Source organism: Miscanthus floridulus, chromosome 9 (genome assembly GCF_019320115.1).
Source record: "Miscanthus floridulus cultivar M001 chromosome 9, ASM1932011v1, whole genome shotgun sequence".
In the NCBI taxonomy this organism is placed as follows: Eukaryota; Viridiplantae; Streptophyta; class Magnoliopsida; order Poales; family Poaceae; genus Miscanthus; species Miscanthus floridulus.
Window position 1 is genome coordinate 7,153,716 of NC_089588.1, and position 72,089 is coordinate 7,225,804.

The window sequence follows — 72,089 nt, forward strand, 5'->3', positions numbered from 1 at the left end:
TATGAAAGGAAAAAGCAGAAGGGAGTTAAAAGAAACTTACTGCGTCATCGGGGATGGCGTATTCAGGGTCGATCATGTGTCGATATGTGTGAGCAGATGTTGCAAACAGTTGTTCCCTCCACTCTCGCCACCATTGCTTATATGATTCGGTGATGAAAGATGTTGGTGTCCAGATGGATATATCGACATCTGTAGTATCGGCATCTGGGGGAAAGTCGCACTACACTGCTCCAATCTGTTCCGCAGGTGATTGTTTCTCTGGGTTTGATCACATCGGCAAAACAAAGTTTGATTGGCAGTTGCCCAAAAGTCAATTGACGGGATACTGCCGATGGATTGTAAAATTCATACGTGATATTGGTGTTTTTCCCGCTACCGAATGTGTTTACTGGGATTGCCCTGGGAGTAATGATGGCCATCATGAGTTCATTATCCTGATTCAGAGTGTCATCGGCAAAGTTGAAAAGAAGGGGGAATCTGTTTTCTTCGTCAATATAAGGTACCCAGGCCCTATGATCACGAGAAAGACCATTGTAGAAGCTTTGGAAGAATCTGCCGATCTGGTCTTCATTGGCCTCTGTTCTAGGGAGGACAATTATGGCTTCACCAAAATTGAGGGGTGAGCGTGTTGCCGATTCCTCATCCCCAAGCACGTGGTCTTCAGCAATTTCTCGTGGGAATTGTTGGGCAAAGAAGTCCCATTGCAAATGTTTGTGCATATGGGCATTCAGCCACATGTTGATAAACCACCATGGGCCTCCTAAGTTGCCGATGGGTTCGCCAAGCAAAAGTTTCTGAGACACTTGATGAAGAAGATGATAAGTGGAGCTCAGAAGGTATCGGCCAAGAGGGAACCTTACACCATTGGCCAAGAGTTCAGCCGCGGGGAGGAAGGCGTTGGTTGGTCCTACTGATCGACCACAGAAGATAAATTTTTCTAACCACATATTCAAGAATGTGGCATGTTCCCTCTGGTTAACTGTCCCAGGTCCTCTGGCATTCTTGAATATATCCCGTCCAACCGCCGATGTTGCGGGTATTCACCCTATATTCAGATTTTCTGCCATAGATGGAGCCTTCATCGGCAGTTGAAATGTCCAAGCCAGTGAGCATGTAGACATCGGCAAGTGTGGGAGTAGCTGGGCCATGTCCAAACATAAAAGTGTTTGTTGTGTCTGACCAGAAGTAAGCAGCTGCAATCATCATTGACTCGTTCTTTTGCATATCGGCAATGGATAGCCTAATGCATTGGTCTAGCTTCCATTCTGCCCAGTGTACTTGCATCGACCTGTTGACCCTCAAGTACCAATCTTTCCACCCTTTGGTGGTTTTAGGGCCAAGATCAGAATGTATCTTTCCATAAATTCAGAGAGAAATTTTGGGCTCTAAAAGGGATTCTGTTAACCTCTGCATTAATCAGATCAGTTGGATCTGGGTTGCCCATTGGTGCCTAGGCATTGGAAATGCGGCTGATCGGTTGGAATAACTAATTTGTTGCGAAGTTCCTAAGTTTAGAGGATCCGAAGAACAAAGAAAAAGAGAAAAAATTACCAACTGTATGAACTCGCAAAGACCAGAGGAATCGAGGTAAAAAGTAACGGAAGTGGAACGAACCGCAGGGACGTCGAAGTTGATTGCCATTATCTTGAGGTAGATGGGGGCACGAGCTGGAGACTCGAGGTTGACGCTGGAGAAAAGTTCTTGTTGGTTGAGGCCACGCAGTTGTTCGTCGGAGTCACCGCCGGAAAGAGAGAATGCCAAAGATTGGAGTCTGAGGGTAGAAGACGAGCGTTCCGGAGAAATCTATTTATAAGCCGCTCGGAGTAGGGGTATTTTGGACTTATCTCTATGCCGCGCGCATGTGGGTCGAGGTGGTTTAGATGGATATGGTAACTGTTCGCACGATAATCAAGGGATTGTACAGATGATTTGATGGCAAGTAATCATGACTTGGAAGAGATCTCGGTACATGATATTTTAATTCTAAAAATGGCGGCATTATTATGTTAGGATCTTGCCGATGGATTATTGTTTCGGTATCTTAACCATAATCAGGGCAAGAGTGGTTGGAAATTATGCGATATTTACTGAGGTGCGTGAATCAGGACTAGATTTGATTAGATTTGATAACAGATCAAGTCTTGGCTTGGAGGATGAGTTACGGTAATTGGGCGAAGGCAAACGTTATCTGGAGTAAATTTCGGAGCATTAATGGTTTTATACTCCGAAATTGGGGGACATGTGTTGACACCATTTTTTTGCACGTGTCAAAATGATCAGAGTGGGCTAATCGGCAGGAGGAAAGTTACTGTATACGCTGACAGCCGATGAAAATCAGCTTGTAAAGATGGTTGCCGAATGAATGGTGGTGATCGATGGCAAGGTTGATTTAGACTCGGGCGTTGCCGATAAGGTTGGAGATGTTATTGTCGATGCCGATGAAGGAAGGCTTGAAGACTACTGTCGATGAAACAGGAAGTATGCCGATGGAAAGGAGGTCGGTGAGATTTCCATCGTAATTGAGGCGGACAGGGAAATAGATAGGAGTTGATTTCCTTTTCTATATTTGTTAGAGTATGATTCATGTAAGAGTCACGTGTTTCCTTAGATATGGACTTGGTGTCCTAGTTGTATTTGGTTATGTCTCTTTAGATCAGGGTATAAATATAGATTGAGGGGCAATGTAATAAATAATCAATCAATATTAAAACCAATTTTTACTCCTATTTGCATCTACTTACTTTTCGGCGACTTCGTCAATTTGCATATTTTTCCTTTTTACGAGTTCTCATTGATTCGGCGAGTTGCATTGCTTCAGTGCGACCTTCGGCGATTCTCGAGTTCCGTGTGAGTACCTCTTGGCCATGACTTCCGGGCGTATCGCTGTTGTCAGGACCAAAGTGCTCGTATCTTCATCCTTGTCGATTAACAGGTCAAATCGACTGGCACGCTTTGGATATCGATTCAGGTATTAGCCCTTTGTGTTTGCAGATCCACTTTTGCATCAACAACCTTAGTGGGAATGCAGCGTTGAGGATGTGTCGGCCGAAGGCCTGAGGGCCTGGCAGGCCAGGGCTCGGGCTTCGGTCCTCGCCGCTGTCGTAGCATGCGCCACGTCGGGGATGGTAGCCGCGGCGGGCTGCCTCTCCTGCGTCGCCGTGGGTGCGTCTGCGAGCGTCGATGGTGCTGCGTACGTCGCGGTCACGGCCGAGGCGTTGATGCACCGGGATGGCAGAGGGCTGCCTGCCGCCTGGTGGTGTCTGGTGAACGGACGCATCCTTGGCGGGGCGCACCGAGGGCGTGCGCTAGCTGGCGTCGGGCTCGCGTCGTCGAGACAACGAGCTTTCTGCCTGCTGCGCCGCCGCACGCTCGAGCAACGTGCGAATTTCTCGACGGGCGCCGCGATCCTCAGACGTCGCGGCCTCTGAAAGGCCGTGTAGCAAGGCTGTCGCTGCGGCGATGTTTTGGCTTGCCCGAACGAAGTGAGGAAGGCCCCCGTCGTCGGTGAGGATCCTCTGGTGTATGGTGCGGGCCATGGCGCGTGCGCGCCCACCACCTTCGCGGCGTTCAATCTCGCGATTGATGTCCGCATATTCCCGGATGAGCCCTTGTCCGGCCTCATCGATCTCCAGCTTGCGGGCTCTCAGCTGCTCCATCCCCATGCGAGATGGGGTTGTTGCCTCCCCCTGGACCTGCCGTTACGGTCGCTTGTTGGGGTAGCCTCTTCCCCGGAGACGTCCTCGACGTGCCCCTCGGGGGTCCGCGCCATGAAGCACTCCCAGGAAGGGTGATGGCTCCCCCTGCTGGAGTCTAAGCTGGAGAACGATCCTGGCTCCTCCGTGAGGAGCCTGTGGAGAGTCTCCGTATCAGGTTCAATTGTCCCCACGAACTCGCTGTCTGTGGGCGGCTGAACCATGCGTAGTGCCAGAAGCTAGCCAGTGGTCGCCATGGCATTGTGGAGACCAAATGGAAACGCTGTCGGGGCGCTTCGTACGGGGCCTTCCAGAAACAGAGTGATGCTGCACGAGGCCTCCCTGGATAACTGGGGTCCAAGGGAGTCGCTCGGCTGGCCCTCAAGCCTTAGGTGGCTGAGGTTGATGGAAGGGAGAGACTGGGCGGCCGTGTGGGCCAGCGCCAGCTCTCCTCCTAGTGTGACGATGAAATCAAGGTCGCCGAAATGCACGTGTGCGCCCGAGACCCAGCTGATTGCGTGGGTGGCCATCCGAGGCCTGATTTGGAACGCGCAAAGTCCCCTACCTGGCGTGCCAACTGTCGGTGTTTCGTACAAGCACCAACAAGTAGATTTATAGTAATGCGCATTAGGCTCGGATGGTGCGCTAAAGGACACAAGATTTATACTGGTTCAGGCTGAATGTCCCTACGTCCAGTTTGTTGCTGCTCGTGTTATTAGCACCGAAAACGGTTCGTAGTAGGGGGTACAAATGATCGAGAGAGGGACTGGTCCCATGTCTCTGATGGAAGGGTCGAAAGGGGGCTAAGAGCTTGGTAGCAGCTTGACTGTGTGTGTTGTGTGTTGTGCCATCAAAAGTCGGTCCCTCTGTTGGATGAAGTGCATCCCCTTTTATAGATGAAGGGGACGACTTTACAAGTGTGAGGGCTAGGATGCGTACTCTACCTAGCCTTGTGGCTCACATCTACCCAGCTTGGTTTCCCATTCTGATGGGTGTGAAAGGATGATAAGCGCCTACAATACTGTCGATGCCTCTGTAGAATGTCAGGATGGTTACAGAGTACTGCCCTACGTAGGGTATGGGCTGTAGTACAGTGGTTTTGACTTATGAGCCTCGCCTAGCCTTGCTCCGCACGCCTTCTGGTTCCTATGAGTCTCTGTCGGAGGGACGCGGGGTCGGGGTCCGGAGTAGCGCCGTGGGCAAGGTCTTCCGATTTGGTGGACCCGAGGGGTCGGGAAGCGGGTGCCGCTCCCTTGGGTCCATAACGTGGTGATGGTATATCCGTCATTCATGGAGATTGCAAATCCTTTTCTGGAGCATAGTGGTTGTCATATATCTTCGTCGGGTTCTGTGTCCCAGAGCTAAAGGCGGCGCCTATAGCTCTACAGGGCGAGGAGCATGCACCTACAATACTTTTCAGGCTCTACTATGCCTGGAAGGGTCTAAAGCACCTGTCCTGTTGTTCCCTGGTAGTACCTTTCCTGTTGGGGTGCAGGGTATGGTCCTTGAAGCCATGGTTGACCCGAACGTCTTGTCTTGCCCTATACCCATCATCATGAGGGAACGGGGAGAAGTTGTCAGGCAAGACGAAACTAGTCTTTAGACATCGAGTGGGGCGAGGTTCGTCCTCGTTCGTCGGGCGAGGTGGAGACCAGTCCTTATCCCTTGGGCGAGACCGAGCCCGCCCCTCGGGGGTCGGGCGAGGCGGAGTCTATCCCTCAGCCCTTGGGTGAGGCGGAGCTGGCCCAAAGGCGTCGGGTGAGGCGGAGACTAGCCCTTAGCCCTCGGGCGAGGCGAGGCTGGCCCAAAGGCATCGGGCGAGGTAGAGACTAGCCCTTAGCCCTCGGGTGAGGCAAAGTTGTCCCAAAGGTGTTGGGCGAGGCGGAGACTAGCCCTTTGCCCTCAGGCGAGGTGAGGCTGGCCAGAAGGCGTTGGGCGAGGCGGAGACTAGCCCTTAGCCCTCGGGCGAGGCGGAGCTATCCCAAAGGCGTTGGGCGAGGCGGAACCAAACTCCCAGCATTCAGGCAAGGAACGTAGCGGCACCCTTATTCGTCCAGAAGTTTTTAACGTTCGATGGTTATTGGTTCCACCTTCTGGGGTACCCCGGTATTAGGTCCCCGACAAAGAGCTTATATATTACAACAATTTAAAACAAGTCATTACAAACTAGATGTCCAACTTAAAATATTCCATACTAGATGTCCAAGTACACCCCCAAAGTTTATGCAAACATAAGCGCAACTAGATCAATGTCTTCGACTTTCTCGCATTATCAACTCGGTGAACTATAGATCGCCGATGTGGTACCCACATCGGCCATTGACGAAATCCAAGGCATTAAATAGTGCACTCTCCCTTGCTTCAAAAGTACAAGCATAGGGTCTACTAACGACGGTTAGCGGTGGTTGAGAAGTCGGTAGGTCAGATGATCCCTCGTAGTCGCAAGCAGCTTCTCCCGAAATCCTTTCCTAGTGCGTGTTGGTCATTCATCGGCATATTTCCAATCATAACCCAATGCATACATTGTTTGGTTAAGAATGGCTTCAAAGCTGCAACTTGCATAGGTTAAGTCATAGTCCTCAACCTGAGAAAAATTGGATATGAGAACCAAGCTTTCCAATAACAACAAATCTGGATACAACCTACGAGTTTGACTTTGACTTATCCAGTTGTTTTGAGCCATCCTTGCACAAAAGCCCACGACATCATGATAAGAGCCCACATCCATAGCTTGTATTGCCATGGAGGAATAGGTAGGCAGGTTGTATCCAATATTCACAAGCTTATTTACACATGCTAGGACAACATATTTTTGTGCAATAGCCTTATCAGGTGCCATTATTCTCACCTCTGAGATTTGTATAATACCTGTACCCCTCCTAGCAGCGATGGAAAAGCCAACTCGATATTGCATCAATTTACCATTATCTACCTCAAAGCTCTCAACATCCACTCCCTCAACCCCGAAATGCGAGAGTGTCTCTTCAAGCCAAATGACTGGGCCAATTACCTACGGTACAATATTTAAGAAACACACATATATATATACATATCAGAAAATTATATTGTGTACAAGCGTATCTAAAACCTATTGATTTATTGAAAACATATATCATTGCTTACTATGCTAGGATGATTGAATGGTACATTTGGCAACCTTGGTTTGAATCCACGAGTAATACAATAGCCTCAACCTAGGACAATCGGTTCAGGGAGACGTCCAGCCATCTCTTCTCACTAAAGTTAATATATAAAAATTCATATCACTTGAGTCAATTCATACACCAAAATTCATATATTCATACATACATACATACATACATACATACATACATACATACATACATACATACATATATACGTATATATATATATAGAATATTAAAATTTTTATATATATCACTAAAGTCAATATTTTTCATATATGAAAATGCATATCACTCAAGTGTATATATGAAAGTTTACATGTAAACCCTATATCAAAATTCATAAAATTAACTGGACCCTATATATATACCAAATGCATATACCAATATATCATAGTAAAGTCAATATATCAAATTATATATCACTAAAGCAAATAAGAGTTAGATAAAAAACAAATAGCTAGCCAATTAGCTTAAGTTAGGGTTGAGTGCTCGGTTTCACACAGCAAGGGAGGGGTTGGCATGACCCACCTAGTGAAAGGTCCTAATGGCTAGAGGGGGGGTGAATAGCCTATTAAAAATTTCTACAACAACACTTAACAAACTGGTTAGACAATTATGAGGCGAAGCGAGTGTTGCGCTAGCCTACTAAAAATGCAAGCCACCTACCACAATTCTAGTTTATGTAATTTCTATCCACACAATAACTATATCACTACACTAAGTTAGTGTGCTCTCAAAAGGCTAACTAAAGAGTCACACTAACCAAACTAACAAGCTCTCACAACTAGCTACACTAAAGAGCTTGACAACTAGTATGCGGTAATGTAGAGAGTGAGCAAGATAGTTATACCGCCGTGTCGAGGAGTGAACCAATCAATCACAAGTATGAATACCAATGAAAACCAATCACCTCGGAATCAAATGATGAACACAATAATTTTTTACCGAGGTTCACTTGCTTGCCGATAAGCTACTCCTCGTTGTGGAGATTCACTCACTTGGAGGTTCACGAGCTAATTGGCATCACACATCAAACCCTCAATAGGGTGCCGCACAACCAACACAAGATGAGGATCACACAAGCCATGAGCAATCCATTAGAGTACCTTTTGGCTCTCCACCGGGGAAAGGTCAAGAACCCCTCACAATCACCACGATCAGAGCCGGAGATAATCACCACCCTCCGCTCGACGATCCTCGCTGCTCCAAGCCGTCTAGGTGGTGGCAACCACCAAGAGTAATAAGCGAATCCCGCAGCGAAACACGAACACCAAGTGCCTCTAGATGCAAACACTCAAGCAATGCACTTGGATTCTCTCCCAATCTCACAAAGATGATGAATTAATGATGGAGATGAATGGGAGGGCTTTGGCTAAGCTCACAAGGTTGCTATATCAATGCAAATGGCCAAGAGGGTGAGCTTGAGCCGGTCATGTGGCTTAAATAGAAGCCCCCACGAAATAGAGCTGTTGTACCCCTTCACTGGGCACAACACGGGGTGACCGGACACTCCGGTCATACGATGCATGCCACGTGTCCCCTCTCTTAAATACTGAGCGCCTGATTCCAACGGTCAAGTGATGACCGGACGTGCTGTTGCGAAGTGACCGAACGTTGGACCTCAGCGTCCGGTCGTATCCAGTAAGCATCCAGAAATGATTTTTCATGACCGGACGCGTCCGGTCATGCTCGACCGGACTCTCCTAGCGTCCAGTCATTCGGCATCTCCTCTATGCATTGCCACATCAGCGGGACCGAACATAGCCCTCCAGCGTCCGGTCACTAAGTGACCCAATGTCCGGTCACAGACCGACGCCAGCGTCTTCGCTGCTTCTTCTGACCGGACGCGCCGGTCCTACCGAGACCAGCGTCCGGTCACTTACAGTGACCTTCGTCTTTTCTGTCTAGGGCGCCGTTGGCACCGTTGGACTATCCGCACTCTACGGGCGGACACTCCACTGGTGAAGTTCCTAACCCTTGCTCAAATGTGCCAACCACCAAGTGTATCACCTTTTGCACATGTGTTAGCATATTTTCACAAATATTTTCAAGGGTGTTAGCACTCCACTAGATCCTAAATGCATATGCAATGAGTTAGAGCATCTAGTGGCACTTTGATAACCGCATTTTGATACGAGTTTCACCCCTCTTAATAGTACGGCTATCGATCCTAAATGTGATCATACTCACCAAGTGTCTCGATCACCAAAACAAAATGGCTCCTACCATTTATACCTTTGCCTTGAGCCTTTTATTTTTCTCTTTCTTCTTTTCAAGTCCAAGCATTTGATCATCACCATGGCATCACCATCATCATGTCATGATCTTCATTTGCTTCACAACTTGGGATGTGCCACATATCTCATGATCACTTGATAAACTAGGTTAGCACTTAGGGTTTCATCAATTCACCAAAACCAAACTAGAGCTTTCACCTGGTGGGTGAGGCTAGAGACAAAGAGGTCGAGGCCGGAGAGACGAAGGCACTGGTGGAGACAAGGGTGATGGAGCCGCTGCGTGCGCCTGAGATGAGGACGAGGGCATCACCGCCGAGGGCCGGAGCCGATCGAGGACGAAGGGCGAGGCCACGCGCTAGAGCCGATCGAGGACAAGGGCAAGGCTACACAACAGAGCCAATCGAGGAGAGGGCGAGGCCGTCCGCCGAAGATGAGGCTGATGAGGGCACCGCCGTGCATGCCGGGGAGAGAGGACAAGGGCGAGGCCAGTCGGATCGAGACAAGGGACGAAGGCGCCACCGCGTGTGCCGGGAAGAGAGGACGAGGGCAAGGCCAACCAGATCGAGATGAGGACAAGGGTGAGGCCACGCGCGCTAGAGCCGAGGACGAGGGGAGGCCAGCCGCTAGAGATGAGGACAAGGGCGCTAGGGAGAGAGGACGAGGGCAAGGCCACGCGTGCCAGAGCCGAGGATGAGGGCGAGGTCGGACAGGTGCATGGCATGGGTGGTGAGCGGCGGGGTGGCGAAGAGCTCTCTGGGTGGTGGCGGGGGAAGAAGAAGAGGCGACGAGTATATTTAGGGCTGGACCTTTTAGTCCTAGGTTAGGCCTCCGATCGGGATTAAAAGGCCTCTAGTTCTAGTTGGTTGGCCCAAACCAGGACTAAAAGATTCGACCTTTAGTCCCGGGTTGGGCCACCAATTGGGACTAAAGGGCTTTTAGTCCTGGGTTGTGGCTAAACCCGATACTAATGCCAAATTTTGGCGCGCGGTGAAACTGCTACCTACTCGGCAGTTTCGTTTCCCTGCTCATGCAACAGTTTTTAACTTTTCCTTTATCATAAATAGGCTGCAAATTGGAAATTGCGTAGTAAAAAAATAAAGCTCAAAAAATTGCAATACAAATTTGCTTTCATATACAATTTATAATGCTTTTTGTTTCATGCTTTAAATGTTTAGTAACATAGGCTATAAATTATAATTGCATTTTAAATTTTCAAATTTCATATTTGAGAAATTCAAACATAGTTTTCCTTGACAAAATGATTTCAAATGAAAAAGTTATCAACTATAAAGTTGTGTAACTTTTTAAGATCTACAACTTTTATTTTGGTCATTTCTTTATCTGACAAAGTGGTAGTTAACATTATTCATAAATTTATATCTCTCTTATAGTTTATGAAACTATATGAGAGAGATATAAATTTTGAACAATGTTTACTACTACTTTCTGGGATTAAGAAATGACCAAAATAAAAGTTGTAGATCTAGATCAGTTATACAACTTTTATGTTTATGACTTTTTCAGTTGAATTCATTTATTGTTTCAAACTACTGTTTGAAGTTGCCATTTTTGAGAATTTTTTTAATTGATAAAACAAAGTCACATGAAAAGATGGCCAAAATTAAAGAGGTAAGAACACAATAAATCGATTGAGCATTATTTTAGAAAATTTCAGGAAAAAAGTCAATAAATTTGAAGTTAGTATGACGGAGAAAGACTAGTTACAAGTTTTAGCAAGAGATTAAAAAGAGAAATAAGACTTCTTTAAAATTGAATTTCAAACAGAATTTTAGAATAGAAATGATTTCAAATAAAAAAGTTGTCAACTACAAAGTTGCATAACTTTTTGAGATCTACAACTTTCGTTTTGGTTGTGTCTCCATTTGAAGACATTTTAAAAATTCAAATTTCAAATTTAAGAAATTCAAACATAGTTTTGCTTGACAAATTGATTTCAAATTAAAAAGTTGCCAACTACAAAGTTGTATAACTTTTTGAGATTTACAACTTTCATTTTGGTCATTTTTTCATCTAAGGTCGTTTGAAATATTTGAATATGAGACACATGCGACATCGAAAACAATAATAATTAAAGATCTTAGAGAACCTTAGAATAAATATTTGGGGTACATAAAAATTACATATACGATAACAAAGACCTAACAATAAAATTACATATACGATAACAAAGTTCTTTCTCTGAGTAGGTCAACGTTACAATCCAAGTGTACCAACACATTATAAAATAACCATCTAAAAATATTCTTCTAACACCAAAGTAGGGTCAAATATAGGTGCCAGAGGATGCCATAGGTGGATGACGAACTACGCCAATTTGGAGACGAAGGGGGCGGTTGCGCGAGCTCTGATGAACCCATGCCTCTCGGAAGATAGTACATTCATGCCTTGAATGGATCCATCAACCTGCGAACAACCCATTCATGCATTGCATGGACACAGTCCTTAGATAGTCTAGAGCACACCGCACAGGATGGATCCATCAACGTACCAAATAGCCCATGCAACAATTACATTGCACGGGCATCACACCCAGCTTCTCCAGGCTTCGGTGTTGCCCCATCTTCAAAAACATTCTTCTAGTACCTCTTTTGTGCATCATTGCTGACTACGCAAAATAAAATTTGTATGTGGAGGGCTTTCTCTCACAGAGTGATCATATATGTGGATAGGAAATTGGGCAAACAACAACAGATGGATTGAGATCGAATTGGGCACAACAAACATGTCGTGGGAGATGAATGGTGCCCATGGTGGCCGGTCTTATAAGCGTGATCAGCGGTGGTAAGTGGGATGAGTGGTGATCGAGCGTGGTGGTTTATAGGAGCAGTGGTCGGCATGGTAGGTGGGAGACTTTTAGTCTCAGTTTATAACAAAAAATCAGGATTAAAGGTGTACTAGAAACCGGAACTAAAGGTGCCCCTTTAATCCCGGTAGGTATTACCAACCGGGACTAAAGGTATTTTTCTGTTTGCATTTATTATTCCAACAAAAATTCTTTGTGTTTTTATTTCTCTGATTTTTTATTTGCATATGCATTTCAATCCTACACGAGTTAAATTTCAATCTATACAACCATAATTAAAATAATCACACAAATAAACCTAATGAAACATAAATAACTTGCATAGAAACATAATTAAAATATCTATATAAATAAAACTAATTAAACATGCATAACCGTTCAAAAAAACCTAATTAACACATGAACCCTACAAATCGGTCGTAGCTCTAGCCTGTCTCCACTGCCAGTAGTGTATGTCTCAGATACAGTAACCACGGTCATTGTCTATGTAATGCAAGGCCCACACTAAAACACTCTATCTTGCCTCACAACGCTGAAGACATGGTACCCCATCGATGTAGCCTACTGTCGGACTATTCATGGCCCAGTTCTGCCTAAATCTCACGCAATATGTACTCTGGCCCAAGTCTTCCACGGTGTCCCAGATGTACCCTAGTCGCTCAATAGCTTGCATGAGAATGGGTTGCATGCCACTTGCAGCATAGATGAAATCATAGAGCAAATTCTGCAAGCGAACAAACAAAAAATATCATGAAGCGCTCATATAATAATAAGAATAAATAAACATTACTCTGATATCATACATGACGTACCACATCCATTTGGTTGAATGTCGCATGCCTTTCGCTTACTCGCGGCACGTCCAGATTATGCTCACGTAAAGCTTCTATCTTCAAGGACGAGAAATCAGACATACGGTAGCCAATTCGTTCAATTGCCTATAAACAAAGCAGCACAACATCGATGTAGGCGCTGTCTTGGTTAGCATTTGTCATCCAGTCTGCACAATGTCTTGGCGCATATCATCATTGTACCTAACGAGGATGTCGAATGTGAGATTACACGTCCATAACTTGCCACCTTCATCATTGACGACCTCACTTGTCGTCGTCTCGAAGATGTCCCACACCCCGAGCAGTCATAGTGCTGATTCCAGCCACTTGACTGATTTTATAGTCTGTGACATATGCAACAATCATATTATGAATGAATGTATATATGTAAAAATTATATTAGCACGTAAAACTTAAAATATTCCATACTATTGATGGGTCTGGGTAACGCGAAAAGGCCCTATCTGGCAATGGCGTAAATGGAAGATCGCCATGGTGAAAATCTGGTTCCTGTGGCGAGGGAAGTCCGCCGCCGTTCATCATAACAAAAAAACTGAAAAAACATCCCAATAAATATAGAACCCCCATATAAATATACCATGCAACAATATATATTAGAGAAACATATAAAAAATAAATCATCAAGATATATATATATATATATATATATATATATATATATGTATATGTACATGTATATGCATGCCAAGTAAACTTAAACATTTTGCAACCATTTTGCACCCTACTTGTTGGCACATATTTTTTTAACGAATATTAACTCTCATCAAGAACTAATGTTGCTAACAAAGATCTAGAAAACTATAAATATTTAAGGTTACGTAGAAATAATGTATAAATAAAAATAAAATCCACAGTTATTATTCCTAATTAAAAAACCACATATTTCGATGTTTATTACTAAACCATGAAATGATCTACATTATTAGCAATGAAAGATTAGAAGATGAAGTTGCTAACCTTTAGAAGATTGAAGATGAACGAAGCCGGCGGTCGAGAGCAAGAACTTGCTCCCTCAAGCAAGAACACGGATAAACACACGCGCACAAGCAAAGACCAATAATTAAACTGATATCTCGGGCTAGGAGACCGTGTGGAACCGTATATATAGTGGGAACATTTAGTCCCGGTTGGTGGAGTCTACCGGGACTAAAGAGTCAACATTTAGTCCCGGTTAGAGCCACCACCCGGAATAATAAGGCCATCGGGACCTTTGGTCCTGGTTGGTGGTTCCAACCGGGATTAGAAGTCGGCCTTTAGTTCCGGTTGTTGGAGCCGCATACCAGGACTAACCCTCTTAGAAAGGCCTGCTGCACTGATCGTTGGGCAGGGGATTCTAGTCCCGATGAGTGGCTTAAACCGGAACTAAATCACCTATTAGTCATAGGCTCAATTCCGACCAGGACTAAAGCCGAAAATTGAAAATTTATTCTCTACCGGTGAGCACATCCAACCTCAGACATTCGAAATCTCAAACGTCTGACGTCGCTGCCTGGAGCTTCGAGTGCTGCTAACTGTAGCAACACGCGCGCCTGGAAAAAGCTCTCCGATTCCGATCCCCTTTTTGCCACTGCCAGTGTGCATGCATGCTGTCGTGGCCAACAAGACAAACAAACACATCCGGGACTTGTTTAGATTGTAAATTTTTGCAATCTGGACACTGTAGCACGTTTCGTTTGTATTTGATAAACTTTGTTCGATTATGGACTAACTAGGCTCAAAAGATTCGTCTCGTGATTTACAACCAAACTGTGCAATTATTTATTTTTTTACCTACATTTAATGCTCCATGCATACGTCTAAAAATTGATATGACGAAGAAAGAGTGAAAAAACTTAGAATTTTGAGGCAATCTAAACAAGGCCCCGATCGATCGATGGATCAACTGCGGAATATCGTGCATATGCATGTATGACAAGCTATTGATGAGCGCAGTAATAATGCCACGATCAAACATACAGGAGTAGGACCAGTACTGGATGACATGCATGCATGCATGCATCGATCCGGATTAAATTTTTTCGATCTACCTACCTTTTGGTATGCATTTGGTCATCAGTTGGATCCATACAGAACCGTACCTTAGTGCCCCTACCATTGTTACAGCTTATGTAGATAGATACAAAGAAAAAAGACAGTTGCTGTCTTTACCATGCATAGATCATAGTAATTTTGTTCTGCTTGTTTTTAACCTAACTAATACATACTCCCTTTTCTTTCCTTTCTTTTTTTATAGGGGGTATTAGAATTTGGTATGATCAAAATTCCAAAAAAACTAAATGGTAACTAGACAAAGTATATGTTTTTAAAGTATTGATTTTTTAATCAATATATTTAACATTTCACATATATTTGCGGATGATAATGATTTTTTAAACGTCTGATAATATATTGTAGTGTGAACCGAGCGATCTCAGCTTCTTTGTGTGATACATGGAACCTATATCCACTCATGTTCGAGTCACTGACTTGGCAGATATGCTTGTATATTTTTTTTCCTACTAATTCTTTGCATACATACAAGATTCTGCATATATTAAGCAAAAAAAAGGTACATGGTAGGTGATTTGCCTTTTGGTGTCATGTATGACCATCTCCTTTATTGGACTGTCGCTATCGCTAAAATTGCTCTTGTTTTGTCCGAAAACGACTAGAATTGCTAGCGCTTGTTAATTAAGGCACAATGATTTGCTATTTAAAATAGCAATAATTAGCCAGGTGAAGGACCATTCATATTTCTTTGGAAATATTGCACTGTCCACTACTCCTCCCCAACAACCACAAATATGTGACGTTTGAGATTGTGTAAACTCAACGATTTCAAACTTCAACTATACTATTTTTGTTATATTTATTATCTATAAAATATAGTGATGTATACTTTTGTTTTTAGCGCATGTCTATTTGTGCCATTGCCAAACATCAAAACTAACACGTAAACACTAATTTGTAGTCGAAGTTTAGTATGGTAGAGTTCAAATAAACAACCCCCAAAAATGTCACTTATTGTGACCGGAGGCTTTTGTTGGAAAAATAAACAACCCCGTATATATATTGCCCCGTTTGATTTGACTATCTATATACCAAGAATCTTGTAATCGTCACTAAGTATAGTCCTCTTGATGATTTCTCCTACATTCAATTTGAGAGCCAATATTTTTGTAATGTAGTGACAATATGAGTGTATGGCCAAAATCAACTTAAGGAACGGTGTTATGATCTTAATGGAAATATAAAATTCTCGACCACACATTTTAAGACCTCTCTAGGAAAGCGGAAATATAGCATTGCTTGGCACCAGAATCAACATAATTAAGCTTGTCATGTGTTAATGGGGGTCAAATGGCAGCGAGGTTATGAGGATTCATATAAGGGGGCAATATGTATGCATAAATTAAATTAAGTTAGCAAAAATAAATTATCTGAAAAGGCTCAAAGGGATTTTAGTAGTTTCCTTCTCGGTCGGGGAAATGTTGGATTGTAGTTAGTTATCAATTTCCATTTTAATAGAGTAGTCAGCAAGTTGTTATGCACACTAACTAAAATGCCTCTTTGTACAAAGACGGAATGCGGAAGTTATTAGATTGGTGAATAAAGAACCAGTGAGGTTTGTGAGGATTGATACAAGACTATAAGGGCTCGTTTGGTGCGTCTCCCGCACCGACTCCTCCACGAGCTCCGGCACGGAGCCGCACCAAACACCACGCGGGCGAGGAGCGCTTCTGGCTCCCAACCAGAGGAGCGGGAGCCCGAAATAGTGGCTTCGCCTCAGGGGCTCCGGCTCTGACACCGGAACCGTGCTGGAGAAACCCTCCCAAATGGGCACTAAGAGCGAGGTAAACATTTAAATTAAATCAGGTTGGCAAAAAGAAATTATATGTAGATAAATGGATAAAAACATCATAAGGATTTTATCAGTTTCCTTAACGTCTGAAAAGCACTTAGTTATGATTTGTTAACGATTCTATTCACGCACATAACCCATACATTACATGAATATTCAACAAGAAGTTTGGGTAAGGGAGATCTTTTGTCGCCTCTCGATAGGATCACGTATCACGCATGCGCACCAACTAAAAATGACCCTTCATAAAGAGAGTAGACATGGAAGTCATTAGATTGACAAACAAAAACTATAGGTTACTAAATAAGCTAAAAAAATCCAGCTGAAAGTTTTATTAGCAAGTTTTCTTTGGAGGAGAAACCGCACATTGTTGCTAGTCCTATTTTGTCCAAGCACACCAAATCCATACGTTAGGAAAGTGAAGCCAGCAAATAGTCATGACTCATGAGTGCTCACTGGCCGTTGGGCCACAGTTGTGTGGCCCCACTCGACAGGGAAAAGACACATCCTCTTCCTCTCCTAGTGAGCTTGTCGCATCGCGTGTCGTCTGGCCGTTGAGGAGCAGCCACGTACATGGCCCCACACGTCAGTGACACTCACCAGGCCATAGCACTCGATCTCACTCACCTCACCTCACCTCAGTCACTCAGTCAGAGAGAGAAGCTTCACTTGCAAAAAAGCCCCCGGGAAGAATCCAAACGTTAGGAAAGGGACATGTGTGGAAAAGCCAAAAAGCAGCGAACGGGCAGCCTCCGAGCGGACCAGCCGCCTAGGGGCAAATCGGTAACTCCACCTCCCGTGCCAACTGTGAGCCCGTGTCCTCCCCTCTCCCCCTAGCATTGCCGGTGGGGAAAATTCGTTTTGCAGTTAAGCCCCTGGGAGAAGGTGATATTACCATTACCGCCGCCGTCGTCGTCCCGAACCTGCCTTCTCTCCTGCGGCAATCTCTCTCCCTTCTTCAGTCCCCAACCAAACCCCTCCTCCTCCGCTCTCACTCTCGCCCGCGTCGCAATCATACTCGTGGGGGCGTGGGGCGCGCGCTTTAATCCCTCCCAGGATTTCTGTGGCGTCCGCTTCCTCCACCCGGATTCCGCCAGGATTGAGTAATCGCATCGCATCGCATCCTCTTCTTCTCCTCCCAATTCCTCTGTCCGTTCCATCTGGGTCGCGTTGCTTCTTTCTTCCCGATTTGCCGCCGCCACCGTTGCCGCTGCCGCCATCCACTTCTTGTAGGAGTAGGACTCCGCCCTGTCCGTCCGCCCGTCCTGTCCACCTGTCCTCCTCGCTTGCGTCCACGCCATTGCCGCGCTCTCTGCTAAAGCCGGCTGCTTTCTTGGGCCGGCCGGTCCGGGGCGTCGTCCCTGCCGGGCGTAAATGCGCGTCCGTGCAGAGGATCCCAGCCTCCGCCGCTCCAAATCCCGTCCTTGTTTGCCCCCAATTAAGAGCAGGAGAAGACGAATCTTCTGCGCGTGCTAATCCTAGTAGTCGCCAGAGATGACGAAGTCGTCCTGACCACTTCACTTCGCGCCGGCGGCTGCTCAGCTCTGACCCCAGAGCCCCCCACTGCTATGGGCTTCTCGATCCGCGCATGCCTCCTCCGGCTTCTGCTGGTGCTCATCGCCGCCGCCGCCACCACCTCCCCGGCGGCGGCGCAGTCGCGGCCGCCGTCGCCAGCCAGGATCCTCGACGCGGCGCTGCAGGACTACGCGTACCGGGCCTTCGCGCGCCCGCGCACCGGCATTGTCTACAACGCCACGCTCCCGGGCAACCTCACGGGCATTGCCGTCTCCGCGGTGCGCCTGCGCAGCGGCAGCCTCCGCCGGAAGGGCTTCGCGGGCTACTTCCAGTTCGGCGTGCCCACGGGCATCGTCGTGCAGCCGTACGTCGAGCGGGTGGTGCTCGTGTACCACGACCTCGGCAACTGGTCCGACTACTACTACCCGCTCCCCGGGTACACCTACCTGGCGCCCGGTGCTCGGCCTGCTGGTCTATGACGCCGCCAACCTGTCCGCCGTGGGGCTGCAGGAGCTTAACGTCGTTGCTTCGGGCGGTCCGATTTCGGTGAACTTCGGCGGCAATGTCAGGACGGTGCCGGCAGGCAGCGCAGCGCCGAGGTGCGTGGTGTTCGATTTGGATGGCGTGCCACAGTTCCGGGACCTGGTGGCAACCGATGTGTGCTCGACGTATCGCCAAGGGCATGTGTCGATAGTGGTGAACTCCAGTGGGATTGCTCCTGCTCCACCTCCACCTGGCGCGATTGCCCCGTCGATTCCGACCCGCGGGAGGAAATAAGAAGGGAAGCTCAAAGGCGTGGAAGATTCGCCGGCAGTGTGGTTGGGGCTGCCATAGCATTGGGGCTCCTGGCTGCGCTTCTGCTGTGTTTGGTGAGGTATAAAAGGGATAAGAAGCTTCAGGTGATGGAACGGAATGCGGAGGTTGGAGAGACATTGCGGATGGCGCAGGTTGGGCGGACGCAAGCACCGGTGGCATTGGGGACACGGACACAGCCGGTGATTGAGAATGATTACACTGCATAGTGGAGTTTTTGGGTCTTCTGCATAGTTCTACTAACATGAAGACTTGATGGTGATGGCTGGAGACAGGATTGTCCATTGGTTGCTCGACGCATACAATTTTCCATATCAGCAGAGGGCAACGCCTAGCCGCTAATTTCAGGGCCAATGGTTCTGCTCCATGAGGGTTCAGCACATTATTTGGATGGGTTTGTTCGGAAGCTTAAGTTTTGTACTGCAAGCAATGGCTATTGTTCATGTTCATAGTTGCCATGTTCATATGTGAGGAGTTCCTTTCATCTCCAAGCAAGCAGGTGGTGGAGGGGAAATCTATGTCGTATCAGACTTGGAATCCTCAGTTATTCTTTTGGGGTATCTGTATTCAATAGAAAATGGGCTTGGCAATAAAGCTTAGGTAACATTCATTGCACATTGCGTCCTCACAGCATGAGTCAGGCGGATTCATGCTGTGTTGGAGAGATTCATTCATCCAGCTTCGATTCGATTTCATTTCTTTTTCTTCTCTGTTTCATGTTTAGACAGCTGCTGAGATGATGTAGTGCTGCACATGTTTACTTATCTGGTGTTGTGGTAATTAGTCTGATTGTGATCATCTAGATTTGTGTCCATTTATTTTACATCCGCTGTGATTGTTGTCTGGGAAATAACTTAAGCTTCTAAGTGTACATCTTTTATGACCTGACAGCAATATCAATTGTAGATCTTGTTAATGCCAAGCTTTGTCAAATTGCAATTTTCACTGATTGAAATGAAAAGAACAAGAAGAGTTAATGTCGGTCATAGCAGTCGGCAAAATAAATTTGAATTAACAGAGGGATTCATGACGGATATTCAAGAAGGTCTGGTTAATGTAAAGGTTAGAAAAATTCGGAAGTTTTTTTTTTTTGGAAAGGTCAGCAGGGAAGCTCCCTACCTATTTTTTTTGTATTTTCATTATATGAAGAAGGGTACAATATGTACAGGTTACAAGGCTCTCAGAGCCAAAAAGCAGAAAAAGGAAATACTTTATGTGAAATTCTCACACTAACTAGTAAGGGCATCCCTGATTTTCTGCTTGGCTTTGATGCAAACCAACCCAATCTCTTCCCTGAAGGCAGATTTCCAATTCTGAAGTTTTTTCTCTGCTAGTGTTCTGGCATTGTCAATTGCCTAGTTATGAATATTGTAGGCTTCATATATACTGTAGCTGTGTTAGTGTGGACCTAGATGTTCAATGAAGAAAAGATGCAAGTATGAGCTGTGTGCAGAATAAATATGAGCTGAACAGAAGGATTCAAGAATGCTCCATTAGAAAAGTTCCAAAGCTTCATCTTTTTCTCTGGTAGGGTTCTGGCCTGGGTGGCAATCCTCAAGTTGGTTAGAAATATTATAAGTTTTATTAGGTACAAGGGTTGTCAGTGGGGGACCTAGACGGTCAATGAAGAAAAAGATGCATGCATGTGTACATTGAGTTTGTTTTGAACTCGTTACAGGTTTTCTGTGTTTATTATTGTTCATGGGCCTTGCCGATATTTTGAATCACTGGAAGAGGAGCCTTACCTATGGAGTTCCATTCTGTTTCCTTTGCTTGTACCTGGTAATTTAACATGCATGATCTGATTGGAACTTGGAAGTGTAGACTAGTTGGAACTTGGAAGTGTGTACAATGAGAGGGCATGAACAATCTGTGATGTCAGTACAAGAGCTCTCCAATCAAAAGCAAAAAAAAAAAAAAGATTGTGTGAGCAGATAGCATGAACAATCTGTGACACCAATATGAGATCTGGGCAAACAGAAACAAAACTGCATATGAGAGAGCATGAAGAATGTGTGATGAATATCAATATGAGGAAGGAGAGGTGGCCAGAGCTCCAGCTAGGCCACCCACTTTTTTTGAGCACGCAGTGTTCTTTTTTGGGTTTCATTTCATGCTGGGAATCATGGGATCATGAGTGAGCTGAACTGACTCACACATGATGTGCACTTGTAGTTTAGGAATTAGTGCTGGGAATGTGGTTGGCACTTGGAATTAGGTACCCTTGTTATGATGTGTCCCAAAGCCCGGTTCCTTTGTTCAAGGTGACGTGGTGCAGTGCAGTGCTGAAATGTGAAGCAACCTTGAGTTGAGGAGCAGGAGTACTACTTTTTTTTTTTTGATAAGGGGAGTACTACTAAATTAGTAGCACTTGCTGCGTTCACAAGCATGTGTACGCATCTAGTGAGCCCGAGTCAGCTAGACCTGCGCACACGTGAGTGGTATCTGCTGCATGATCCTACAAGGTGCTGGCCAGGTGAGGCCAAGTATGCCAGCCAGAATGGTTTGTACTTTGTATTATACATGGGAGTACTGTGCAAAGCGAAGCGGCCAACGGCTAGCTGTACTGTGCATCTGCATATAGACAGTAGTCTGTGATCTCATCTCTGGAGCTTGTTCTGTGCTTCTTGATCTTACCACAGGGACATGGGAGTGTTGCCATTGTATCTTTCTTCACAGGTTGTTCTGTTCCGTGATGAACTAGGGAGAAGGAAGGTTTTGTGTATGACTGTATGAGCTGTATGTGGTTTTGTGTGTTTTTCAGGAAGAAGGCAAAACAGAACACAGCTTTGTGATTACGGAGGATGTTTTGCTGCTGGCGCCTTTGGCATTTGTATTGGAATCTTTGCTGCGAATACGCACCCAACTCACAGTCACAGCTCATGTGCGCTGGCTGGCCTGGCCCTGGCCTCCGTTTGCTCTCCTCTCCACAATGTAATAATCTGTTTGTTTTGTAATGCCAAGGGTGCAGCTTGCTGCTGCTGTATAATTTACTCCTACTACTGATGCTCTTGTTGGTTGGGTGTTGGACTACTGATGCTATGGGCTAATTAATACCTGTAGCTTGTTTTGTGCTGATGACTTATTACTGTGTGCAAGTGAGCAGTGACAGTGTGGCGGGTAAACTTGAACCTGCTGCGTGCGTACCATGCATAGCTGTAATCAGAGGAGCAGGCATGGTCTGCTTGACTGCTTCTCCTGCTGCTTGTAGTGTACGGAGTAGTAGTAGACTGTACACTAACTGGAGTACGACAGACAGTGTTTTTCGGTGAAATAATTACAAAAGGCGAACGCATTCCTCTCATCATGTTTTGATTGGCGAGTGGCGGCATGGGAAATGCTGTGGTAGGCCTGGTAGTCTCCCGTTCTTCCATCTCATGGTGTGTTGGTGTACAAACAAATTTGATGGTGTTGTAAAAAAAATGTTGATATATATGTTTTTTTTAAAGTATTGATCGATAGTAGAAAGTTTTGACTCGGAACAAAATTACAACTGCTGAAGTTTTTGAACCGAGTAACAAGAGAGGACACTGGTCAGGTCAGGTGGTCCGTGAGGGCACAGCAGATGGCAGGTGGCCAGTGTTAAATGGGGGGGGGGGGGGGGGGGGGGGGGGGGGGGTTTAGTTGCTAATGAACTACAGTAGTTAATCCCTGGATTTTGGAACAGATAAATTACAGGCAGGTAAAAGGACTAGTACGGAGTACTCAGTGTCCGTTTGATTTTGAACGCACAGTTGACTCGTTTGACCTCACCTGGCGGGCTACAAGCCTACAAATCTACAATTACACTAGAGAAAGAAGAATGAAAATAAAGAAGTCGGGGCTCATCGTACTACCAACGTATTAAAAAAAAAAGAGTATGTCTACTACACAACCATATGTTTTATGCAGTTTCAATACATGATTTTTTTTTCACCATAGGATTAAGATCCAACAGTCTCCACCCTTCTTCTACCTCCAGCCTCCAGTCTTCTTCTACCTCCAGACAATCACAAATCACAAGATCACAGATCCACAGATCCCAGATCACAAGAAACATTTTTTTATGGAAGGACAAATCACAGATCGCAGAGGAGGAGGAGAGGCCTACCTAGAGCCGGATCCTCCGCCGCCGCCGCCGTCGCCACTGCCACGGTCGGCGCGGGCGCCAGGACGAGCTCACCGGTCGCCGGCGCCGGCGCCGGTGGTCGCCGGTGAGAAAGAGAGAGGGAGAGAGAGAGAGAGAGAGTCGGGTGAGAGAGAAACCGGTGAGGGGGAGGGTGTTCATGTGTTCGTTATGACATGTGGGCTCCAGACGTCATAGATAAAAAAATCCATGTGCTTTTTTTGTTGTTAAAACACATGTGTGTTGTATAACATTTCGGAAAAAAAAATCAACAACCAACGTATTCGATCCTGTATACATTGCCTGCTTGCTTGGCACAGACGGGAAAAAAGGATATTGGGCTGTCAAGCCCGTATAACTGTTGAGGTCCTCGTCCTCTTGTAACTGAGCTGTCGCGTTTCGCCCCAATCTACATGTACCTTTTCTCTCTTACGGAGAAGCATCAGTTCAAGCGCAACTAAGACTATGCCTGGTTTAGCTAAGGGCTTTTGTTGCCAAAAGACACAGAAAGCAAACCAAACTGGTAGAATTAGGAGCTGTTTTTTTCATAAGCAGATGCTTTTCGTGTAGTATAATTTTCGTATTATTTTAGACACTGCTTTTAGCTTTCAACTTTCTACTTTTTCAAACAAGTACAAATACGAAAATATTGTTTCAAGGTAGATAAAGAGGAGGGTAGGTTTCATAGTTGTTTTAATCAAATATTTTAGAACTTTTTCTCTCTTTTTTTGCGCAAGACTTTAGAACCTTTTCAGATACATATATAGCTCACAATAATTTTTTCAAAGCTCACAGCACATTAGCTTTTTTACAGGAACCGTACAGACCCTTGAACGTGACGTTCTTTTGCCAAGTTTGAACAAAACAATTCTTTTTTTTTTGAACAAATACGCGCTGCGTATATTACCAAATAATGAAAACATACAGATACGCATACACAAACGACACACAGACACAAAGGATACATGGGAGGAAGCTGGCCCATCCAAACTACACAAAGGCCCTCAGCAAAAAAGAAAAATTATTACATCCGGTATTAACCTTCGCCGCCGTCCTGTACAGAGGCGCAAGGCTTGTATGGGTCACTTGTACACAGGCCCAACAACCGGCCAGCTGTGTCGCACTATCCCACTATAGGAGAAAATTGAACAGCCCATGTACAAAGTAGCAGCAGCCCATTATGAAATGACCAGACACCAATAATTATCTCTCCAAAGCAATCGTTAAGTGTCACATCACTCATTACCATCCGGTTTCATCCTCCAAGGATAGGAATCAAATATATCACGGCAAAATGATATGAACAAGCATACAAGAGGATAGTCATGTGGTACATACTACTACGACAGATTCACAAGTCCCAAGCATATTGCAAAGAATTAAATACTCTTGAATTTGAGGGTGAGCATCATCCATAAAAAGTTAACTCATATGATCACCGATTTACCATACACTGTCACAAAGACAAATAAAACGGCACTGGCGTGTTGATAACATGCGATGTCCCTTGGATTGTGCTATAGAAACAGACCAAGTTATATATGAACACTCTTTCTTTAAATAAAGTTATCAACACGTAAAAAACAAGAGAAGAATAACAGCCAATGCATATTTGAGGGTATTTTGTTTTAATTGTGTTTTGTGTGATTTTATATATTATCTATAAGACATATAAATAATATATATGGTAAGAATTCTATCATATCTTTCTTAATATAATATAAAGTAAAATATATATTGAAGGGGGGGGGGGGGCATGTGGCCCCTGTCGCCCCCACCCCACTAGGTACCTCCTTAGCAGACGTGGAAAAATACTAGGTTGTCAAGCCCGTATAACCTGATCTTATTGTCCTCCTATAACTGGGTCATTGTCTTTCGCTTCGAGATGCACATTTAGCATTTCAAATAACCGGGTCATTGTCTCATGAAGAAGCATGGTTCAGGCATGACTAAAATTGTGTGCCAAGCTAGAACCGAGATTGTTTGGTTGCCACCTCAAACAAGCCAAGCCAATATTTGGTTTGTCTAATAAATTTGGCAACCATTTGTTTCTAGGCCGAAGTTTGATCAGCACCAAAAATATTGGCCGGTGTCAGCTCGCACAGTCACCACTCACACGGGTAGTGGCGGACCCAAGATTTGAACCTAGGGTATGCCCAGCAAAAATATTTCACAATCAATATAGTGTATAATATAAGATATAATATAAACTTAGCGGATACCAAGCACAATCGAGCACCAGTCAAGAGGAGATATAGTCGTGGGACTAAAATACTTAAGAACATTAGACTTCTAATTTGGACTTTTTAAATCTAACTAGTAATAATAATTTTGGCTAGGGTAGTCCTCGGACTACCTGAAATCAGGCTGGGTCCGCCCATGCACACGGGCGAGAAAAATGGCTGCCTAGTTTGGCCGTGCTGCATGCTGATTCTTAGGTGACGTGTCACTCACAACCAATGTTTGCACGTAGTTCGATATTTATGGATTAACAAACTTCTAATAACCATATATACGAAATTACATATCTAGTTTGCAATTCGTTTCACCATAATATGATTTTATCAGCGAAACAAGATCTCACATGTGTTTCAATGAAAATAATTAAATGGCTTATGGACCCAGCATGTCATACTTATGGAGATGACAAAATTTGGCTTGGCTACCAACCAAACAACAATTTTTCAACATATGACCAAAGTTTGGGTTTTTTTTGGGAGCAAAATGACCAAAGTTTGGTTATACCCCGATTTGGCTAGCTATGGCCAAATTTTGGCTTGGCTAGTTAGGGCTTGTATCCAAAGTCCAAACAACCCCAAACATGAGTTCATGTATATGCCTACGCAAGGGTTCTACGGGCCACTTGTACAGAGGCCCAAAAACCAGCCGGCTGTGCCACTAGCCTGCTATAGTGCTAGGAGAAAGTTGAACAGCCTACTACAATCAGCCCAATTGGCCCATCAGGCTATCACGTACAGAGTGGTAGCAGCCCATTTTAAAATGAGCAGAAAAACCAATAATTATCTCTCTATAAAGCAGTAGTTAGCTGACAACAAATCGACTTACATTACTCAGCACCCTGGGGGGCATCACATTTTGTAGATAATTGAAAGAATATCCGGCTTCATCCTCTGACGAGTAATCAAACCAACTTATTACAGCATATACCATGACTTAGTGTTTTTCTCTCATAACAAATCAGCGAACAATACTTTTTAACCTGGCTTATTAGCGAAACGAACGGGGCCATAGGAACATGCATATAAATAGGATAGTCACGACACTTATAAATATGTAGTTTTTGCTATACACTTAGATATATATATGCACTATTTCTACGCACATAGCAGAAACAATGTATCTAGAGAAGTCAAAGCACCTTGTAATTTGGAACAGGTGAAGTACTATGTATTACTATTAAATAAAAAGTACTATTAGAAAAGTCAAAACATCTTGGCCTCATCTCAAAGATAAAAAGTACTTGCTGTTCGACGCTGGCAATTGCAGTTTCAGGGTAGCAGTACGTCCTGCAGTAGAACCAGGACGCAACGGATGTGTCTGGGAATCATACGTTGGGTACTAACTTCAGGGGGAAAAAAACTACAACCATGATAAGACCAGTATTTGATTTTGTTCGGAGATTCAAAAGAGGCGGAATTTTATAAAACGAAAAAGGCTCCAGCTAGCTGCTGAAGTGAAGCAAAGTATCTGTATCTGATCCTCCACTCTCCCGTACCGTGCGTATCTTTAGCTCCTTTCCCATTGCACCGCAGCCTCCCGCGGCGGCGGCCGGCTGGTCCCCGCCGACGCAAGCAAGCTAGCTCCGACGTGGCGAGCCCGCACTGGTACAGCGTACGAAGGCCGGATTCCTGTGGGGCCCCAGTCGTTATCCTCCGACGTGGCACGCCGGAGTCCACGGGAGGGCGCGGAAGAGTCTCCGGCGAGGTCTGAGCCAATCCGGAACGAAGCTGCGTCGCTTGTTTGCGCTGCGCCAGGCTGAAGGCGCGCAAGCTACGTAGCAGTATTCAGTTATTTGGATGATTGGATCGATGACGTTGCTGCGCGCGTGGAATTGGCAAAAACGTGGCTGTTCATGCAGTTAGCAAACTGTATCTGTATGCCTGCATACCTATTACTCTCAAACTGCAATATATAGGACATAGGAGTATTTTCTTTTCTGAATAACTTGTGCAGTATGGAAAGGTTATTTCGGATTTAGGAACTCCATACAAGTATCATACATACAACTGCCAAACGGTGCGGATGATGATATGTTGCACGTAATCTACAAGGATGCAAAAACAGCGTTACTGACAACAACTCCCAAACGGTTCGCAGCCGCAGAATGTACACCGCAAGGGAGCATGGAAGCGTAGGCCTCAAGACGGCGGCCTGCGCCTGCCGCCTCGTCTCGTCCACTAGAGCTGGACCGGGCCACGGCAAGCGTCGGCCACTAGTTCATGTTCAGTTGCCTTGCCGAGAAATGAATACAAGTAGTGTCAGCTGATCGATCAAGGCCTTAGTTCGCGAATTTTTTTTTGGAAAGGGTATCGTAGCACTTTCGTTGTTATTTGACAATTAGTGTCCAATCATAGTCTAATTAGGCTTAAAAGATTCGTCTCGTGAATTTCGTCTAAACTGTGTAATTAGTTTTATTTTTTATTTATATTTAATGCTTCATGCATGCGCCCAAAGATTCGATGTAACGGGGAATCTTGAAAAATTTTGCAAAATGAAGTGCAACTAAACAGCACCCAAGGAAGACGACTAGCTAGAGCTGGACGCACGCAACCCAACTTGGGAGTGGTGGACCCAGTGGCGGATCTAGGATTTTGTTAAAGGGTATGTCATACCAAAATTTTACATGTATTTCAGTAAAATCTATTTACCAACTCGATAAACAGTTATAAAAATTTGCTACTCAATTCGGCATATAAGCAAAAAAAAATGATAAGTCTTCAATTTATAGATTAGTTCCTCTATTTTTTATAAGGCGCACACCTATATAAAAAATCGAACTTTAATATCTTTGACCAACATTTGACTAACAAATTTGAATTGTTATAATGCAAATTGAAAAGTTCTGATACTGTTAGATTTGTAATTAAATGTACTATTCAATTATCATAAGTTCATAAATACCAATAATATAATATAAAATAAATAAATGGTTACAACATAATTTAGGAGACCGTGTTATGCGAAACTACGTCGTTGATGTAGGAGTACAAAGTTGAAAAATTGCATGAAGTACAATACGAATATAACTCGCACTCATCGTGATATTGATGTTGATCAATCTCGCTACAATATATACAAATATAACACCGCCGCAACTGTAGTGTGTACTCCACGAGTCCTTTCAATAGGGAGTATTCGTTTGTGGGCTGACCCTGCATGCGATGTGTCTCCTCTATCGAGTCGTAGGTGACTTTGAGGTAGTTAGGTGAATCTACTCGTGTGAGCGACGACCCGTTCCAAGCGCGCGAGGTGGAATACGCATACCACGCATAGCTCGATCGCAGGGTATGCCGTGGCATATACGGCATACCCTGTAGACCCGCCACCGGTGGACCGTGGATTTTTAAGTTGCTGCGCGGCGGCGGCTCTGCTGGGTGCTGCGTCGACGACCCCCAGAAAAACACCAGCCATGCAAAAATCGCCGTATCCAATCAGATCTTCCTCCTCCCAGATCCATAGCTAGCTTGGTTGTATGTACAGTACAGGACAGTAGTCTCACTCTGCAAATAATGCTCCTACTACCACGAATCAAGGGGTCAGCGAGGAGGGTCTCTATATATGAGAGCGAGATGAGGTGGGTCTAAAGACAGTGCCCTGCCCTGCGAGCTCAGCTCGATCGGAGCTTGCACTACTCAGCTCTGACTCTGATCCTCGCGTGCAGCAACCCTGCCTAGCCGCCATGGACAGGATCACCCAGTGGTATGTACGCTGATCGCTGAAGCCTCTGTTCGTGCTTCAAGTCGGTTCAGGGCAGGTGCACGCATGCTGATGAATTGACGATGCTCGTGTGTCTGTTGTTGCCTTGTGCAGGGTGTCGTCCCAGGAGGTCGTCCCCGCCGACCTCACCGTCCGGATCGCCGACTCCGTCTTCCCTCTCCACAAGGTACGGTGGTGGTGTTCGTTCTCTCTGATCGATCGTTTCCCCTGTTGGAAGATGAAACCCTTTTCTTTTTCATCAAACAATCAAACACAAAAAGAATCAAACGATCGATCGTAACACACACACACGGCATGCATACGGCAAGACGAATGATCACTCACAGCGGTGCTGATTGATCCCCTTTCTCGTCAACGAGCAGGCGGTGATGGTGCCCAAGTGCGGCTACATCCGCCGCGCCGTGGAGGCGGCGGCGGCGAGCCAGCCGCAGGGCCCGGGGGCCGGCGCCGTGGAGCTGGACCTCTCGGCGCTGCCGGGCGGCGCCGACGCCTTCGAGAAGGCGGCGCGCTACTGCTACGGCGGCAGCCTGGAGATCATGGCGCGAGACGCGGCGGCGCTCCGCTGCGCCGCGGCGTTCCTCGACGCCCCCGACCTGGCCCGCCGCGCCGAGGACTTCCTCGCGCAGGCCGCGCTCCGGTCGCTGCCCGGCGCCGTCGCCGTGCTCCGGTCCTGCGAGTGCGACGAGCTCCTCCCGGCTGCCGACGAGCTCGACGTCGCGCGCCGAGCCGCGGAAGCCGTCGCGCTCGGGGTCTGCAACGAGGCGCTGTTCCCGACGGCGCGGCAGGGGGCGGGGGCGCCCGGGTGGTGGGCGGCCGAGCTCGCCGCGCTGTCGCCGGCGACGTTCCGGAGGGTGCTCACGGCTCTGCGGTGCCGCCGCGCGGGACCGGAGGTGGTCGCCGCCGCGGCCGTCGCGTACACGGAGCTCGTCCTGGCCGGGATCCTCGCGCCCGCGGCGGCGCCCGGGCCCGGCCGCCGGGACGTCGCCGTCGTCCGGGCGGACGTGGAACAGCGCGCGCTGCTCGAGGCTGTCGTGGACGCGCTGCCTCCCGCCGCCGACGGGCCCCTGCCGGCCGCGTTCCTCTGCCGCCTCCTGCACGCCGCGGTGACCGCCGAGGCGTCCGCCAAGACGTGCCGCGACATGGAGCTCCGCGTGGCGGGCGTACTGGACCAGGCCACCGCGGCGGACCTGCTGGGCGTCGCGCTCGACGGCGCCGGGGAGCGCGTCAGGAACGACGACACCGTGCGCCGCGTCGTCGCCACGTTCGTCGAGCGCCAGCAGCGGCAGCCGCAGACGCAGGAGGGCCGGCCGGCGTCCCTGGCCGGAGCAGGAGATAGCGACGGAGGAGTCGCACTGGAGAAGGTGGCGAAGATGGTGGACGAGGTGGCGGCGGAGATGGCGACGGAGGAGTCGCTGCCCATCTCCAAGTTCGTGGGCGTGGCGGGCGCGGTTCCCAAGGACGCGCGGCCGTCGCACGACTTCCTGTACCGCGCCGTGGACATCTACCTCAAGACGCACCCGGGGCTGGACGAGATCGAGCGGGAGAAGGTGTGCAGCGTCATGGACCCGCTCAGGCTGTCGTACCAGGCGCGGCTGCACGCGTCACAGAACAAGCGGCTGCCGCTGCATGCCGTGCTCAGCGCGCTCTACTACGACCAGCTCAAGCTCCGCAGCGCGGACGGCGGCGGCGCCGGTGGCGGCGCGGAGGGAGGGTGGGAGACGCAGTCGGCCGCCGGGAAGGCCCGTGCGCAGGCGCGGGCGGACTCGTCGCTGGCAAGGGAGAACGAGGCGCTAACGTCGGAGCTGGCGCGGATGCGGGCCTACGTGTCGGGGATGCAGCAGCACAGCAAGGGGAGCGGGTCGAGGCCGTCGTCGTCGCTGGTGCCGGCGGCGGCGGGGAAGAAGGCGACCTTCTTGGGGTCGGTGTCCCGGACGTTGAGCCGGCTGAACCCGTTCAAGGGCGGGTGGGCCAAGGACACCGCCAGCATCGCCGACGGACGTGACAGAAGTGCCATGCATGTGGTCAAGCCCAAGAGGAGAAGGTTCTCCATTGGCTAATTCTATTTGTGATATATGAATATGAATATGATCGTGTGCGTGATTTATATTTTAATACTGTAACTAGAACAAGGGTGTGGCTGCTTGTAGTTTCAATGTTACCTTTGTTTTTTTTTTATATATTTCCTTCTTATTATAGTGGTCAAGCGTGCTTACAATTGTATCTGTGTATCCCCGCATTTGCAGGAGAAGGAAAACCCTTTCCTCCTTCCTCCCTCACGCTAATCCTCCTGGTTTTCACTTGATCCATGTGACATGTCCAGCATCGCAGCAAGTACTTACCTCGTATTGCTTCCCTCCACATTCTACACACTCACAAATTATCGAAGGAAGCCTCCGTCTGGGAATCGTTCCCCACTAACGAACCGAACGAAGTATGTTGATAACGTGTTTGAGAGAATGTAATTAATGAATCGTCTTTTTTATTTGATTGAACCTATTTATATTATATACAAAGTGAATGAACGGGATTGGCATCCGTATTAGATCTATGGTTAAAATCGAATGCTTTGGGTTAGATCCGTGGTATTGATTCATGTGGATGAAATCGCCGTCCTCCGGTATAGCCAAATTGCAGCAGATCGACGGAAATCCTTAAGGTATAGCCGACATTCCTAGTTTCGTTTTCAACCACGACAATATCTCATGCAACTAAAAACAATAAAGTGTGGATATTTTTTGGTATGACATTTATTTTGGTTCGTTCGTCTGTCCACGCCTGCGATCCCACGACATCTCCCGCATGCATAATTCTCCTTGATTGAATATTGTCTGTCATGTGTGAGAGGAATCACGACAAAATATGAAGTAGAAAATTATTGTGCTATCCATATACACATTGCATGTTTGCATGCACCAGCATATATGACAACGAGCAAAAGAAAAAAAGAATTAACACAGAAGGAAAGAGAATTAAGACAAAAGGAACCTCTTTGTATTTATGAGAACCTCGCCAAATCTATCTATATTTAATTACTTTCCCTCTTTGCATTTGCAAAAGGGATAGCTTTTTTCTCCTTTCATTTGGTTTCACGCTCACGTGTTCCATCGCCCTCGCTTGCTGTTTCAGGTAGCATGCCCGTGCGTTGCTACGGGACAACTAAATCTTTTGTACTAAAAACACATGGATCGTACGATAAGATAACAATACTGTTAAATTAAATACCGATGTTAAAGTGACATTTAATTCAAAAAGCAAAGTTCGTGAAATTAACACAGTCATGGAGAGCGCGGCATCGCAGGCTCACAAACTCTACCATATATATAGACTTTTTCGTGATATGACTAAGATAATATTTTATATCGGCAGAAAGAATTCTCCGATATCCATTTCTTTCATGCGCCAATAAATCCATGAATAAGTTCCGCTGTATTTCCATATAATCCTTTACACACAGGTTCGAGTATATATGTAAATATTAGTGCCTGTCACATGGATAATACTGCGTGTCTTAAAAAATCTCTCATAAAATTTTAAAACAAAGTATGTTATACTCACCGTGTAAATACGTGTGGCTTTAGGACTATTCCACACAGACATATATTGTAGAATAAGATATCCACTTGAGTGTCTGTTCCAAGATGTTGAATTAGGTGTTGTAATTCTTAATTTCGACACATTTTCAGGTCAAGGCAACCAATGATGATACTTTTCTTAGTGGTGCATAATTTTATGGTGCACCTCTTGACTATTTGAGTAAGGATAAGTTAGCACTGTAAAGGCTCAGAAAAGATGCTGAGAAGGTCAAGGTTGAGTTTTCCTCCACTATGCATACTAAAACCTATGTCCCCGTTTATCATTGTCGATGCTTTTGATGCAAAACAATTCAACATTACCATGATTAGATATAAGTTTGAGTCTCTTGTGAGCAATCACATAGAGGGACTCTCATCCTTTATGTGATCTGCCTGAAGGATATTGGCAGGACAATGGACCCATGTTAGAATGTCACATAAAAAGTGTCTACGTTTTGTCCACGATTTATTTTTCATGAATACATGCGGGTACTATGATAACACTAACTACACCAAATGAAAGATTAGAGAGAATTTGCATTGCCTCCATAAGGATTTATTTATTAAGTTCTTTGGACTCTACAGGTAGTTTTGAAATATCTGTTTTCATGTCTTACCTCGCATCCTAATTCAAAATTTTATCGTTTAATTAGAATATTTAGGTGATTGTATATATATAATATTCAATACAAGAATAATCTATGCATGATCTTCTTGAAAGATTTCTGCAGTGTAAAGACATCTTCATTTTTTATGCATGCCCGTGCTAACGCTACGGTAAAAACAAAAGGACAATATATCAATTAAAAATAAAAACAAAACGAATGCTCAAAGTCAAAGAGATAAATTATCTATCGGCGTGCCTATAAAATAGACTGAATAAACAATTAAACATAGATAGAAAACTAAATTAATGAAAGGATCATTGCAAGACATCAATCATCTCATAGCTTCGGACAATATCGCAAAGCTACTAAAAGCTGTAACCGTGCCCTCACCTTAAACATTGTTCAGATAAATGGATTACAATGAAAGAAATGGATATCAGAGATTTCTTCCTGTCAATATAAAACATTATCTTAGCCGTATTACGGAAAGGTCTATAAAGTAGAGTTTGTGAGCCTATGACGCCACGCACTCCATGACTGTGTTAAATTCATAAACTTTGCTTTTCGGATTAAATGTCACTTTAACATTGGTATTTAATTTTTAAAGTATTGTTATCTTATCGTGCGATTCATGTATTTTTAGTATAAATTGTTAGTTATACCGTAGCAACGTACGAACACGCTATCTAGTATAATAATAATTTGCAAACATCAGTAGCCAAATTGCAAACATCAGTAGCCAAATTACTTTAGCTCAGTACAGGACCAAAGCTAGGGTAGTGTTTAGTTCCCAAAATTTTGCAAAATTTTTCAAGATTCTCCGTCACATCGAATCTTTGGACGCATGCATGAAGCATTAAATATAAATAAAAAAATAAAACTAATTACACAGTTTAGACGAAATTCAGAAGATAAACCTACACACAATGATAAAAGGAAGAAGTATATATATAGTCATCATAGAAGATGCTAAATATGTCTAAATTGTTCTGCCTATACGCATATCCAGAACTGGCTTAGCGTATGTTGGAACAGAGGGAGTAGCAGAGATCTGCCTATATGCATATAAAGATGTAAATATGTCTAAATTGTGGACATCTGCAACAGTAAGTATAATATAGCAAGTAGAGTCAAGTCTATATTACTGGAGCAAATAGTTACATCTGTGTACCTAAATTTTTTGTGGTTCGTGTTTCACAGAGTAATCCACAATTTTATAAAGGGTGTACCCAGTGTAGAGAGCTCCTGCTCTGTGCGGGGTCTGGAGAAGGGTGTTAGTGGCAAGCCTTACCCTCGCCTGTGCAATGCGAGGAGACCGCGACTCGAACCCGGGACCTTCCGGTCACAGGCGGCAATCCACAATTTTATGATGCCATAAAATCTTTGAAAACAGATACATGGTCAAAACTTCTCTCATTGGTACTTTCAACTGAAAAATGTGATGTCCTGTACAATGTTTTCAAGTCGTCCGATTAATCGCAATTAATCATGATTACTCGTCCTAATCGGTCACTGATGTTCGATTAGGAGGTCCGACTCGATTAGCTCGACCAGGTCGTCCGATTAGTCGACGAGAAATCGCAATTAGTCGTTCGACTAGGACAGGGACGACAGTTTGGTTACTCTATTTTTTGTCCTGTTTAACTGGGCGGACATGTGGGCTACTGGGCTTGCAGTTTGGCCTATTAGGGTTAGAATGTTTAGTAAAAAGGATTGTTAGCCTTTGTTGCGCTGCATTTGGATGCGAGCGTAGTTGGAGTGAATTTTCTGCTGTAAGTGTTAGTGTACTACTGCTGAGTAATTAAATATGGTAGTAATATTGATATGTGATTCTGCATTATATTTTGTGTAGGTCCATACAAAAAAGAGAAACCGATTAGAGCACCAAAGGTTAAATAAGTTGGTATATGTCAGTTACAACCGTAAGATGGAAAATAAATTTAAAAAAAAATAGAGAGCTAAGTTCCAAAGGAAAGAGATGCAATCCACTCTTGCTTGATGAATTTCATTGGAAAAATGAATGGGTCAATGAAAATTGTGGACCAGAACCAGTTCAGGAAGGTGGTAGCGATGCTATGACTTGGGCTGTTGTGGATGAGGCTATTGGTGCAACTCAGGGTCTAGAGGGACGTAACTTGCCTAGGGCTGCTGCTACTCGTGCTGCTGTTGCTGCCCCTGTGAGGCGTACTTATGCTAGGAACAGGAGGCGTCCAAGGAACACAGTGACTCAAGATATTGATGAAATTGATGATGAAGACCAAGATCAGCACGTAGATTCAACAATAGCAATGGAGGAGGATGAAGAATCTGCACCAACTGAAACTGGAGATGGACTAACTGGAGATGGAGATGGAGGCTTCAATTTTAATGTTGATTTGCTTAATTAGATGGCTAGTTGCCTACTTTTGTTGGACTGTTAAATGTCAATGTTTGTGACTCTGTGTTGAACACTTTAGCTTATGTGTATTAAACTTGTTTGGTTATGTAATATGCTGGTTGTGTGGCTGCTATGGTCTGCTATGTGCTAACTGCTAAATGCTAGTTATTTGTTACTGCAGCAGTGCTTGCTAATGCAGCGGTGCTGTTGTTGAGCTGTGTCAAGATCAAGACTACATTAGTGTTGCTAATTATGGTCTTCTTTGATATTTTAGGCTTCCAGCAGCAAGTCAGCAAAGAAATGGAGTTTGGGACAGGAATATAGACCTCTAGACATGGCAGAAAAGATAAAAAATAACTCCCACAAGTAAGTCACCAGCTAAACACTAATGTAGTCTTGATGCTTGCTTTATTGTGTATACTATATAAGTATATATAGGTATATATATAGTAGGTATATATGTCCTGATATATAGGACGACCAGGGGTCGACTAGGCTCGATTAATCGTCCTAGTCGACGACTAATCGCGATTAGTCTCCTGGTCGGTCCCACGGTGACTAGGTTCGACTGGACGACTTAAAAACATTGGTCCTATATGGATCTTAAATCACATTGCAGGCTTGTAAACCGCCCCACAAGGACTACAAAACCCATATAGTTAGTTGCAAAAAGACCAACATCTTTCATGGCCAAAGAAAATACACCAACTCCCAAGCTAACACAGCCTTGATCAACATGGGGGGAACATCATACACTAAGCAATAGCTAACATACAAACAATCTAGGATATTAAATGCTGCGCAGCCAACAAAAAGAAAAACAGAATTCCAGAACAAATATGCTGATGCAAACATGCATGCACACGGTGGAAATTAAATATACCAGATCTGCCTTTCCTCGCTATTAAGCCGGATTTAGTTCAACAAATTAGCATATGGATCTTAAATCATCAACATAATAAATTCAAATCCATCAATCAGATAAAAAAACAACAATCTGCACAAACCGGGTATCTAAAATTCCCATCACAGCAAAATATTGTTACACTTCTTTATGAGAGGGCTAGCCACCCAGCAGATAGGCATAATATCGTGAACCGGCTGCTAAGAAGCTTAAGGGGGTGTTTGGATCCAGTGACTAAAATTTAGGAGGTGTCACATGAGGGTGTCGCATGGGGTATTCGGATACTAATAAAAAAATAAATTACAGAATCCGTCAGTACTCTACGAGACGAATTTATTAAGCCTAATTAATATGTCATTAGCATATGTTTACTGTAGCACTACATTGTCAAATCATGGACTAATTAGGCTTAATAGATTCGTCTCGCAAAAATGGTCGCAAGCTGTGCAATTAGTTTCGTAATTAGTCTATATTTAATACTCCATGTATGTGTCCAAACATCCGATGGGACAACGATTAAAGTTTAGGAGGAGAAACAAACACCCCCTAAGAATAGTATAATAGTAAGAAAAGGAATGGATGAACTATACAGTTTAAAGAGCATAGTAAACCCCAATATGAACAGGTAATCTCGTCCATAGCCTTCATTCCCATTCGATCTTTTCTTTTTCCATAAGGCAGCACATGTAACACACACGTAGCTATCGAGTTCTAAAACTAGGAAACAACACTTGAATTACTCTGTATGGATCAAATAGAGCTCCCTCTTGTCAACTCTTAAACGCCCACATCCAAAAACAAGTATAAAGATAATGTGTTCAACGGTACTAGCTAGTCAATCACAAAGCATATATCAGATGATCTATCTACCAATCGTCCACTAGCATTTGTGCCAATGCAAAATCGGCCATGATGAGTTGAATTTTACAACCCAATACCCATATAGTTGCAAATTAAGAAGCATTTTCCATCTTCAACGAAAATAGACTACCCCCAAGCGAACACAGTACCATACTCCCTTGGTCGACACCTAGCGATACAAACACTCTACTCTTGAATCTATACACTAGTAGAGAAATGGGTTGTAGTCCCGATTGGGAACTGGCTTTAGTCCCGGTTTTCCAACCGGGACTACGAATTCAGGACTAAAGGTCCATCCTCAGGAGAAAAATAAACGAAATTGTAGGGAGACCTCTCTTGCGATGTGTGAGATTCGAACTCAGGATCTCTTTCCTCGCGCATAAACTCCTTACCAATTCAGCTGTACACCACATGTGACAGGGTCCTGTGCACTCTCCTTTTGAATTGACCTGTGGGGTACCTTTAGTCCCGGATAAAAGACCTTTAGTCCCGGTTGGTGACACCAACCGGGACTAAAAGGTCACCCTTTAGTCACGGTTAGTATTACCGGGACTAAAGGTTGAAGGACCTTTAGTCCGGGTTGATAACACCAACCGGGACTAAAGATCGACCTTTAGTCCGGGTTGGTAATACCAACCGGGACTAAAGGTGGCCTGCTGCGAAAGCGTGCCAGGACAGGGGCCTTTAGTCTCTGTTGGTAGCTCCAACCAAGACTAATTCTTTCTTTACTCCCGGACGAAAAAAAATACCGAGACTAAAGCCCAAAATCGAAGCGGATGAAAAGTCATTTCTCTACTAGTGATATATTATTAAATGAAGCGCGACCAGCAAAGAAGAACACACATGCTCAACTTATATATATATACGTGATGCTAAGTGACTAACTTGCTTGACATTGCATATAGCAGAGTACAGATTCAGAAACAAACAAGTTCGTCTTCTCACTGGAATCCCCTACTCCTCGGGAGCGGCTGGAGCCCGCGGAGCAGACGCCGACGGCAGCCCCATTTGCTGCACGGGCCCTGAGACGACAGCGACGGAAGCGGCAGGAGGCGGCAGAGCAGCGGGCCCTGCCCTTGAGGTGCCGGCGGCTTGGGGTCGGGACTTGGCGTAGCGGCGGGCGCTACGCCACAACTCCTTTACGTACTTCCGGTAGACCTCGAACCGCTCCGCCTCGGTGGCCAGGTCCTTGTCGGCGGCGTACGCAGAGGCGGCGGCGAAGCCCTCGGCCTCCACGGCGGCGGCGGCGCGACTGGCCTCGGGCTCCGGGATGGCGCCGTAGCGCCGCGCGAAGGAGCCTAGGAGCCCAGCCATCACCTTCGCGACCATGTCCACCATCCCGTCGCGATGGCGCTGCGGCACTGGCCAGATCCCCAGCGATTTGGTCACCGCCGCCCTGACCTCCGGCGGCATCGGGGTGCAGCGGAGGACCCTCCCTGGGCGAGGCCTGAGAGATGCGAAGCGTCGGATCTCCTCGACAACGGTGCGGGCCCAGCGGGGGTTGGCGCTGAGGCCGTCGTTCGCCATCGTCGCAAAAGTGTAAACCCTATACTCAAGATTGAGGAAGAGAACAAAAGGGGAAGAGCCGAAGAAGAATATAAATAACAAGGGCTCTTGGACCTTCGTCAAGTCAAAGGACCCAAACATCTATATTTCTTTATTTTATTTTGTTTCTATTTCACACGCGCGTATAAATCCACCGTCCAGCCTATTCCTTACTGTAAATAGTTTTTTTTTGTAGACTCCTTACGGTAAATAGGTACTGTATATGGCTTTCAGGCCTTTCCCAGCGGTCATATAAAAAAGCCGTGAACGATTACGTAAATAGGAAGGACATATAGGTACTGTCTATGGCTTACGGTAAGTAGGAAGGTCAGAAGAGGTCACGCGGATCTTCCGACTAGAGTGTGTGGGCTCGCGTCCTCTGCTCCTCGCTATTACGATTACGTAAATAAAAAAAAAGCTCTCAAAAAAAGGTAAAAAAAAATCGGCAGGGAAGTTTCCAACCTATTTGATTTTTTACTTTTATTGGCAACGTGCCTGTACGTTGCAAGGATCATATAATTCGTTGTGCAGTCACCTGGACAATTTGGAGGTTGGAGATTTATTATTCAACGCTCGTGATATGTTCTACTCCCTCCGTCTTAAAAATAGAAAAAATGCGCGATTTGATTTGGTGCGGTTTTCAAGATTATATTTTAACTGTTAATTTATACTATTGTATATATACAATTTATTTATGCCAACAATAAAAGTATCAGTAGAAAATATTTGTAAATACAAATCTCATGTTACCCCTATTCTACTATAATTTTTTTATACTATCAGGCTAATTATTGGTCAAAGATAATCAAGTTTGAATTTTGAGATGGAGAGAGTAATACATTTTAAAATCAAACTCCATACTACCGCTTAACACGTCTTAGAGTCGAGACTCCGTGCCATTGCTAGACGTGAATTATTCTAACTCGCACAGTCTATGTCACATACAGGCACACTGTATGGCCGCTGGGGCTACGTCAGGCACAAGTACGACCCCCGTTGTCCACGCACTACTACAGAATGGACCTGTTGTCCCGGGCGGTAACAGCCTTTAGTCCCGGTTACCGCGCCGGGACAACGATCCCGGGACTAAAGGTGGAACCTTCAGTCCCGGGTCATCGAGCCGGGATTAAAGAGGGACCTTTAGTCCCGGTTGGTAACACCAACCGGGACTAAAGGCCCTCCAGCCGAGCGAACATGGCGCACCCTTTAGTCCCGGTTGGGGTTACCAACCGGGACTAATGGTTCACCCTTTAGTCCCGGTTGGTAACCCCAACCGGGACTAAAGGTTCCTTTTCTTTTTCTTTTTTTTTTGTTTAATTTGTTTTCAGTTCAGTTACACGTATTTGTTTAATATATAATATGTTTTTATGTACGTATTCTACGTTGCTAATATAAATACACGCATGCATATAATTACATCTAATTCTCATCTTGAGCATTATTATATTCGAATAAAGTATGAAACTATATATATTATAGATATATATATATATATGTATATATACAACACTTTCATAATCTTGTTCTCGAAAATAACGATATCAATAAACATTTAATTTACATCATTTATTCCTTAAGATCAAAGTAGAACTCGCCGTTGGGATTTAGCACTTTTTCTAGAAGATATCCTGCTATTGACTCTTGAACTGCTTTCAGATGGTCTTTTTGCATGACCCTTCGTTTCAACCATTCAGTCTTGCATTTGAAATAAAAGGAAAAGTATTAATACACATATATATATATATATTCATTTAAAAATAAATAAAAATTGATATATACGTACTCTGAGGACATCTTCAGGAGTTCTTCTTATGTGCGCAGTGATAAATTCACAAACGTAGTATCCACACAAGTTATTACCTGGTTCCTGCCGCAAACACCACTGTACGAGAAGAAGATTATTCTCATCATCTCACACGTAAATTGAAGTACGATATAGTAATTAAACACGTGGGGAAGTGTATATAGTACAACTTACTGGTATTTCAACTACATTAAGTGGTGCCTTGCAATCCTTGCGATGTTGCCGAATAAACTCTTTCCAAACCCTGTGCGACCAATAATGTACGATCGTTAATAAATTATGGCAAAGTCTATTCAATAATAGTTGTGCGCGAGAGATCGAAATTACCCCTGGATAATGTCTATCATATCTTGGTATAGTGCCCGTTCTTTTCTCAACGAGTCAAAGATTAGTAACCGACTTGAGTTTAACTCAATGACAATGAGTATCCAGTGAAAACTGCATTGGTTTATACACACACGTACATGCATATAAGTTGTATTGATATTACATAAAATGTGTAGACTACATTATTATTAACACTTACTCAAAGTTGTACGGGAAAAGTATTGTTGTCTTGTCGTGCTGCTTCACGAAGAACTTCATGATATTCGTCTGTGCTTCAGATACCCAGTAGTCCTTGACAATAATATCGGTTTTGAATACGATATAAGGATCAATGAAGCCAACACTGGTGTCTTGTATTCTTTGGAGCTCTGACATCTGGAATCTATATATAAATATAAGTTACATGTGAGGATAATTATATACACGTACGCATGGAAGTGAGTTTATTAAATAAAAGTAAGAATCACTTACAAACAAAAGGAGCTCATGATTGATTTGTCCAGAGCGTCCAAGTGGAATAGTTGATGCAATTCTTCGAAACTAATATGTAAGATGTCATCGCCACGGAAGTAATGATGGTCTCTAAATCTGACAAAGATCCACTGCTCACCCCTGCCACACGCCTGCATGTACCACTTGTTGAGCAAGTACATTTGCGTACCCAATTCATTCAGAGCCGCAGGGTTGTATAGACTTTTGCCATATTTATAAGTCTTCCAGGTATCAACTTCCAGGTTCTGGATTGGAGCTTTGCCCGTCAATTGATCCAAGGTTAAACCAGTATCTTTAAAAAAAGCATTAAGGGCTTGAACCGACACTTCTCCAGAGTTGTCTGGTCGATAGACTTCTATGTTGGAACCATATTCATTAGCAACAACAAGATTTTGCATTGGTTGCTTCTGTTGTCCGAGCTGTGGGACATCCTTCCCTGATGCTCTTTTCCTTTTCTTATCTGCATCATGTGACTTCACGAGGGAGCGGTCATAGTCTGATAGTGGCGAAGGCTTACGAAGTTCAATCATCTTTTTCTTGTGAGCATCGACCTTCTACCTCAGCACATCTCGTGGTATGTAAAAGTACGGCTTCTCCTTAAGCTTTGCTTGACTCTTGTTTTTGATATCTATAAAAAAATCTTTTACTTTTTTGTCTTCTTCAGCTGCTATTTGCTCATCAGTCTTTTCAGGAAGTATTTCTTGAGAAATAACTCTTTTTCTTGGGGTCTTCTTTGCCGCCGGGACCTTAGACGTCTTTGTAGTGCGTCGCTGTGGAGGGGGTGGAGGCGGTGTTGGAGATCGGCTGGAGGCGATGAGGCCAGTGTTGGTGGAGACCGGCGTGGAGACGTTGGAGATCGTTGTGGAGGCGGTGGGGCCGGTGTAGGAGTTGGAGATCGTTGTGGAGGCGATGGGGCCGGTGTAGGAGTTGGAGATCGTTGTGGAGGCGATGGGGCCGGTGTAGGAGTTGGCGATCGCCGTGGGGATGAAGTCGTCTCGCCCCCCGCGACGCTGTGATGAGATGGGGAATGAATGATTAGGCTAGGCTGGGGAGAGACCCTGCTATAAAAACAATTTGTGTGTCAATTATTTTTGAAGCCAATAGAAAATTAATGGAAAATAATATTTCATTCACTTTCATTCGTACCTAGGGTGAGGTAGGGGAAGCGGTGGCGCCCCAGGAATGATGATGAAGCGTTTGCGCCATTGAATAAATGTCTTCTCTGTTTCTCCTAGTGTCTTCTCCCCATCACCGCCTTCAATGTCAAGAGGAACATTGCTGTAACCTTTGAGCACTCTATCGACCGAGACGCTAGCATATCCAGGTTGAATAACTGACCCATGGATTCTTGGTGTCTTCGTTCGGTCTATTGGAGATACAACCCCGACAGCCACCATGATTGATGCATTACCATCTGGAATGTGCAGCTCACATTTTGTTAGAGGCTCGGTAATGTCATCAACAGGGAAGCGCAACCCAGCGTCGTCTTGAATAACTGGCAGCTCCGTAGAAGCACAACTGCTTTTCATCTGACCAACGGGGCTAATGGTGACTCCCGGCGTTGATTGCGATTGCATTTGACTCATTGCTAGCTGCACTTGCCTCTTGATCTCCTCCTGCATTCTTGCCTCAAGAGATTTTTCTCGTTCACGTGATTCAAGCAATGCTTGTCGTGACTCATCAACAAATTGCTCCAATGCACGAATTTGTTCTGCCTCCTCATCCTTCTTTCTCTGGCGGCTTCTGTAGGTATCCTTGTCTACTGGGAATGCGTGTAGCCACGGAACCGCCCCATAGCCTCTTGTTCGACCACCGTGTTCGGGATTCTCTAGGGCATATGTCAATTCATCCTTCTCTCTGTTGGGCTTGAAAACACCACTATCAGCTTCTTCCCTAGCACGAGCTAGTCTCTGTGTTGCTCTCTCAATTTTTTGGCCGAAAATTAGCTTGCCAGTGTCTGGGTCTAGGCTTCCCCCATGAGCGTAGAACCAATTCTTCGCGCGTTGAGGCCAGTTCTTTTCTATTGTTTCAGGTATGATTCCCTTGGCAGTAATCTCTGCTTCTAGGTTCTGCCACTTGGGAATAGCACTCCTATAACCACCTGATCCCATGCGATGATGGTATTGCTTCTGTCGGGCATTCTGCCGATTCCTCATCACACGTTCCTCACTATCTTGAGATGTCTTGTATTCTACGAAGGCATCCCAATGGGACTCCAACTTGACAAACGCCTTAGCATTGAAATTCGGCGTAGCATTCTTCAAGATAAACTTTTTATACAATGTCTTCTTCCAACTCTGGAACAATGTTGCCATCTTCTTCATTGTCCAATCCCTCACTAGCTCCTTCAAAGCATCATCTGCTTGTAATGTGAAATGCTGAGTGATATCTCTCCAAGCTAGGTTCTTATCACGATCAGATACAAAACTAACATTAGGAGCGGATATCTTCTGCTTCCATTCACGAGCACTAACTGGGATCCTATCCCTTACAATGAACCCACATTGATTGACATATGTCTGAGCATGTGGTCCCAATGGTTTGCCGGTGTCGGTGTCGAATTCTGATATTATGAAACGGCCCTCTAATGGCTTTTTTGGCCCTCGGACTTTCCTACTTTTGTCGGTGGTTGATGTAGATCCAGAGACCGGCTACATGAGTAGAAACACAACGATTAACAACAAATATATGTACGCATGCATCTATAAGAGATGATAGATAATCGAATATACCTCGCCAGTATTTTCTTGCGCGACAATTTGTTGATCTTCAACCACCGGCATATTCAGGATATCCTCATAATCAGCAAAGTACTGACTCGTGTCATCTACATCCACATTGGTGCCGGCGTTGATAATATCCGCCATTATGTCATCACTCAAGTTATCATCCGGAGCAGCCATTTGTATCTTCAAGATAACACATAGATAGAATTATTATGGTACATAACATAAGTACATGTGATAACACATATAGAATTACTAAATCCAATTAAATATAATAACACATAATATTTCATAAGGATAAACAATAATAAGATATAGGCTTTGGAATCGAATCAAAAACACTTTCGATCCAAAAACATGGAAATAAGTACATGTATATATATACACATAGAATGATACAATATATTTTCTCTCTCTCTCAACACATAGAAATAAGTGCATATGTCTATATCTCTAGATATGCATGTGATAACACATAGAATGTCTCTCTAGATACAATTTTCTCTCTCCCTCAACACATGAAAATAAGTACATGTAAATATACATATAGAAATAATTAATTAAGTACCATATGTATACATATAGAATCTCTCTCTAGATATATATATAGAGAGATAGAATATATAATTACTAAATCCAATTAAATAAATCTAACATGAAATTAGATAAACTAGTAATAGATAATACATTTTAATCTAACATATATCAAAAACTATAATAAAAAACTATCTAAAAAAAACTATCTAAATAAGTACTAATTAAAATTTAATACATTTTAATCTAACATATATCAAATACTATAATAAAAAACTATCTAAAAAAACTATCTAAATAAAGTACTAATTAAATTTTAATACATTTAAATCTAACATATATCAAAAACTACTAATTAAATCTAACATTTTAATCTAATATATATTGGCCGGCCGAGAGCAAGCTAAGCTAGCTAGCAGGCGCTGTGGATCGAGGCGGATGGCGCGGGCCGGCAGGGCGTGCTGGCCGGCCACGCGCGGGGCCGAGCTGAGCACCTCGATCGCGCGAGGACGACGTACGGCGGCGGAGACGGCGGGGCTCGACGACGAGGCCGCCGGGCGCGCGGGAAGCGGTCGACGGAGGGGGCTCGGGTGCGGGCAGAGACGGGGCCGGGCGGATGGCGCGGCCGGGCGGGGGTAGAAGACGACGGCGGCGCGGCAGAGACGAGCTCGATGTACGGCCGGGCGGGTCTGGGGCGACGGAGGCGAGATCGAAGATGGCGGTGGCGGCGGCGATGATCGACGTGTAGATCGAAAGGTAGAAGATGAAACCGTTGGATATATATAGGCCGGAACCCTTTAGTCCTGGCTAGTAACACCAACCGGGACTAAAAACCCTTTAGTCCCGGCTTGTATTACCAGCCGGGACTAAAGGCCCAACCCTTTAGTCCCGGCTCGCCTTACAAGCCGAGACTAAAGGGTTTTTAGTCCCGGTTGGTGTTACTAGCCGGGACTAAAAGTATTTTGGGCGCGCACCGAAATTGCCGCTCACTCTTTAGTCCCGGTTCTTGGTCTGGGCCGGGACTGAAGGCACCGAAAATTTTGGCAACCCGCCAGCGTAATTGGAAAGACCTGGGATTTTGATTTTGTTTAATACTAGGTTAATCAATTAATTCCATAGCAACTTCAATACTTTGCAATATTTATTTTAAAAAATTCTATTGATTAACTAATTATTTATTGTAAATAGGAAAATTTTGTAACCTATAGTTTTTAATTTCTTTTATGAATATAGAATATAAATGTTACTAATACTAAGTATTTTGTTAATGCAAAAATATATTTGTAACTTAAAATTAATAAAACTAATATTATTCGATAGGAAATTTATTATCACATTATTGTAACGTCAATGTTTCAATTTTTTCTCGGTTTTTGACCAAAATTGACAGGAAATTTTTGTTAAACCTATAAAAATAAAGAAAATATAGTATTTTTTGTTGTACAACTTTTTCAAATGAAAAAATGGCCTATATAAGGATTGTTGTTTTTTCAATTCGACCAAAATTAACAAACTTGGTATTCAAAACTTTTCAATTCGAAGTCATTTAGAGTCCATAATACTAGGGTCAAAGTGTTGTTTTTTCATTTGACCAAATTTGACTTGGTCAAACTTGCTCAAATGAGACACTAAATGACCTCAGATGAAAAAACTCTGAATACCAAGTTTGATCATCTCAGCAAGATCTACAATTGTTACATAGATCATTTTCCCATTTGAGAAATTTTTATCAAACACTAGTCACAATTTTCCTTATCTCTTATAGACTTTCTAAAACTATGTCACACACTTGTGAAAATTGAACTACATTTTGTTCAAGCTTTCTCAAATGAAAAAATGGTCTATATAAGGATTGTAGATATTGATGATATGAACAAACTTGGTATTCAAAACTTTTCAATTTTAGACAATCTAGGGTTCCGAAAACATATTACATAATATCCGTCTCTAAAACATAATATATTAAACATGCATCGTTGTATCATGCGGGCACAACAGTGAATTTCTTCTTGACGTATGACCCTTGGTTATGATCTTGTCGTAACCATGGAGTGTCTTCATCATTTAACATGATGCTTGGATCTTTCTTCACTATGAAGGGTGGAATTCGGACATTTCTTTCGTAATCTTCTGACATGTCTGACTTGTCTTCAATTCCTACTATATTTATTTTCCCAGAAAGAATTATGTGGCGCTTTGGCTCATTGATCATTGAGTTGATGTCTTCGTTTTTTCCTCTCTTTGATTTTGTAGACATGTCTTTCACATAGAACACCTGACTCACATCGGCAGCAAGGACGAATGGTTCCTCTTTGTATCCAATATTGTTGAGGTCCACTGTTGTCATTCCATACTCTTTGTCGACTGTTACCCCTCCTCCGGTCAGCTTCACCCATTGGCACCGGAACAAAGGGACTTTAAAATTAGGTGCGTAGTCTAGTTCCCATATCTCTTCTATGCGGCCATAATATGTTTGTATATTCCCATTTGGATCTGTGCCATCTATGCGAACACCACTATTTTGATTGGTGCTCCTTTTATCTTGGGCAACTGTGTAAAATGTATTCCCATTTATCTCGTACCCTTGGTACGTGAGGATATGCCACGATGGCGGCCTAGCCAACAAATACAGTTGCTCATCAATATTGTCATCGCCTTGACATTCTTTTCGCAACCAACCACTGAAACTTTTCATGTGCTGACGCCTAATCCAAGCTTCAGTCTTCCCTGGAAACTTGGATCGTAAGAACTCCTTATGTATCTCGATGTACGGATGCACCAATGACGAGTTCTGAAGAACTGTGTAGTGTGCTTTATTGAAATAATCATCTTCCATGCCAATATATGTTTTCTTCCCTAAAGTTCCTTTACCACTGAGTCTCCCCTCATGTCGTGATTCGGGAACGCCAATCGGAGCAATGTCAGGAATAAAGTCAACACAGAACTCAATGACCTCCTCTGTTCCATAGCCCTGGGCGATGCTTCCTTCAGGCTTAGAACGGACTTTCACATATTTCTTCAAGACTCCCATAAACCTCTCGAAGGGGAACATGTTATGTAAGAACACAGGTCCAAGAATACTAATCTCCTTCACCAAATGAACTAGGATGTGTGTCATGATATTAAAGAAGGATGGAGGGAACACCAACTCAAAGCTGACAAGACATTGAACCACATCGTTCTGTAGAGTAGCTAGTTCCACTGGATTGATTGCCTTCTGAGAAATTGCATTGAGAAATGCACATAGCTTCACGGTGGCTAGACGTACATGTGGAGGTAGAATTCCTCTTAAAGCAACTGGAAGCAATTGCGTCATAAGCACGTGGCAGTCGTGGGACTTTAAGTTTAGGAATTTTTTATCTGGCACATTTATTATACCCTTTATATTGGAGGAGAATCCCGATGGGACCTTGATGCTGCTTAGACATTCGAACATGCTGTCCCTCTCTTCTTTGCTAAGCGTGTAGCTAGCAGGACTTAAGTAATGACGTCCATCACCTGTCTTCTCTGGATGAAGGTTGTCTCGTTCTTTCATGCACTGCAAGTCCTGGCGTGCTTCAAGTGAATCCTTTGGCTTCCCGTACACACCCATGAATCCTAACAGGTTCACACAAAGATTCTTTGTCAGGTGCATCACGTCGATTGCGTTGCGGACCTCTAGGACTTGCCAATAGGGTAGCTCCCAAAAGATGGACTTCTTCTTCCACATGGGTGCATGTCCATTAGCATCTTTGGGAACAGATTCACTGCCTTGTCCCTTTCCAAATACTACTTTCACATCCTTGACCATTGCGAGTACATCTTCCCCGGTTCGGTTATGAGGCTTCTTCCGGTGGTCTGGCTTACCTTTAAAATGCTTCCCTTTCTTTCTTACTTGGTGGTTCAAAGGAAGGAATCGACGATGGCCAAGGTACACGACCTTTCGACATCTTTTCAAATATATACTGTCAAGGTCATCAAAACAATGTGTGCATGCATTATATCCTTTGTTTGTCTGACCTGAAAGATTACTTAAAGCAGGCCAATCATTGATGGTTACGAACAACATTGCTCGTAGGTCAAAGTGTTCTTGTTTGTACTCATCCCAGACACGTACACCTGGTTTGTTCCATAAAACTAGAAGTTCTTCAACTAATGGCTTCAGATATACATCAATATCGTTTCCAGGTTGCCTCGGACCTTGGATGAGGATCGGCATCATAATGAACTTCCGCTTCATGCATAACCATGGAGGAAGGTTGTAGATACATAGAGTAACTGGCCAAGTGCTATGACTAGTGCTCTGCTGTCCAAAAGGATTCATACCATCTGTACTTAAGGCGAACCTTAAGTTTCTAACCTCATTTGCAAACTCTGAAAATTCTCTATCTATCGCTCTCCACTGGGACCCATCAGCTGGGTGTCTCAGCATATTGTCTACCTTACGGTCTTCTTTATACCACCGCAACAACTTTGCGTGGTCTTTATTTCTGAACAAACGTTTTAAGCGTGGTATTATAGGAGCATACCACATAACCTTGGCAGGGATTTTCTTTCTAGGACGTTGTTCACCCTCGACGTCACCAGGATCATCGCGCCTGATCTTATACCGCGATGCTTTACATACCGGGCATTCATCCAAATTCTCGTATTCATTGCCATGGTAGAGGATACAGTCATTAGGACATGCATGTATCTTCTGGATTTTTAATCCCAAAGGGCAGACAACCTTTTTTGCTTCGTACGTAGTGGTGGGCAATTCATTTGGCTTCGGAAGCATCTTCTTTATGAGGTTTAATAAATTCCCAAATGCCTTATCGGATACACCATTCTTTGCCTTCCACTGTAGCAATTCCAGTGTCGTACCTAGCTTTTTTTGCCCCTCTTCGGCCATCGGGTATAGCAACTTCCTATGATCCTCAAGCATGCGCTCCAACTTAACTTTCTCTTTTTCACTTTCCCATTCTTGTTGTGCATCACGAATGGCATCGCCAAGAGCATCACCGAGATCATCTTCTACCGCTACCTCTTCTTCATCTCCCCCCATTGTAGTATCATCAAAGGCACCATACTGAGCAATAATGTCATCAATGTCTAAATCTTCTCCTTCACCTTCTTCCATCATGACCCCGCTTTCTCCATGCTTAGTCCAACATATATAGTTTGACATGAAACCTGACTTAAGCAAATGTGAATGAAGACTCATTGAGCTTGAATATTCCTTTAAATTCTTACATAGGGCACATGGACAGCATATGAAACCATCCCGCTTATTTGCCTCGGCCACACCTAAGAAATAGTGCAAGCCCTCTATAAAGTCTTGGGAGCGACGATCGGCATTGTACATCCAATGGCGTGACATAATCTGTATTACACGACAAATTATGAAAACCTTGAACATAATTAAGTATTTTATTACACAACATAAATGACACACACACGGTTGATTAATTAACTAAGCCTGGCTACAACGTAAGCAATCCCAACTATCACTAAACAAACTAAAACTACAATGCACTTCAGTAACATAATTATTTTGTGATCGTACGCAACTAAAACAGACAAATCATTCTTCTGTTGAATATCAATAAGCTTCTCCTGCTGGCTCACTGCCTCATCAGCAGCATCCGCTACCTCAAGCGCACCCAAATTCTGCACGTATGTAGCATAATCTTCCTCCCAGTACCAACCATCGCATCCATTGCCCTCCCACTGAAATTAAAGCCAAAAAATATTTAGTCAAAAATATTCAAGAAAAGCAGGTCAATTAGCCATAATTATAAAATGCGTAAGAAACTCACATCGCGATCCGGGCACTTGTAGAAAACACGACCCTTGTTGGGTCCCTGTCTCTTGACTCGGTACTCCATCACAATCTTCTGCTTACACTTGCCGCAGATAATGAGAGGGAGTTCTGGCCTCAGTCGTTTCGCAACCGAACGAGAGGCCGAGGATCCAGTAACAGTTGTCATCTACTTTCTATACTTATTTTTGCAAACTAGTGTAAATTTCATATTTTCAAATATCCATCAAATTATAGCTCAAAAACATGTTTCAATAAATAACCATCCGTACTAATTGACCTTGCTTACGTAATCATCTCGACGAGCATTTCTCCACCGGACGGCACCGTACTTGGCCAAGGAAGAGCTCTGATTCTACGAGAAAGGGAACACGGTCTTTCACGACCGTTGCCGCTCTCCCTCGTAGAATCAAAGCTCCTCCTTGACGTCCGTTACCGCTCGGCAGAGAACATGCTCGCCGACATGAACACGGTCCGCAAGTTCAACTAGTACGGATTTTCTACAATTTTCTAACAATTTTCTAAGTTTTTCATTTCATGGAAAAATTAATTCTAAGATCACGTAAGCCACCGGGGACGAGAATGGCGCGTGCTCCAGCGAGGACGAGCGAGGCGTGATTTTGATGAACTAATTTAACTTTTGTTTATCCAAACATATATGCAAATCATCATGTGATTTTGAGCTAAAAATGACATATAAAATCATAATAAAGTCCAACATATAAAGTTACACATGCATCTACATCGCAAAATGAGATAAGCTACTGATAAAACATAAGAGGATTAAGTTTGTTACCTCCAAAATCGAAGAGCAACACCAATGGAGGGGGAGAGTGCAAGAACAACAGCAAGCTGAAGAACAGAGGCAGTGAGTTTGAATAATGGAATGGCTCGAGCTCGGGGAGGAAGAATTGAGCAGAATTATAGGCCGGGATAATTAGTCCCGGTTAGGGGACCAAACCGGGACTAAATATTAATCTTTATTCCCGGGGCATCACCCAAACCGGGACTAAAAGCTTTAGTCCCGGCTGGTATTACCAACCAGGACTAAAGGTAAACCTTTAGTCCCGGTTGGTAATACCAGCCGGAACTAAAGATCTCTGCCTCGCGGACGACCGTTGGACAGGGACCTTTAGTCCCGGTTGGTAATACCAACCGGGACTAAAGGGTCCTTTAGTCCCAGGGGCAAAAAATGCCGAGGCTAATGCTAAATTGGGACATCGTTCTAAAGTCTGTTCTCTAGTAGTGACGACTGGGTTCGCGCCGGTGCACGACACATCGGCGATGGTGGACGCTCCCGCAAGCTGGTCGGGCCACATGTACGCGCGCAATCTGCGCCGCTAACGCCGCCATCGGCAAGTTCGGCTATAGCACGAGCGGCTGTAGCTTGGGGTAGCGTCCAGTGCAACGGTGGCGCTGTTGCTCCGCTCGCCACGCTAGCGGTGTTCACACGTACTCGACGCCTCCAGTGGTCTAAAATTCTTCGACACCAACCTCTTGGATAGTTACAACATCCTGATGCTCGTCCTCCCACGGGGCATGGTCGGATGCGGCAGTGGCAACATGTCCGTCGAAGCCGGCAAGTGCATGGACACTGGTTGCCTCGTGCACCACAATGGCACGTGCCCCGACCGATCTGAGGGTTACGTGTAGGATCACTGGTAAGCCTCGAGGGGGTGAATAGACCTGTTTAAAATAAACGTAAACAAACGTCAAATTCCACGTGCGGCTTTGTCGCTCCCTGACGCGGCACTGCCGCACTACGACACTGCTGCGCTTTGATGCAGCACTGCCGTACCTGCAGGCAAACATCAAATTCCACATGCGGCTTTGTTGCTCCCTGACGTGGCACTGCCGCACTGTGACACTGCTGCGTTTTGATGCAGCACTGTCGTACCTGCAGACAAGCTCGAGATACAATTCAAAATCTACCAAATGAAAACTAGATCGATGAAATTACAGTGGTTCATGAGGTAGAGTAGAGCCTAGATCAGCTGCTGGAAGTGTTGAGAACGCCACGAGCTAGTAGATCGAAGCCAAACCCTAGAATCACCACACAAACAAGTATTGCAAGTAATGAAGCAAGAACACAAGTGACACAATGATTTATCCCGTGGTTCAACTCGCCACCAAGGCTTGTCTACCTCCACGTTGTTGAGGCTTGCCATTAAGGCTTGAGCTTTGCAACTCTACCTCGTTCTCAAGTCAAGGAAGTGAATCCTTGAGATGAGGTGTTTCTTACTAGATGCTTGGGTGATTACAAACTTCCCAGAGTAGCCACATGTGGTTAGAAGCTTCCGGGCGACGCCTAGCCGGCTAGGAGCAAAGCTCCAAGAGTAATAGATGCAATCCACCGGCTAGAGTGAGAACCAAGTGCTCTAGGAGTTGGAAATCAATTGGATCTGCTCTCTAATTGAGTTTGGAGCCTTTTTTTCTCAAGGATTTGATGGGAAATTACAAGGGAAAGCTTGGGAGCTTGATGTCTCCAATGGACAAGAGAGAGTGAGCAAAAGAGCTATTGGTGTCGGTCTGGTACAGAGGTGGAAGAAGAGAGAGATGTTGGGAGAGAGAGGAGAAGGTATAAATACCCACCTATCCCCAATGGTCAGATAAGTCACGACAGTGTCGCGGCTCACCTGCGGCAGTGCCTCTCCTCTTGTGCGGTAGTGCTGCACCAACCAGACAGCTGAAGAAAAGGAAATGAGATGCTTGCTGTCTAGCTAAGGATATGAGGATGTATTTGGTGGAAAAGTGAGCACTTGGTTGCACATTTAAGCTTGTGCATTGTATCCCCCTTTGTAGTACTCTTTTCCTATACTCAATTTTAAAATATAAAATGAAATAAATGCCTTTGAGTTCCATGCCATCATCTTTTGTAATTAGGGACTCCACCATCACATGAATCATCCTCATTTGTGTATCTCCTGCTTGTCAACTCGATAAATCTCATTAGCTCTCTAATCGCGTGGTCATCATCACCAAAATCCACAATTAGGGCTTGATTGCACTTACAATCTCCCCGTTTTTGGTGATTGATGACAACGCAATTAGAGCTTACAAAAGACATAAATATAAACTGAGATTTTCGTGCCATAGGTGTAGAAACTCCCCCTAAATGTGTGAATGGAGAATTAAATTCTCAAAATGGCATTAGAGGCCATAATTCACAAACTTAGTTTAATGATGAGACTTACCCTACATCCATGCTTCTGTGGGGTGCTGCACATTGTGTCAAATAATAAACGTGATGCGTATGATAGTTATGCAATCAAAGGGCTGAGCCAGACAGGTGCGGCACTACCGCGGCACAACGCAGCACTACCGTGGGTGTGGCACTCCCGGGCTTATGTGCAGCACTGGCGCACTGCTGGATGCAGCACAGAAATAGAAACAAGCACCACACAGTTGCTACACACGGTAAGTCTAAACAAAGCATAAATATGACAAGCTAGAAAAGTCACACAACGATACATGTCCACATCCGATACACATTGAGTACTTAGGTAGCATTATTACAATAAAATAGAGTTTTGAGCGTCTCTCAAACTCACAACAACTACTAACTCTCAACAGATATGACATGTAGAGCTCCAAGCTGCCATGGCGACGAATTGTTGTACCCCTCTAATTTCTTCTCCCCCTTTGGCAATAAGCACCAAAAAGAGAAAAAGAAAGGAGAAAGATACAACTCACTCACCCTCCTCCTAGATGTTCTCCCAATCCACATCCGTAGGACCTCCATCATCATTATCATCATCATCGTCAGAGACTACCGCCCTGCCCTGGCGGTGAGTGGTGGAGGTGTAGCGTGCTGAGCGACGAAGCTGTGATAGAGTATGGCTAAGCTCCTCCTCAAAGTCTGAATTAGATAGGCTAGGTAGGTTGTCAAACTTAGGAGGTGACCGTGGTGGTGGAAGCGGTGGAAGGTCGGCCTTCTCCCTATACTCACGGTTCTCCAACCATGACTAGTATGTTGTATCTGCTGCATAGGTACACAAACTGAAAAGAGCCTTGATCCACTGACCAATCTTGCCCTTCTTCTGCCTATGGGAAGCAGCATGAGAGGACTTAGGAATATCTGCTGCTGCTGAAGAGCGCCTCGCTGTCTCACTAGCTCCTAAAGCATGAGTCTTCTCAATCTTGTACGGCTCATGAAGTCCATCTTTCTCAAACCTGTAGCCTGTGACCCTCTCAATCATAAACATCAAATAGGGAGCATAGGGTAGCCCCTTCCTAGCATCCTCCATAGCCACCCAGAGCTCACGCCACATGAAGCGAGGAACGTAGAATCTATCTTCACCAGGTGCAAACCTCGCAGGTATGTTCCTCACATAACCATTTAGATTCGATGCAGCTCTGTCCTTGGGATTAATGGTATGCCTAATCAAATTGTTTAGAATATAATAAAAGCTCTTCAGTCCCTTTACCTTACCATCTGTAGACCTCCTGTCAATCCATATGTAGGCAATGTCTCTAATTTTAGCTCTACGCTCATCATGTATGTATGTGAAGCCACGCTTCTCCTCACTAAAGCCAAGTAAATGACTAAAGGTCACATAGTTAATCATGTAATGCCGACCTTCAGTCATCCAATGAATCTCATTGGCAACCACATCATACAAAAATATAGAATGAAACTAAGCAAGCACCTCCACATTCCAGTTAAACTGGAATGCCATCAGATTAGAGAGCCCGAACCTGTCACAAGATGTAATGACCTATCAAACTTAGTGTCATGCTTTGCTTCCATTTCCTGCTAGTCAATGTATTGCATCTTCACAATCTTGGTCCTCTTGGAATTAAAGATCATAGAGGCATAAAAGTTGGAATGGAATTCATTCCAAAATCTATAGTCAATTCCCTAATCCTTGGGCACTTCATAGGGATTCTCATCTCTTGATTCCTCCAGCATTTTGAGCTTGCCCATGTAGTTGACAACAGGATGATGTCTTGTGTCATTTGGCCTCCTCTCAAGCACATCCTCCGTGTAATCAACAATGTATGACGAGTCATACTGCTCTATGTGTGGTGGAGTAGCTGAAAGGTCCTAAATGGCTAGAGGGGGGTGAATAGCCTAATAAAAATTCTACAAAACACTTAGAGCAACTAATTAGTCAATTAGAAAGTGAAGCTTTTTGCTCTAGCTCTACTAAGTGTTGCAAGCCACCTATCCAAGCAATTCTAGTATATTATGATCTCTATATCAATCAGTGTCTAAGTCACTACTCTCTAAACTAGTGAGTAAACAAGAGCTAATTACTTCTATCTAGAGAGCTACTACTAGGAACTACAACTATCACTACACAAGAGTATATGAAAGTAAAGCAAGTGATAGAGATAGTTACCAATGCCGGCAAGAGACAATTAATCACAGTATAAATACCAAATGAATATCGGGAGATATCCAATGAGACAAGGGACACACAATTTTTCTCTCGAGGTTCACGTGCTTGCCTGCACGCTAGTCCCCGTTGTGTCGACCACACACTTGGTGGTTCGGTGGCTAATAGGTGTTTTAGAAACCTAGCCCAACAAATGGGTGCCGCAAGAACATACGCACAAGTGAGGGTAGCTCAATGACAAGAGCAATTTACTAGATCTACCTTTTGGCTTCTCCGCTGGGGAAGGTACAATACCCCTCACAAATCACCAGGAGATGGCCACGAACAATCACCAACTTGTGCCAATACTCCTCCGCTGCTCCAACCCATCTTGGTGGCAGCAACCACCAAAAGTAAGAAGAAAACCACAGCAACAACTATCCCCAAGTGCCGCTAGATGCAATCACACAAGCAAATACACTTGGAATCACTCAATCTCACTTTGATTTGCACTATCAAGCAAGGAGATGAGTGGGAGGGAGTATGCTTAGCTCAAAGGGATGTCAAGTATGTTAGAATGCCAAGAGAGACCTCCCAAAGCCGGCCAAGTTCTATTTATAGAGCTCCCTCACTCAACATACCCGTTGGCCTCTTTAGTGGGCTGACTGCGCAGTGACCGGACACGCTGCAGGGTGCACCGGATGCGTCTGGTGTATCGCCTGAGGACACGTGTCTCGACCATTTGAAAGTTACCGTTGGCGCACAATAGCTCCTTCGTGCATGCTCACTGCACTTGCATCAGACGTAGCAGGTCACCTAACTGGACGCGCGACTCCCCAGAGTCCGGTGCAACTCAGAGAGGTTCCAAACTGTGATTTTGCCGACCGGACGCATCCGATCGTCTTGACCGGACTCCGCCAGCGTTTGGTCGATCTCTGTCAGTATGAGTGCGAGCTATGTTTCGGCACAGGCGTGTCCGATCACTGTCAGGGGGTAGCATCCGGTCGCCCTAGCTTAGCCAGTCTAAGGCTAGGGTTTGCCACCGGACGCTTCCGGTCCCACAAGGACCAGCGTCCGGTGCTCCATAGTGAGCACCTCTTCACAACTTCTTCAACCCTTTTGTAAATGTGCTAACTCCACAAGTGTACTACCATATGTGTGAGTGAGTTAGCAATTTCACAACCATTTTTAGGGGTATTATGTTAGCACACTAGGTCCTAATGCAAATGCATGTATGAACTCACCTAGTGGCACTTGATAACCGCATTAACCGAGAATTCTCCCCTCTTAATAGTACGGCTATCAATCCTAAATGTGATCGCACTCTCTGATGAGGACATCACTACTTCATCACATATAAGCCAAGGAGAGGAGGAGGTCCAGCATGGGCGTCCAATTCATCTTTCTCATGGTGGAGGCCCAGTCCAACTGAACTTGGAGCCCATCTCGGGTTCTAGGACTAGTCTATCATAAAACTAGTCACACGGGCGCGTCCGGGCTCCATTTTTTATGATCCACATATGGATGGAAAGCTAATTAGATAAGAAAGCCAATGCAATTGGTCTCACATCAAAATCCCTTCAGAATCAACGGGAATCGTCAAAATAAGTCAGCGTCCAGAATCTACCAAGGTGCTACGACACCGTCTTTTGGTCCGTTGGACCATGTATCGTGTTTGGGCCCATTAGGGGGTGCGTCCAGGGGGTGACGCCCAAGACTCTATAATTAGCAGTCGTCGCTCTCCTTAGGGTTTGGGTTTTGTTTAGTTCTTGATTCCTTGTGAAACAGACGTCGTTTTGCTGCAACTGTGCCGCCAAGGCTGCTTGCTGTGAACCAGGGCCCCAATTCTTGATCTTGTTTGCCTGTGGCGATTAGTCCTTTCGAATAAAGACTTGAACTCCTTTTTATTTTTATAAGCCTCATATTTATTTACAATTTTAGATTGCGTTCATCCCATTCTTACTTGTGTTCTCGATTTGCTTGTAGGAAAGCCTTCTCGGCGAGGTCAATCGCGTTCGCGTAGTTGATAACCAACGGAGCAGTGGTGTAACGGTTGCGGGGGTCCAAACCAGTCTTGGTTCGAAGCCTAGATCATGAACGTCGAGTCTCCACCAATCGACGCTATCATACCTTTCGGAAGATCGGGCCTTGTCTACATTAATTGGTATCAGAGACCTTGTTACCCGTTAGGTATAACTTTGTTTTTTCCCTTTAGATTGTTACTGTTTTTGCATTACCTATAGTCCACAAAAAGCAAAAAAAAAAAATATACCGTCACATATTCCCTGTCCTATAGCCTCGTTGTGCCGTGTAATTTCATCTCTATTTCACGATGTTGAGTTCGTGTCCTAGGGCAAGTTCTGGTTGCTGGTTTTAGATCGTTTTTAGTCTAGTTTGTGTTTTTCTCTTTGTTTTTCATCATAATCCGTGAACACCTTCAAGTCTTGCTGTGTTTCCTTTGTATCCTCCAAACCCTAGTCTACGTCATCTAATTTGTTGCACTTGTCTTCACTGTTTGCATCTATCCATAGCCGTGCAATAACTTTTGCGCGCATTGTTCCCGTTTTGTCCTCTAATTCGGAGTCAGTTCTCAAAACTGGTCTAGTTTTCGCATACGAACTCGGATTTTGACGTTCCATATATCAAAATCGATCAGAAAAAAATTTAGATTCGTTCGTCCCCTACTTTGTTGGGTTCAAAAAATTTTATTTTGGCAAAAAACTGGTCACAAGATCCTCTTTTCGTGGTCATAAGCTTTTTGTCAATTTTGAGCACGAGTTTTGAATTTTCCACAGGCCACGCCTTTCACTTGTTTAAGCTCATATTTTCTATGGTTACTTCTTTTGTGCTCTGAAGTGAAGAAAAAATATCAAAAAATAAAAAAAGTCAAAGAATCCCAAAAAAACAACGACAACCTAAAAATAGAGAAAAAAAGGATAAAAGTAGAACAATATCTAGAGGAGCACATAGAGAGCGCCATTTGAGCTATATTTGCGTGTGCTGATTTCTGCTTTGTTCCTAATCATATTCCTGTTGTTCACATCACTTGATACATCTGGTACTTGGAACGTGAGTAGGCCAGCAACTAAGACAAGTACTTGGGATACTTATTCAGCTTTGCTATTCAGTTGCGAATATTGCTATTCCTTGCTACTATATTATGTCTGTCCAAGCTCCACTTTCTTCTAACCAAGTACATGTTCACCTTGTAACTGTTACACTCAAGCTACAATGGTATCACAGTCACCGACCGATTGCACCGCCTGTTGCTTTGGTAAGAACACTTGTAAGACCGTGGTAAGACGCTTGAGAGTTGAATGCCTTGTTTTTCCTTGCCCACAACCTAAGTAGTTGGTAGGGATAATACTATTTGTGTTGTCTTCTCCTTTCTACTAACCATGTCAGGAAAAGACAGAGGCAGCGGCAAAGGGAACGAGGACACACCTACAGATTTCAATGACTGTGTTTCCAAGAATGAGCTTCGTGCCGTTCTTGATGACAAGTTTAATGAGATCCTTCGGCAAATCACCAACCTGGCCAAGAGGATTGAAGATGTTGAACAACGACATCCTGAACCACGTCCTAAAGATGCTGCTGATGATGATCTCTCTGAGGAGGAGGATGGCGACGCGGAGGCTGAAGCTGAAGCCAAAGCTCGATGACGTGCTAAGGATGCACGTAACCATAATCGGTTGAGCTTTAACCGACGTGGTATGGGAGGTAATAACCAAGGTAATAATGATCCTTTCTCTAAAACCAAGTTTAAGATATATCCTTTTTCTGGTTCTGCTAATCCTAAAGCATATTTAGATTGGGAAATGGTTGTGGATCAAAAATTTAGCTCCCATCAAGTACCTGAAGAATATAGAGTTAGACTTGCTACTAGTGAGTTTACAAGTTTTGCTCTTTTCTAGTGGAATGGTATTTGCAATAATGTTAATGCTAATGCTAATGCTCAAATACCTCAAACTTGGATTGTACTTAAACAACGAATGAAATCGAGATTTGTTCCTCCATAGTATCAGCGTTATCTGCGATTAAAACTGCAATGTTTAAATCAAGGTAGTAAGACTGTTGAGGAATATTATCAGGAGCTTTTAATTGGTCTAGCACATAGTAACATACAGGAGGATGAAATGGATAAGTGTTCTAGATTTTTTGGAGGTTTGCGTCGTGAAATACAAGATGTTCTTGACTATAAAGAATGGACTAGATTTTCCCAATTATATCATTATGCTCTTAAAGCTAAAAGGGAAGTATAGGGACGACAACCTAAGCGTTCCACGACTCTGTCCGCTCCTTCACGTCCAACCGAGATGAGTAAATTTTCTAATGTGTAGAGACCACCAACGCCTGTAAGGAAGTTCTCCTATCACACCTTCTTCCAGTGGATCTGCTACACCTTCCTCTAGCAGCTCTTCTAAAGTTGTTTGCCACTGCTGCAAGGGCATGGGGCATATTGCTAAAGAATGCCCCAGCAAATGTGCATATATTGCTACTGATGATGGTGGGTATGCTAGTGCTAGTGGTGAAGAGAATGAATTTGCACTTGCAACTGATCTTTATGCAGATAAATTTGTGGATAGTGCTGAAGATCCTGATGTTGCTGAAGATCATAATGAGGTAATTGATAGTGTGGCATGCACTGCAAACTACAAATCAATCCTTGTTCAGCGTGTTTTGAGTACACAAGTTGAGCCAGTAGACATGCTACAACGCCATAATTTGTTTCAAATGTTCCTCATTGTTAATAATTTCCATATTCGTGCTATAATTGATGGAGGGAGCAGCAATAATTTGGTAAGTTCTGAGCTTGTCAAGACCCTTTGTTTATCTACATGTGCTCTTCCACATTCATACCATGTTTACTGGTTCAACAATAGTGGTAAGACAAAGGTAACACAATCTGCTCGTGTGTATTTTTCTATCGGATCATACCATGATTATGCTAATTTTGATGTCGTGCCTATGCAAGCTTGTTCACTTTTGTTAGGCCGCCCTTGGCAATATGATAATAATGTTGTACATCATGGTAGGCAAAATAGATATACTTTTATGTTTAAAGGAAAGACCATTGCTTTACTTCCTTTAACTCCTGCTAACATTGTGCAATATGAAAAGGAACTTGCTGAAAAGAAAAAGAAAGGCCATGATAAAGACTTTAGCAAACCAGGAAATGAACCATCAAGTAACATGAAAGAAGTTTTATTTGCTCTTAAATCTATTCTTGCTGATCATGATGAACCATGTTATGCTTTAACTTGTACATCGCCTATATATCCACTTGGTCCTTCTTCTAGTGCTATGCCTCTTATTGGTACTAACCTTTTGCAGGAGAAGGAGGATGAATTCCCAGTAGGGAGGCCACCATGGCAGCCGCCTTTGCGAAGGATTGGACGCCAAGATGAACGTCTTCTTCCAGAGCCATCGTTGCTGTCATCCAATGGAGGAGACGATCTACTTCAGTCGAGGACGACTTCAATTCAAGAAAGGGAGGATGATGAGGACATCACTACTTCATCACATACAAGCCAAGGAGAGGAGGAGGTCCAGCATGGGCATCCAATTCATCTTTCTCATGGTGGAGGCCCAGTCCAACTGAAGTTGGAGCCCATCTCAGGTTCCAGGACCAGTCTGTCATAAAACTGGTCACATGGGCACGTTCGGGCTCCGTTTTTGACAATCCACATATGGATGGAAAGATAATTAGATAGGAAGCCAATGCAAGTGGTCTCATGTCAAAAGCCCTTCGAAATCAATGGGAATCGTCAAAACAAGTCAGCGTCCAGAATCTGCCAGGGTGCTGCGACACCGTCTTTTGGTCCATTGGACCGTGTATCATGTTTGGGCCCATTAGGGGGTGTGTCCAGGGGGTGACGCCCAAGACTCTATAATTAGCAGCCGTCACTCTCCTTAGGGTTTGTGTTTTGTTTAGTTCTTGATTTCCTTGTGAAACAGACGTCGTTTTGCTGCAACTGTGCCGCCAAGGCTGCTTGCTGTGAACCAGGGCCCCAGTTCTTGATCTTGTTCGCCTGTGGCGATTAGTCCTTTGGAATAAAGACTTGAACTCCTTATTTTCATAAGGCTCATATTTTTTTGTAATTTCAGATTGCGTTCATCCCGTTCTTGCTTGTGTTCTCGATTCGCTTGCAGGAAAGCCTTCTCGGTGAGGTCAATCGCGTTCGCGTGGTTGATAACCAATAGAGCAGTGGTGTAATGGTTGTGGGGGTCCGAATCAGTCTTGGATCGAAGCCTAGATCGTGAACATCGAGTCTTCACCAATCGACGCTATCATACCTTTCGGAAGATTGGGCCTTGTCTACATCACTCTCTATAGTGTCTTGATCACTAAACCAAAAATGACTCCTATGGTTATACCTTTGCCTTGAGCCCATTTTTGTTTCTCTTTCTTCTTTTCAAGTGTGAAGCACTTGATCATTATATTGTGGTCATCACCATCTCCATGATCACCATTTAGTTTCACCACTTGGATTGGACCAACTTTCTTGTCTACACACTTAGTGAAAGATTAGTCCAATAGGTTTCATCAATTAACCAAAATCAAACTAGGGCTTTCAATCTCCCCCTTTTTGGTAATTGATGACAACCTTTTCACAAAGATATTCAAATAAAATCTTTTGGATTCATGTTGCTTGCCCAAACATTTTACTGTATGTAAAGGATATGGACAAGTTGCATAAACCTAAATTCGTAGCATTAGCTCCCCCTACATATGTGCTAAGTGTTTGGATTGAAAGCTTGCACATATGCATCGATATGAATTGTGGGAGAGTGAATGACTACCAAATGATGCTAAGGTGTAAAGAAAGGACCTTTGAAGCCTGATACCAATCAGAGTTGCCAATATACACCATCTTTAGCACCATGGTTAGCTAGATACCACTTGTAAAAACACTTGTAAAATAAATACAAACTAGAAACCTCATGAGATCAACATTAGAAACAAGGTTCTAGTACCACTTGTGAAAGCAGCAACATATCTAGCTACCTAAGCATGCTAGTATTCAAAACATCAATCAAGTTCTACTACTAGCATACACCACACAAGCATAAATCTTGAATTTGACAACTTGTGCAATGCGAGCAACCATATGTAAGTGCACATCCAAATGCAACAAACAAGTTTATGAGCTTGCTCCCCCTACTTGTGTGCTCAAATTTTAATTGATCCCCTTCTTTTGTCATATCTCTCCCCTTTGCTATGCAATCTTTGAAATGGAATCTCTCCACCATAGTGCAATTAATATCTTTGTGACTAATCTCTACCCCTTTGTCATTAATTGCCATAAAAGATATGGCTCAAATTTTAGGTTGAGTTAGTCAATCAATGGGGTGAGAGGGATCATTGTTCAATTTTGGTTCAATCTAGATCATTTGCTTAAGATATTTAACTCGGTTTGAACCAATGGCAAGCTTCTTCACACCTCTTGTAAGGGTTATCTTGGCAATGTTAAGTTAAACACTTTTAGCTCATTTTCTAGATCAAACACTAGGTTCACAAGCCCACAAACATGTTATATATTACCACTAGATCATATTAAGCATAGAAGCAATAGTGGCATCATATAAGCATTAAAATTATTTGTTCTTAGTGAATGAGCCTAATAAGTGCAAAGTATGACTAGATGCACTAAATAAGTCCTTAGCAAACGATGAATGCCATGACAATCAACATTTACCTTGTCTTGCTCGAAGGAGAGGCATGTCATATATGTGGGGGTGCATCAACTCATATTGGAGAAGTCAAGTATGTTTAATTCATTCCTAAGCTTGCAAAACCTTTTCTCATCAAGTGGCTTGGTGAATATATCGGCAAGTTGATCATCAGTGCCAATACTCTCAATTGCAATGTTGCCTTTCATTTGGTGATCTCTTATGAAATGATGCCTTATGTCAATGTGCTTTGTTCTTGAATGTTGATCCGGGTTGTTGGTGAGCTTGATTGCACTTTCATTGTCACATAGCAATGACACTTGTTTGAATTTTACTCCAAAGTCATCCAAAGTTGCTTTCATCCAAAGTAATTGAGCACAACAACTACCGGCGGATATGTATTCGGCCTCAGTGGTAGATAGTGCTACACTATTTTGCTTCTTTGATGACCAAGATACAAGTGACCTTCCCAATAGTTGACATGTGCCCGATGTGCTCTTCCTATCCACCTTGCTAGTTCAGACTTGATATCCATTGATCAAATTGGGGGCTTAAACTTGGCTTCACTCTGTGGGTGACCATTAAGATCTCCTTATTGAAGAAATCTTTGCAGTCTTGGATATTCATCTGCATCCCTTCAAAAATCAACTTGTTTCTTGCTGTCCAAATTGTCCAGCTCATGAGAATTACTGCTACCATGAAAAAGCAACTGATCTTTGAAAGCTGAAACAACAGCTGGTAGGTTAGCATCATCAGGAATATACAGGTTGAGGATCCCCCAGCATTGCCTAGCAAAAGGGCAGTGAAGGAACATATGCTCTAAGGTTTCTAACACTGCCAGGCTATATATTTCACAATTATAGGAATCCAAGTTCATATTTCTCCTTCTTAGCAAATTTATTGTGCTGAGTCTATCTTTGATTAGTAACCAGAAGAACACCTTGTGCTTTGGTTGGCATTGACTTCTCCAAAGCCATTTGAAGGCAGGCTCAATTTGAGTGTTACCAATCAAATGTCTATAGACTTTGGTTGAGGAAAAAAGAGTTGATCCCCAAGTGTAGCCCCAAATATCATTATCAGGTACCAATTAATTTTGCAGGAAACACTACTCAAGTAGTTTCATTTGCTGAAAAGCCAATTGAGATAGAGGTAAGCTACATAGTTGTGCACGGTTAATTACGCTGTAGGCCTTCTCCACTGTGATCAGAGCATTCTTTGCAAAGGAGAACAGTTCTGGCATATTTTGGCTTAGAGGGTTACCATTCCAACTGTCATTCCAAAGCATACAGGTTTTCCCATTTTTAATTTGGACACTGGCTAGTTCTTTGTATTTTGGCAGAAGTTTCAGCACATCTCTCCACCAAAAAGATCCATTTCTAGTGTGGTTGGAAGCTTCCCGTTCTTGTAATGTTTTTCCCATACTAACTGCACCCAGGGAATGTCCAGCTTGTTGAAGAATTTGTGGAAGTTTTTTAGGAGAAGGGCATCATTCTGTTTACCAAGGTTAATAACCCATAGAGCCAATACGGGAATCAGTGGCTTTGTCGAGTGCCAGGGGCACTCGGCAAAGCCCAATTTGCACTCGGCAAAGGCTTTGCCGAGTGCTGCACTCGGCAAAGAACACTCGGCAAAGAACCCGTCGGCAAAGGCGTCTTTGCCGAGTGTCTTTTGTCGGGCACTCGACAAAGCCTTTGCCGAGTGCCCGACACTCGGCAAATTTGAAACCGAAAAAAACCCGAAAAAAATGGGAATTTTTACCCAAAAAATAGAATTTTTTTTTATCGATGGAGGCCCCCACCGGCCAGCGCCCACCCATCTCCGACATTTTTCGCGCCCACCCATCTCCGACATTTTTCGCGTGAATTTCATGGCTACGCGGCCAACGCGATTCGAACCCGAGACCTCCTGCTGTGCACGTACCTCCTCTACCACTATACCACACTCTCACTTGTGTCTGGATTCCGTTTTAGTTCCCAATATATTATACTAAACCGAGTGTAAATTGCATGTTTGAGGCCCTAAACAAATTCAAATAAAAAAGTTGTAAACTACAAAGTTTCATAACTTTTCGAGATCTACACTTTTAGTTTAGGAAGTTTTTCCATCCGAGGTCGTTTACAAAATTTGAATTTTAAAATTTTGAAATTCAAACACAGTTTTGTATGACAAGATGTTTTCAAATCAAAAAGTTGTCAACTACAATGTTTCATAACTTTTCGAGATCTACAGAGTTTATTTTGGTTGTTTTTTCATCCGAGGTCGTTTGAAAAGTTCGAATTTTAAAATTTTGAAATTCAAACGCAGTTTTGCATGACAAGATGTTTTCAAATCAAAAAGTTGCCAACTACAATGTTTCATAACTTTTCGATATCTACAGAGTTTATTTTGGTTGTTTTTTCATCCGAGGTCGTTTGAAAAGTTCGAATTTTAAATTTTTGAAATTCAAACACAATTTTGCATGACAAGATGATTTCAAATAAAAAAGTTGCCAATTACAAAGTTTCATAACTTTTCGAGATCTACAGAGTTTATTTTGGTTGTTTGATCATCTGTTTATCCGACATGGTCGTTCTAACATTGTTCACAAATCTTATATATCTCTCTTGTAGTTTCATAAACTACAAGAGAGATATGTTAGATTTGTGATCAAATTTACTTTCACTTTGTCATATGAAGAAAAGACCAAAACAAATATTGTATATCTTGATGAGTTATACAACTTTGTAATTGAAAACATTTTCATTTGAATTAATTTACTTCTTCAAAATATGCTTTGAAATTTTCTTTGCCGAGTGTCAAAAAAATAACACTCGGCAAAGAAGCTCTTTGCCGAGTGTCAAAAAAAAAACACTCGGCAAAGAAGCTTCTTTGCTGAGTGTCAAAAAAAACACTCGGCAAAGAAGCTTTTTTGCCAAGTGTAAATTGCATGTTTGAGGCCCTAAACGAATTCAAATAAAAAAGTTGTAAACTACAAAGTTTCATAACTTTTCGAGATCTACATTTTTAGTTTAGGAAGTTTTCCCATCTGAGGTCGTTTACAAAATTTGAATTTTAAAATTTTGAAATTCAAACGCAATTTTGCATGACAAGATGTTTTCAAATCAAAAAGTTGCCAACTACAAAGTTTCATAACTTTTTGAGATCTACAGAGTTTATTTTGGTTGTTTGGTCATCTGTTCATCCGACATGGTCGTTCTAACATTGTTCACAAATCTTATATATCTCTCTTGTAGTTTCATAAACTACAAGAGAGATATGTTAGATTTGTGAACAAATTTACTTTCACTTTGTCATATGAAGAAAAGATCAAAACAAACATTGTACATCTTGATGAGTTATACAACTTTGTAGTTGAAAACTTTTTCATTTGAATTAATTTACCGCTTCAAAATATGCTTTGAAATTTTCTTTGCCGAGTGTCAAAAAAATAACACTTGGCAAAGAAGCTCTTTGCCGAGTGTAAAAAAAACACTCGGCGAAGAGCCTCTTTGCCGAGTGTTAAAAAAAACACTCGGCAAAGAGCCTCTTTGACGAGTGTCAAAAAAAACACTCGGCAAAGGCGTCTTTGCCGAGTGCCCAAAAAACAACACTCGGTAAACCACCTGGCACTCGGCAAAGAGCCGGTCTCCGGTAGTGAGCCCCCCATCCTTGGGCTTACAGACCACTTTCCAAGCTACTTTAGGAGGTTTCTTTGCATTCAAATCAGAGCCTCACAAGAGGCAATGTTTTCTAAACTTATCAATTTGTTTGACAACAGACTTTGAGAGAGAAAGGGTGCACATGTAGAAAGTTGGAATTGAGGTGAGGACTGCATTAGTAATATGAAGTCTTCCAGCTTGAGACAAAAACATAGAAGTACCAGCCAACCTTCTCTCACACTTGTTTACCAATGGCAGAAAATCTTGGACCACTGGTTTATTTAATCTAAGTGGCAAGCCCAAGTAAGTGAAGGGCAAGGTTCCTTTAGAACATCCAAAGGTTCTGGACGGCATATCCAACATTCCTTCATCCACATTGATGGGAAACATAGTAATACTGTCCTTTTGTATTACTATATACTAATCTTATATTAAATATTTTGAACCCCTAAATGATCTCAAATGAAAAAAAAGATTTAACTACAAAGTTTCAGCTCTCGTCGAGCACTACAACTTTGATATAAGCTGTGTGTCCACCCGAGTGAAAGCTCTAGTTTGCTTTTGGTGAATTGATGAAACCCTAAGTGCTAACCTAGTTTATCAGAGTAATTATGAGATAGGTAACACTACTCCAAGTGGTGAAGCAAATGAAGATCATGACATGATGATGGTGATGACATGGTGATGATCAAGTGCTTGGACTTGAAAAGAAGAAAGAGAAAAACAAAAAGCTCAAGGCAAAGATGAAAATTGTTATGAGCTTTTCGGTTTAGTGATCGAGACACTTAGAGAGTGTGATCACATTTAGAATAGATTGCCGTACTATTAAGAGGGGTGAAACTCGTATCGAAATGCGGTTATCAAAGTGTCACTAGATGCTCTAACTCATTACATATGCATTTAGGATCTAGTGGAGTCCTAACACCCTTGAAAACATTTGTGAAAATATGATAACACACATGCACAAAGGTGATACACATTGTGTTTAGCACTTGGGAGCAAGGGCTCAAAACTTCACCGGTGGAGTGTCCGCCCGTAGAGTGCGGACAGTCGTTCATCACATGCATGCATATTAACGAAATCAATATATACCAATATACATACAATATAGAGGTTGTAAGTGTGTCGGGCGGTAGGTACGAGCATTCCAAGCCAAGATCTGCTGAGGGTCTACAAATATGTTTCCTTGAACATGGAAATCTGGGTACCGGTGGGGATTGGCCATGATGGCGTAGTACTGTTTGTATGTAAGCCATGCAACAGCTGCTGCGTCTTGCGCCTGCTGAGGCGTGAACTCTTCAAACAAATATATATGAAGGGTTAGATTCGAGCTTGATCCAAGAAGATGGAAACTTTTTTCTTCTCACTCAAAGACATAAACGATATATAAGCATACCGTTCAGATTCCTTATCCCATGCATACGAGCACCAACCCAGATCGCCGCCATCTCGCAGAGCTTGGTGTTGTATTATTAGGCTCTATACGCACAAATGGTGCTCGCACTACTGTATTGGACGCTCGCACAGGTGAGGGTGTATATATATAGCCAGTGCTGCGCCTTGCCGTGTCATCGCCCACTCGTCTCTTTGTGTCGCCTGATCCCGTCCATGTGGGTAGCGCTGCCCTGCCAAAGTGTAGCTCTATTGTCCTTGCCACAACACTAGGCATTCATTCAATCCTGGCCCTCAGATGACCCAATGAGTAAAAGGCCATTGACCATGACGTGACATGCATCCCCGCAGCTCGCACGGGCCCTCAGCCCACTGCCGCTAGCTCGATCGCGCATGCACGCCTCTGAGATCTGACACCTAACTGAGAGCGGCTCAGGTCAGCAGTCAGCAGCGTAGCGTGCGCCGCGTTTAAACTCGCTAGCAATTGCTAGCTGCTCAACGATGCGCAACGGAGCAGCGACAGCGACCGAGCTCTTCCTTCGCTCACCACCAATGCCCGCTCTTCGCTTCGACAGCCGTGGCGTCCAGCTTCAACCCAAACTTGTTTTTGTCTGACGCCGGCATGCTGCAGGCACCTCTCCTCTCACTGACTGCATGGATCTGGACGAACACTTGATTCCGATCGAGGTTGATGTACTAATCCAGATAGAAAAAAAATCCGGAGCTCGATCGCTTTCTATGAAATCAACAATTCTAATTTAACTAGCTAGGTAGGTTTAAAGGAAATACTGTCAATATTTTTATTTTTTTTAAAAAGAATCTATGAGGTACTCGATGAATGAATGAATGAATGAAATGAAATAGAGCCTTCCCTATCGCCACGCCACACCATATGAGGAGCCTTCCTTGTATTAGAGGATTTCATCTTTTAGTGCATAATATTTTTTTAAATGAACTGGCAGATAAACTTTATTAAACCAGAGAAAGGGAAATACAAGAGTGCAGCAGCAAACAAAAAGATTAAGAAACGAAAAAAGAAACAAAAAAAACGAGGACTGCTAGAGCAAAGCTTGCTAGTTCAGACTTGATATCCATTGATCAAATTGGGGGCTTAAACTTGGCTTCACTCTGTGGGTGACCATTAAGATCTCCTTATTGAAGAAATCTTTGCAGTCTTGGATATTCATCTGCATCCCTTCAAAAATCAACTTGTTTCTTGCTGTCCAAATTGTCCAGCTCATGAGAATTACTGCTACCATGAAAAAGCAACTGATCTTTGAAAGTTGAAACAACAGCTGGTAGGTTAGCATCGTCAGGAATATCCAGATTGAGGATCCCCCAGCATTGCCTAGCAAAAGGGCAGTGAAGGAACAGATGCTCTAAGGTTTCTTCCACTGCCAGGCTACATATTTCACAATTATAGGAATCCAAGTTCATATTTCTCCTTCTTAGCAAATTTATTGTGCTGAGTCTATCTTTGATTAGTAACCAAAAGAACACCTTGTGCTTTGGTTGGCATTGACTTCTCCAAAGCCATTTGAAGGCAGGATCAATTTGAGTGTGACCAATCAAATGTCTATAGACTTTGGTTGAGGAAAAAAGAGTTGATCCCCAAGTGTAGCCCCAAATATCATTATCAGGTACCAATGCATTTTGCAGGAAACACTGCTCAAGTAGTTGCATTTGCTGAAAAGCCAATTGAGATAGAGGTAAGCTAAACAGTTGTGCACGGTTACTCATGCTGTAGGCCTTCTCCACTGTGGTCAGAGCATTCTTTGCAAAGGAAAACATTTCGGGCATATTTTGGCTTAGAGGGTTACCATTCCAACTGTCATTCCAAAGCATACAGGTTTTCCCATTTTTAATTTGGACACAGGCTAGTTCTTTGTATTTTGGCAGAAGTTTTAGCACATCTCTCCACCAAAAAGGTCCATTTCTGGTGTGGTTTGGAAGCTTCCCGTTCTTGTAATGTTTTTCTCATACTAACTGCACCCAGAGAATGTTCAGCTTGTTGAAGAATTTGTGGAAGTTTTTTAGGAGAAGGGCATCATTCTGTTTACCAAGGTCAATAACCCACAGGCCCCCTCATCCTTGGGCTTACAGACCACTTCCCAAGCTACTTTAGGAGGTTTCTTTGCATTCAAATCAGAGCCTCACAAGAGGCAATGTTTTCTAAACTTATCAATTTGTTTGACAACAGACTTTGAGAGAGAAAGGGTGCACATGTAGAAAGTTGGAATTGAGGTGAGGACTGCATTAGTAATATGAAGACTTCCAGCTTGAGACAAAAACATAGAAGTACCAGCCAACCTTCTCTCACACTTGTTTACCAATGGCAGAAAATCTTGGACCACTGGTTTATTTAATCTAAGTGGCAAGCCCAAGTAAGTGAAGGGCAAGGTTCCTTTAGAACATCCAAAGGTTCTGGACGGCATATCCAACATTCCTTCATCCACATTGATGGGAAACATAGTAATACTGTCCTTTTGTATTACTATATACTAATCTTATATTAAATATTTTGAACCCCTAAATGATCTCAAATGAAAAAAAAGATTTAACTACAAAGTTTCAGCTCTCGTCGAGCACTACAACTTTGATATAAGCTGTGTGTCCACCCGAGTGAAAGCTCTAGTTTGCTTTTGGTGAATTGATGAAACCCTAAGTGCTAACCTAGTTTATCAGAGTAATTATGAGATAGGTAACACTACTCCAAGTGGTGAAGCAAATGAAGATCATGACATGATGATGGTGATGACATGGTGATGATCAAGTGCTTGGACTTGAAAAGAAGAAAGAGAAAAACAAAAAGCTCAAGGCAAAGATGAAAATTGTTATGAGCTTTTCGGTTTAGTGATCGAGACACTTAGAGAGTGTGATCACATTTAGAATAGATTGCCGTACTATTAAGAGGGGTGAAACTCGTATCGAAATGCGGTTATCAAAGTGTCACTAGATGCTCTAACTCATTACATATGCATTTAGGATCTAGTGGAGTCCTAACACCCTTGAAAACATTTATGAAAATATGATAACACACATGCACAAAGGTGATACACATTGTGTTTAGCACTTGGGAGCAAGGGCTCAAAACTTCACCGGTGGAGTGTCCGCCCGTAGAGTGCGGACAGTCGTTCATCACATGCATGCATATTAACGAAATCAATATATACCAATATACATACAATATAGAGGTTGTAAGTGTGTCGGGCGGTAGGTACGAGCATTCCAAGCCAAGATCTGCTGAGGGTCTACAAATATGTTTCCTTGAACATGGAAATCTGGGTACCGGTGGGGATTGGCCATGATGGCGTAGTACTGTTTGTATGTAAGCCATGCAACAGCTGCTGCGTCTTGCGCCTGCTGAGGCGTGAACTCTTCAAACAAATATATATGAAGGGTTAGATTCGAGCTTGATCCAAGAAGATGGAAACTTTTTTCTTCTCACTCAAAGACATAAACGATATATAAGCATACCGTTCAGATTCCTTATCCCATGCATACGAGCACCAACCCAGATCGCCGCCATCTCGCAGAGCTTAGT

At 43.8% G+C, this 72,089-nt stretch overlaps 1 protein-coding gene and 1 pseudogene across 1 annotated transcript; both read left to right on the forward strand.

Annotated features, from left to right (window-relative positions):
- Nucleotides 1-17,711: 17,711 nt before the first annotated feature.
- On the forward strand, nucleotides 17,712-19,185 carry LOC136481265 (uncharacterized; annotated as a pseudogene).
- Nucleotides 19,186-28,547: 9,362 nt separating this feature from the next.
- LOC136483354 (root phototropism protein 2-like) lies at nucleotides 28,548-31,493 on the forward strand. The gene is made up of 3 exons (XM_066480379.1): nucleotides 28,548-28,970; nucleotides 29,082-29,154; nucleotides 29,351-31,493. The coding sequence occupies exons 1-3, from the start codon at nucleotides 28,951-28,953 to the stop codon at nucleotides 31,043-31,045; spliced, it is 1,788 nt and encodes a 595-aa protein (XP_066336476.1). The 5' UTR covers nucleotides 28,548-28,950; the 3' UTR covers nucleotides 31,046-31,493.
- The last annotated feature ends 40,596 nt before the right edge of the window (nucleotides 31,494-72,089 follow it).

Coding starts and splice junctions, on each gene's coding strand:
- LOC136483354 (XM_066480379.1), top strand. CDS start 28,951: ATGGACAGGATCACCCAGTG. Junction 28,971..29,081: donor ATGGACAGGATCACCCAGTG/GTATGTACGCTG, acceptor TGCCTTGTGCAG/GGTGTCGTCCCAGGAGGTCG. Junction 29,155..29,350: donor CCGTCTTCCCTCTCCACAAG/GTACGGTGGTGG, acceptor GTCAACGAGCAG/GCGGTGATGGTGCCCAAGTG.